Source organism: Hemiscyllium ocellatum, chromosome 11 (genome assembly GCF_020745735.1).
Source record: "Hemiscyllium ocellatum isolate sHemOce1 chromosome 11, sHemOce1.pat.X.cur, whole genome shotgun sequence".
Taxonomy (NCBI): Eukaryota; Metazoa; Chordata; class Chondrichthyes; order Orectolobiformes; family Hemiscylliidae; genus Hemiscyllium; species Hemiscyllium ocellatum.
In genome coordinates, this window is record NC_083411.1 from 92,181,531 (window position 1) to 92,253,619 (window position 72,089).

At 41.3% G+C, this 72,089-nt stretch overlaps 2 protein-coding genes across 2 annotated transcripts; both read left to right on the forward strand.

The window, feature by feature from the left end:
* Positions 1-11,989: 11,989 nt before the first annotated feature.
* glod5 (glyoxalase domain containing 5) lies at positions 11,990-24,005 on the forward strand. Its single transcript, XM_060832253.1, has 4 exons — positions 11,990-12,102; positions 12,974-13,117; positions 22,556-22,711; positions 23,454-24,005. The coding sequence occupies exons 1-4, from the start codon at positions 12,043-12,045 to the stop codon at positions 23,580-23,582; spliced, it is 489 nt and encodes a 162-aa protein (XP_060688236.1). The 5' UTR covers positions 11,990-12,042; the 3' UTR covers positions 23,583-24,005.
* A 10,180-nt stretch (positions 24,006-34,185) lies between these two features.
* zgc:174917 (uncharacterized protein LOC565650 homolog) lies at positions 34,186-37,527 on the forward strand. Its single transcript, XM_060832254.1, has 6 exons — positions 34,186-34,386; positions 34,600-34,816; positions 34,925-35,016; positions 35,998-36,137; positions 36,222-36,326; positions 36,710-37,527. The coding sequence occupies exons 1-6, from the start codon at positions 34,257-34,259 to the stop codon at positions 36,815-36,817; spliced, it is 792 nt and encodes a 263-aa protein (XP_060688237.1). The 5' UTR covers positions 34,186-34,256; the 3' UTR covers positions 36,818-37,527.
* The last annotated feature ends 34,562 nt before the right edge of the window (positions 37,528-72,089 follow it).

Below are 72,089 nucleotides of genomic sequence, written 5' to 3' on the forward strand. Positions count from 1 at the left end.
TAGAGTGGTGGACAGTGTGGAAGAATATTGAAGGTTGCAGGTAGACCTGGATAAACTGCAGAATTGGGCTGAAAGGTGGAAAATGGCATTCAATGCAGATAAATGTGAAGTGATTCACTTTGAGAAGAATAACAGGAAGGCAGAATACTGGATCAATGGAAAGATTCTTGGTGGTGTGGATGTGCACAGGGATTTTGGGGTCTATGTACATAGATCCCTGAAATTTGCCACCCAGGCTGATAGTGCTGATAAGGAGGCATGCGGTGTGTTAGATTTTATTCATAGAGGGATTGAGTTCCGGAGCCGTGATGTCATGCTGCAACTATACAAAATGCTAGTGCGTCCTCACTTGGAGTTTTGTGTGCAGTTCTGGTCGCCCCATTACAAGAAGGATGTGGAAGCATTAGAAAAGGTGCAGAGGAGATTTAACAATAATGGATGTGTCCACTAGATTTCCAGAGGCCATTCCATTACACAATATCACAGCTAAAAGGATTATAGGGGAGTAACTCAAATCTTTCACTGGATATGGACTACTCACAGATATACAATCAAATCAAGGATCAAACTTTATATCAAAATTAATCAAGTAAGTTATAGACAGTTTAGGAATAAAACAATTCAAATCTACTGCATACCATCCAGAATCGCAGGGAGTACCAGAAAGGCGGCATCAGACATTAAAGACCATGTTGGGGTCTTATAGTCAAGGCTATCCAGATGATTGGGATAAAGGAAGTCCACTTATACTTTTTGCGATCAGAGATGCACCAAATGAATCGACCAAATTCAGTCCATTTGAATTAGTTTTTGGACATGAAGTGAGAGGACCACTAAAATCGATGAAGTAGAAATTAATAAGTCACAATTCAGAGTCCACATATTTGGACTATGTGTCAAATTTTAGGGAATAATTAAGTGGAACAGGGAGGTTGGTTGGACAGCATTTAGAAGTATCACAGCATACAATGAAACAGGAAGCAGACCAGAAATCAAAGACTCGCAATTTTGCTATCAGGGATAAAATGTTAGTGTGACTGCCAGTGATAGGTGAACCTTTAAAAGCCAGGTTTAGTGGACTTTATCGAGTTGAAAGGAGGTTAAGTGAGGTGAAATCTTTGATAAAGACTCCATACAAAAAGAACTGTCACAGAGTGCGTCATGTGAATATGCTGAAGAAGTATTTTGACAGGGAAGGGAAGCAAAAGGAGACTATGTCATTGGTTACAACACAGAGTGAAGAACCAAGTTCAGAGGATTCTGAATTGGATATTCCTCAAATTAAATTGGACAATGAGGAAGTTGTCAAAAATTGGAATAAATTATTGAGTAAATTTCCAGAGAAATATCAAAATTACTTGAAAGAGTTATTGCTATCTCATGGGGAGATATATGGAAATATACTGTGACGTACTAAGCTAATTGTGTATGACATATATTTTAGGAGATGCTGTTCTGAGTAAACAACATCCTTATAGGCATAACCCTCTAAAGTTGGCACAGGTTCAAAAGGAGATTGAACACATGCTCCAAGATGACATAATCTAACTGAGTTGCAGTGACTGGAGCCAAAAAAGAGTAAATGCTGGAAAATCTCAGCAAGTCTGGCAGCATGTAAAGAGAGAAAAGAGCTGATGCTTCAAGTCTAATTGACCTTTTGTCAAAACTAAAAAGAAAAGGAGAAATAGGGAGGTTTACCAGCATTTTCTCTTTTTTGGTTTCAGATTCCAGCATCCGCAGTAATTTGCTTTTATGCAGTGACTGGAGCTCACCCATAGTAATGGTGCCAAAACCAGATGATACCCAATGGTTGTTGGTGGACTATCACAAAGTCATTGGAGTTACAAAGACTGATGCATATCTGATCCCACATTTGGAAGACTGTGTTGAAAAGGTGGGACAAGTAATTTAAATTTCCATGTGGGACTTGCTCAGAGGATACTGGCAGGAATCATTGTCCAAAGGAGTGAAGACAATTTCGACTCATAATTCCGAATGGACTGTATCAGTTTAAGATCATGCATTTAATTTGAAAAATGCGCCAGCCACATTTCAAATACTAAACAATAAGGTCATTTCTGGATTACCCAATTGTATCATATATATTGTTGACCAGGTGATTTTTAGTCACACATGGAAGGAACATTTGCACATTGTTCAATTGACTTCAGAAGGCAGGCTTGGTGATAAACCTGGCTAGGAGTGAATTTGCCAAAGCCTAAGTCACCTTCCTGGGTCATGTCATTGAACATGGACAAATGGCCCCATGGAATGCAAAAACAGTTAATTGGGGAGTTTCCCACATCATCAACAAAAAGAGCAGTACTATGATTCCTGGGATTAAGTGGATTTTAAAGGAACTTTATACCAAATTTTAGCAGTGTTGCTGCTCCACTCACTGAATTACTGAAGAAAGGCAAGAAATTTCAGTGGACAGTGGACTGTCAGAAGGCATTTGACAGCCTGAAAACTGTGTGAACCACTGCTGCAGTGTTAGCCACACCTAATTACGCAAAACCATTCAAAATGGCTATCAATGTGAGTAATCTGGGTGTTGGTGCTTTGCTCTTACAAGAAGATGATGAGAAGATAGAAAGACCTATCATATATGTCTCCAGGAAACTGAATACTTATCAGCAGAAATATTCAACAATTGAGAAGGCGACTTTGAGCTTGATGCTGGCGTTACAACATTTCAAACTTTATGTTACCAGTAATATATCTTAGACAATCATATACACTGATCATAATCTATTGAAGTTTGTGAAGAAATTTAAGCACAAAAATTCCACACTGTTTAGATGGAACTTGTTACAGCCATTCAATTTGAAAACTGTACATGTGGCAGGACGTAAAATGTGATTGCTGACAAGCTGTTGAGACTTGGACGAGAAACAGAGGCGTTCGGTGACAGGAGTAAACGACTGTAGCACAATGTAGTCATGCATATTTGCATATTTATAATCAAAATAACATAATATGTTGTAGGGTGCTAACTGTATAAGATTAAGGGGTTTTAAATTGAATCCATCTTTGGATATTAATGATGTTTTTTAAGGGGGGAACGTGGAAAGGCAAGGACTGATTAGGGATAGTCAACATGGCTTTGGGCCTGGGAAATCATGTTTCACAAACCTGATTGAGTTTTTAAAAGAAGTAACATAGAACATAGAACAATACAGCGCAGAACACGCCCTTTGGCCCTCCATGTTGCAAGCCCATCACCCTAAACTATCCCATCATCATCCACATGCTTATCCAAGGACTGTTTAAATGCCCCTAATGTGGCTGAGTTGGCAGGCAGGGCATTCCACGCCCTTACTACTCTCTGAGTAAAGAACCTGCCTCTGATATCTGTCTTAAATCTATCAACCCCCAATTTGCAGCAATGCCCTCTCATACAAGCAGATGTCATCATCTTAGGAAAAAGACTGTCATTGTTCACCTATCCAATCGTCTGATCATCTTGCATGTCTCTATTGAATCTCCTCTTAGCCTTCTTCTCTCCAACGAGAACAGACCCAAGTCCCACAGCCTTTCCTTATAAGACCTTCACTCCAAATCAGGCAACACCTGGTAAATCTCCTCTGCACCTTTTCTAATGCTTCCACATCCTTCTTGTAATGGGGCGGCCAGAACTGCACACAAAACTCCAAGTGAGGATGCACTAGCATTTTGTATAGTTGCAGCATGACATCACGGCTCCGGAACTCAATCCCTCTATGAATAAAATCTAACACACCGTATGCCTCCTTAACAGCACTATCAATCTGGGTGGCAAATTTAGGGGATCTATGTACATAGACCCCAAAATCCCTATGCACATCCACACTACCAAGAATCTTTCCGTTGATCCAGTATTCTGCCTTCCTGTTATTCTTCTCAAAGTGAATCACTTCACATTTATCTGCATTGAATGCCATTTTCCACCTTTCAGCCCAATTCTGCAGTTTATCCAGGTCTACCTGCAACCTTCAATATTCTTCCACCAACTTTAGTATCATCTGCAAACTTACTAACCCATCCACCCATGCCTGCATCCAAGTCATTTATAAAAATGATAAACAGCAATGGTCCCAAAACAGATCCTTGTGTCACACCACTGGTAACTGGACTCCAAGCTGAATATTTTCCATCAACCACAATTTGTTGCCTTCTAACAGAAAGCCAGTTTCTAATCCAAATTTCTAAATCACTTTCAATCCCATGCATCCATATTTTCTCCAATAGCCTACCATGTGGAAACTTAACATAGAGAATTGATGAGGGCAGAGCGGTAGACGTGATCCATATAGACTTCAGTAACCAGTAACCATGGGAGACAGGTTAGCAAGGTTAGATCTCATGGAATACAGGGAGAACTAGCCATTTGGATACAAAACTGGCTCAAAGGTAGAAGACAGAGAGTGGTGGAGGGTGTTTTTCAGATTGGAGGCTTGTGACCAGTGGAGTGCCACAAGGATCGGTTCTGAGCCCACTACTTTTCATCATTTATGTAAATGATTTGGATGTGTACATACAAAGTATTGTTAATAAGTTTGCAGATGACACCAAAATTAGAAGTGTAGTGGACAGCGAAGAAGGTTACCTCAGATTACAACAGGATCTTGATCCGATGGGCCAACGAGTTGAGGAGAGGCAGATGGAGTTTAGTTTAGATAAATGTGAGGTGCAGCATTCTGGGAAAGCAAATCTTAGAAGGACTTATACAGTTCATAGCTTTCTCTCGAGAGGGATCATAAAGACAGAAATTAAGATATATCTGGAAATATCTATTTGAAAAGGCTTTTAATGACCGCAGAAAACGTAACATTTGATATTGTTTTCAACTTCATTTTAGTGTCATATGACTTAATTCTTGACATGAATCAAATTTTATTATCTCCAACTAGATCTAATTGTATCTTGAACCTGTTTGTCAAATCTAATTCAACAGTCTTACATTCTAATTTATTTTGTTAGTTACATTTTGCAGGGTATCATCAGTGAAAACAATGTGGCATTGACTGGGTTAGAAGATCAGGCACTCAACCTTGTCCAAATTACTTTTGTGACCTTACTATTATTTTGATTTATTATTCTAAGTTGCTTTAACATGTAACATTACATCATACAAAGTAGAGAGAATGGGTGTCACTTTGTGTGCATCAATGGTGTATTCTTTTGAATTGTGATGAGCAAAAGGATGATAAAATGTCAATAAACGCAGGAGCCAGTGCCTTTGAAGTATTTGAGCATAATCATTAATTCAGAAACGACTTTATATTTCCCCAACCCCTCTGAGAAAATTGATCTTTAGTCGCACTATGAAAGAGATAACTCATTGTGCAGGATTTAATCAACATCTGGAACAGAAGTAACAAAATATTTCTTCTCAAATTAAATCTTCAAACAATGGAATCCTTCCACACCACACCAGGAACTATCAACTTACACAAGCAGGCAATAATGTTACTTCACTCTGTAAAGTACCTATTAGCTGAAAGCATATCATGTACTAAATTACAGGGTTTATTGGAAGTTGTTGTAAGTATCAATAATGAGGGCAGCAAAGTCAATTCTCTTGGCTTCATGAACAGGACAGTTTTCCAGTCAACAGGTAGCTGAGTGAAAATGCTTTCTTCTCATTCTGAGAAATATGCTTGTATGCCAATAATGTTCTGGTTCTGTAATTCTTGCACTACAAAGTTTTGCATTCACTTAAATATGGAATTGTATGGAATAGGATAATTTAAATATGTTTTGTACAACAATATAATGGGCGGCACGGTGGCACAGTGGTTAGCACTGCTGCCTCACAGCGCCAGGGACCTGGGTTCAATTCCTGCCTCAGGCGACTGACTGTGTGGAGTTTGCACGTTCTCCCTGTGTCTGCGTGGGTTTCCTCCCGGTGCTCCGGTTTCCTCCCACAGTCCAAAGACGTGCGGGTCAGGTGAATTGGCCATGCTAAATTGCCCATAGTGTTAGGTAAGGGGTATATGTAGGGGTATGGGTGGGTGCGCTTCGGCGGGTCGGTGTGGACTTGTTGGGCCGAAGGGCCTGTTTCCACACTGTAAGTAATCTAATCTAATCTAATCTAATAACTTGATAGGGGAAATTATAATATGCTGATATTACACCCATTGCTATTCCAACCCCTCACCCCAAAGAAAGCTCTGTGGAGTAATGGCATAACTACTTGAGAGCAATTTACAGATGCTCATCTATTGTAGGAAACAGTTGGAGTAAGTCAAGTGGAAGCACTTTTTTCTTAAAATATTAATGAAATATTGTCAGTACGTCTTAGAGATCACAGCAGTAATTGTGGAGATAGATTTTTCAACATTTAGTTGGTTACAGAACGGTCTCAGTCGGTTAGAAATGAATAAATTAATTTCAAGAAAGGGGTAAATAGAAATTAGGAAACTAGATAAATTAGAAAACCAAGGTCACTCCTGTGACCTCGAGATTTGTGCCCCTCAAACAGCATGAGGCTAAATAGAAGGGAGCTGAGCAGTTGTTGGTTTTAATCCTGTTGCTCTGATTAATGTTGGTGTTGCTGCTGCTTGTGTCCTCATCTGACGTCCAAGATGGACATGCAAAAGCTGCTCCCATGCTGCTGTGAAAACTGAGAACAGAGAAGGTTGGATTGTAGGTTGTAAAATATCAGGATAGCAATGACTTCCAATATTTTGGAATTTTTCTCAAAGCAATGAAGTTTTGCTCTGAACAATTGCTCTGAGGAGCTGCCTTTCACTGAGGCAAGGAAATAGTTGTGCAGTTTAATCTTTGAAAAGCTTTCCAGACTGTTAATTTTATTGATCGCTTGTTCCTCCTTGTGCTCTTGTTTGGTTCACTCTGGTAAGTTTCACATGTTGAGAAATCCACAAGCTGCAAAATTAATGTCAGGGTATTGAGTTAATGTCAGAAGTAATTATGTCTGAACATATTCACATTACAGAGACAGCATTACTTTGGGGATTTCCCACTCTCTCTCAACTCACCTTAGTAAATGATGTAAGTGAGAAATATCATGTTACATTTCTGACAAACTATGTTATTTTGGAATATTTAACCCTGCACCAGTAGCTGAAACAACATTGCCTTCCTATGGACCAATTCCATTTCTGCTAAGATTCCAGAAGTACTATGCTGTGATATGTAAGTATTATCTTGAGAGAGCTTTCTCAAGATAATACTTCCATATCACAGTGTAGAAAGTTTGCATACTTTCCTCTAAATTTTTCTCTTAAAACTGTAAAGTTTCCAATTTTCTTTTGATCTATGAATCTTGTGAACAAAGGGGACAATGAACACAGTGCTCACATTTAACATGACTTACATTCAGAATCTGGTACTGCTAAGAAAAGAGGAACCAGTGAAAGCTTTCTGGTGCTGCTAATGCACATATGTAAAAAAATTGATTCTGTTAAATACTCAAAACATTGATATATTGCATTGATTGGAAAATTCCACAATAATTCAGAACAATATCCCCAGAATGAGATTAATATTTAATATCTGTCACTGTTTTCAATACATGCAACAAAATTTAACCCATGGATATTTATTCCAACATTTATTATTTTTCTAAATAATGTCAACCATAATTAACTACAGTACAGCAAACCTTTCAATGAATTTATCACTTCTCCATCCTGAAAACAGTTGGTCATGTTTTACTTGTATTTAGTCACATTGCAAAAAGGATTTGTCACCTGCAGTAGACCCCACTTGATGCTACCTTTCGTGCAATGAAAGAAAATGCTAATTTAGAAAGTACTTCTGGTTAATGATTCTTGTCCCACATTTAAATAACAGATAACAGGTACACAAAAGGCATGGAAAATCAATCATGAGAAACCAAAGATTTCCCATTCCTTTTTATAGGTTTTGGGCAGGTTCCTTTCTGGCATGATAAAAGTTGTAGGCAATACAATAATTTTAGGAAACATGGGAATAATGCTGATCTTGGTAAAGAGGCCACATACCTCAAAAGTGGAACTACTTTCATTGTTAAGCAATTGGCGTTGAGCAGGTGGTTCACTTTAACTGCTGGCTGTGAGTGAGTGGAAACTTCCAGCCTAATTGAAGTGTACAATTGGATTTCAAACCAACTTAAACTGAGTGATGGATGTCCTGTCAGCCTGACACCTATTATTCATTCATGAGTGAGCTTTTGTCATGCTGTGTTAGTATCCCTATCTCTGAACCTAACTGTCTGGGTTCAAGTCTCATCTATTCCAGAGAGAGATTGGTGTTTCAAAGCAGATCCTCTCTTCTGGATGCCTTTCTTCTAGACCCAAACAAACTAATATCTTAAAAGGTGTCTATTTATCCAAGTTTTCTTCAGTTAACAGAGAGTAAGAATATTACTCACTAAATAGAAGCAGAATTAGGAACACCATACACATACATTTGTTGAAAACATAAGGTTGAGCCCCAAAAGTTAAAAGTTTTAAAGAAAAATAGATAAAAGGGTCAGCCTGTGAATTATCTGCAAAGTACAAATAGCTGAATGTTGCAGCATTAAACATTCATTCCAGCAATACATCAAGTGTCACGTGATTAAAACATAGTCACATTTTTATTCAGAGAAAACTACCAACTCAGATGATTGAACGTTCACCAATTGTTTAATATGCTGCCAACGTCTCTGATCCTGAAGAAATGAAATAGCGCCTTTCTCTCTCAAACCAATCCATTATGTTTGGTTGATGCATTATGATCACCTACTATGTACACACAAAAGCACAGTGTGAAGAAAAGCATAACAAAGATCATATTGGATTTCTCAGTCTATCCTAGCATGTTAGTGAGATATGTGGAATTAACCCCAAACCTGCACACAAACCTAGTTTGCCAGTGAAAATTTGCCCTAAATTTCTGGAATGGGACTCAAAACCATTAAATTAGGCCACTGTACAACCACAAGTCACAGTTAGGAGATCATATAGTTTTCAAAACTTAACAAAATATTTTTTATAAAACTAATTCCACAGCGAGGAACAAATATATAGGAAGAGATGTAAGAATAATCGGGTTGTAACAGTAGAGGATTTTAACTTTCCAAACATAGACTAGGGCTGCCATAATGCTAAGGCATTGGATGGGGAGGAATGACACGGTGGCACAGAGGTTAGCACTGCTGCCTCACAGTACCAGAGACCCGGGTTCAATTCCCGACTCAGGTGACTGACTGTGTGGAGTTTGCACATTCTCCCTGTGTCTGCATGGGTTTCCTCCCACAGTCACAAGGATGTGCAGGTTAGGTGAATTGGCCATGCTAAATTGCCTGTAAGGGGGTAAATGTAGGGGAATGGGTGGGTGGTGGGTAGGTGTGGACTTGTTGGGCCAAAGGGCCTGTTTCCACACTGTAAGTAATCTAATCTAAAATGGCCCTAAGACAGAAGAGGCAAAACTAGACAATCTCTTAAGAAATAAGGCAGGACAAGTGAGTAAGGTGTTAATGGGTGAGCACTTTGAGATCAGTAGCCATAATTCTATTAGTTTTAAATTAGTTATGGAAAAGAATAGGCCTGGTCCACAAGTTAAAGTTCTAAACTGGAGCAAAACCAATTTTTTTGTATTAGACAGGAACTTTCAAAAGTTGATTGGATGAGGCTGTTCTCAGGTGAAGGGATGTCTGGCAAGTGGGAGGTTTTCAGCAGTGAGACAACAAGAGTTCAGGGCCAGCATGTTCCTGTTAATGTAAAGGATAAGGCTGGCAGGAGTAGGGAACACTGGGTGACTAGAGATACTGAGGCTCTGGTCAAGAAAAAGAAAGAAGTATTCGGCATGGATAGGCAGCTGGGTTCAAGTAAATCCCTTGAGTGTAGAGGGGACACCATTGTATATATAAGAGGGAAATCTAGAAGGCAAAAAGGGAACTTGAGATAGCTTTGGCAGACAATGTCAAGGAGAATCCAGAGATTCCACAAGTATATTAAGGCTAAAACAGTAACCACAGAGACGAATGGGTCCCTTAAAGATCAATGAGATCATCCATGTGTGGAACCACAGCAGATGGGTGAGATCCGAAACAAATATTTCTTGTCAGTATTTACCATGGAGAAATACATGGAAGCTAGGGAACTCAGGGAAATAAATAGTGATATCTTGAAAAGAGTCTACATTACAGAATAAGAAGTTTGTGGTCTTAAAATGCATATAGGTAGAAAAATACAAAGACGTGGTCAAGTTTAGGTCTTGTGGAAAGACAGAGAAGAAATTGCTGGGCTCCCAGCAGAGACTGTATCATTGACAGCTGCAGGTAAGGTGCCGGAAAACTGGAGAGTGGCTAATGTTGTGCCTTTATTCAGGAAAGGCTGCAAGGAAAAGTCAAGGAACTACAGACAGACAACCTGACGTCAGTAGCAGGTAATTTGATGGAGGAGATTCTGAGACAAGAATCTACATGCGTTTGGAAAGGCAATGACTGATTTGGGATGACCAGCATGGTTTTGTGTGTGTGTATCACAAATGTGATTGAATATTTTGAAGAGGTGATCAGGAAGACAGATGCAGGCTGAGTGATAAAATTGTCTACATGGATTGTAGCAAAGTCTTCGACAAAGTACCAAACGGTAGCCTAGCTGGTAAGGTTAAATCACATGGAATCCAGGAAGAGCAAGCCAATTGGATACAAAATGGCTTGCCTGTAAGAGACAGAGGGTAGTGGTATAGGATAGTTGTTCTGACTGGAAGGCTGTGACCAGCTGTCTCCTGCAAGGATTGGTGCTGGGTTCACTGTTGTTTTTCAGTTGTATAAACACATTGAATGAAAATGTAGGAGGCATGGTTTGTAAGTTTGCTGATGACACCAACAATTGGTGGTACAGTGGACAGTGAAGAAGGTTATCTTCTAGTACAATAGGATTTTGATCAACTAGGTCAGTGGGCCGAGGAAGGCAAATGGAATTTAATTCAGACAAATGTGAGGTGTTGCATTTTGGTAAGACAAGCCAGGACAGGATTTACACAGTTAATGTTAGGTCCTGGAGAGTGTTGTCAAACAGAGAGAGTTGGGATGCAGGCACATTGTTCTTTGAAAGTGGCATCACCAAGCGTTCAGGATAAGGCATATGGCATGCTGCCATCACTAGCCAGTGCATTCAGTACAGGAGTTGGGACATCATGTTAACAACTGTGCAGGATATTGCTAAGGCCACATTTAGAGTAGTACATGCAAATTCTAGTCACCCTGCTATAGGAAGGATGTTATTAACCTGGGAAAGGTGCAAAGAAATGGCTTATAAGCATGTTATCCAGATTTGAGTTATAAGGGGGGACAGCCTGGGACTTCCGCCCACCCATCCCCCCACCTCGGTGAGTAGAGGATGAGGGGTGACCTTATAAAGATTTATATGAAGGCTGTGGGCGGCACGGTGGCACAGTGGTTAGCACTGCTGTCTCACAGCGCCTGAGACCCGGGTTCAATTCCCAACTCAGGCGACTGACTGTGTGGAGTTTGCACATTCTCCCCGTGTCTGTGTGGGTTTCCTCCAGGTGCTCCGGTTTCCTCCCACAGTCACAAAGATGTGCGGGTCAGGTGAATTGGCCATGCTAAATTGCCTGTAGTGTTAGGTAAGGGGTAAATGTAGGGGTATGGGTGGGTTGCGATTCGGCGGGTTGGTGTGGACTTGTTGGGCCGAAGGGCCTGTTTCCACACTGTAAGTAACCTAATATGATCCAAAGTCATTTACGTCAGGCTATCAAAGACCAAAAATAGAATTTGCTTTGTTTAGGTTAATTCTGAGCTTCCCTTAATTTCGTTTATTTAAAGTGCTCTAATTGTGTGGGTCCGGTACAGCTGATGGAACAAAGGGGTTTGTGAACGAGTAAGGCTTACTGTTATAACTGACGAAACAAAGAGATTTGTGAAAGTCTCATTCTCATTAGTAACTGAAATGTTTTCCCTGACTGCTCTGCTCAGCAACGATGGTGGCGAAATGAAAGGTGCGCCTGTGTACTTCGCACTGCCCAAGACAGACGACACTTGAGAGGAAGTGTAGTCAGTCCCACTTCAGGAAGTAGCTGCAAATTCCAGTACTTTAAAGAAACATGGCGCTTTTAAAGAGTTTGCTTTTTACAGGCTACCGTTGTCGTGGTGTTTACCGGCAGGTAAATGTATTTCACCTTTTATACTAAACAAAACATGGGGCAGAAAGGAATTATAATCTTGTCCATGTGCTTTTCCCGAGCTCTTCACAACTGATGTTCGTCTCCGGAGCAAGGCAGTGTGGCAGCAGAATAATCTGACTCTGGATTGAGTGTCCGTCAGTGGCTATCCAAGTCTAATGCCAAGTTTGGAAGTGGGTTGGGAGGGAGTCTGGGCAGCACACATCCTAGTTATAGAAACAGAGAATTCTTTATAACTCACTAGCTAGAGGATTGGGCAATCATAGGTGTCATATTACAGTAATAGGAATGCTGTCAAGGGCTTAAAGAAGGTGCAAAGGTGACTTGCCAGATAGCAGAGATTTGAAAGGGAGATGAATAGAAGAGTTTGAAGAATACACGTCTGAATCACATGAAGAGTTTTGATGGCGTAAATAAAGAGAAACGTTTTCCAATGACAAGAAAGTTGTCTCATCTTTAAAAATTCCTTTGACATAAATTGTACAATATACAATAGTTTTTTCTTCACTAGGAGCAGAAATCCATCTGCAGTTGTTAGTGCACGTTTTCGGGAAAGTCTTTAATTAGATGATGTTTCATTGTTTTAGCTTTGTTTCATTGTTAGATAGTGAGGTCTATAATGAACTTGCAAAATCCACACAGGGATTCATAAATACTGTTTCCCTTAACAAGCTTGGGCACAGGAATTCTGAAAGTAGAATAATTCTTCAGAGTACATTGTTGCAAAAGTATTTAGAGTAATTGATTGTCGCAACTGTACATATTCTCTCTACTTTGTATGGGAAATGGCATACTGAAGTGAAGCTTTACTATAATTTTCTACATTTATTTTCAATGTTCGTGTCCTGTGTAGAGTTTGATTCAGTTCAGATTGAAGAATACTTCCTCGCCAATCCAGATCGCAGGATTGGATCACCTTGTTCTGACTGTGAAGAGCATTGAAGATACTGTGGCATTCTACTCCCAAACATTAGGCATGGAAGTTACCACTTTCAAGGTAAAGCTATATTTAAATGATTATTGAAGGTTTAAGGCCTAGAAAAAGGCCATTTGACTGAATTTGGCTGCACTGGCTGAAAAATAAGACACTCAGTGTAGTCAAACTTTTCAGCATTTGATGCATAGCCCTACATACTACAGCATTTGAGGCATGTTTTGAGACATCTCTTAAATGAGCCAAGGGTTTCCACCCCATTACCCTCTTAGGGACTGAATTCCAAACCTCTATCACTGTCTATGTGACACATTAGAGCAGGGAGGAGCAAAAAATAATGTTTTGATTAATTAGTTTAAATGTAGACCTCTAGTTACTGATCGATTTACTCAAGTAACTAAGGCCTCCCCTCCATTGTGTCCAGGTCAATTTTATACATTGAAATCAAATCTGTCCTCAGCCTCCTCTGTTCCAAGGCGAAGAAATGCAGTCTATATAATCTTTCTGTGTAGCTACAGTGTTTCAGTCCTGGCAAAAACCTTCTAAATGTCCTCTGTTCCTTCTCAAGTGCAAAGACATCCTTCCTATAATGAGGTGACCTGCACACAGTTCAAGCTCTGGCCTAACTAATAATCATTCAGAGTTGAAAGTGTTGTGCTGGAAAAGCACAGCAGGTCAAGCAACATCCAAGGAGTCGGACAATTCACATGTCGGGCATAAGCCCTTCAACAGGAATGGGCCTCATTGCTGCTTCTTGGATGCTGCCTCCCCTGCTGTGCTTTTCCAGCACCACACTCTTGCACCTGATCTCCAGCATCTGCAGTCCTCATATTCTCCTAATGATTCATTCAGTTCTAGCATATCCTCTCTGATCTTATATTCTATATCTTGGTCACAAAAGGAAATAATTGCATATGTCTGCTTTATATTGAGGTGGTTTACTTCCTTTCACAAATGCTAAACTCACATTTAACTCAGTTCAAAAATTCAAATACATCCAGAATTGAAAACCTTTTCCATATTTAAGGGAGATTTTTCCAACAATGTTCATTCAGTCCTTTGAAATGTATTGTATTTGCTAGTACAAGATGGAATAACTACATTAGCAAGAAATCATGGATCTATGAATGTAGAATTCATTTGGATAGAGTTTAAAAAAATAAAGAAGACACCAGTGGAAGTAGTCTGTTGGTCTCCACCTCCCCAACAGTAGCTGTGCAGCAGGACAGAGAATACTTCATGAGATAATGAGAGCATATAAAAAAGGCGTGATTTTAATCTTCATGTAGATTGAGATAATCATGCAGAAAAATTAATGTATTTGAGACAGTTTCCTAGAATTGGGTTGTAGATTCAACCAGGGATCAGGCTATTTTTGATCTCTTAATGTATAATGAGGCAAGTTTAATAAATTATCTCAGATTAAAATACCCGAAGAAACAATGGCTGCAAAATGGCAGTATTTGGCATTCAATTTGAGCGTGACAACCTAGTGTCAGAAATGACTGTACTAAACTGAAATAATGATGTATAGAGGAATAAGGGTAGGTTTGGCTGGAATAGACTGCCAAAGGTTTGAGCACAAAGGACAGTTCAGGAAAAATGGCAGACAATGAAGAAAATAGTTCAAAGTCCTACTCCTCGTGTTTGCCACATACAATTGTGAATGATGGTGGACAGTTAAACAATTTAGTGGAAGAGGTTCCTCACCCTCAATGATAGGGGAGTCTATCACATTGGTGTAAAATATAAGGATAAAGCAATAACAATAATCTGCAGCTAGAAATGCTGAGTGGTTGATCCATCTCAGCCTCCTCCAGTGGTCCCCAACATCACAGGTGCTAGCCTTCTGCCAATCTCATTCACTCTGCTCAAAATAAAGAAACAATTGGAGATATTGGGTACTGAAAAAGCTATGGCCTCTGACAATATTCCAGTAGTAATACTGAAGATTTGTGCTCAGGAACCTGCTACACTCCGAGCTAATCTGTTTCAGTACATCAACAGCAGTGACATCTATCCAGCAATGTGGAAAATTGCCCAGCTAGTCCTGTAGGCAGGACAAATCCAATTCAACCAATTACTGACCCATCACTCCACCTTCAGTCATCAGTAAAGTGATGGAAAGTGTCATTAACTGTGCTATCAAGCAGCTTTTGCTCAGCAATAACCTGTTCATGATGCCCAGTTTGGGTTCCGCCAGGACCACTCAGCTCCTGATCTCATTACAGCATTTGTTCAAACATGGACAAAGAAACGAAATTCCAGAGGTGAGATGAGAGTGGCAGTCCCTGACATCAAGGCTGCATTTGACCAAGTGTGGCATTTAAGATCCCAGGCAAAACTGGAGTCAGTGGGAATTAGGGGAGCACTTACTTCTGGTTACAGTCATACCTGTAAATAGGAAGATAGCTGTTGTTTTTGCAGGTCAGTCATTTCAGTTCTGGGACATCTCTGCAGGAGTTCCTCAGAATAGTGTCCTCAGCCCAACCATCTTCAGCTGTCTCATCAATAACCTTCCCTCCATCATAAGGTCAGAGGTGGGGATGTTCACTGATGACTTCACAGTATCTATCACCATTCACAAAACCTTCAAATACTGAAGCAGTCCATGCCCAAATGAAGCAAGACCTGGACAATATCCAGGCTTGAAATGATACGTGTTGAGTAATATTCATGTCACAGAAATGTTGGGCAATGACCATCTTCAATAAGAGACATTTTACCACCACCCCTTGACATTCAATGGCATTGCAATCACCGAATCCATCACTGTCAACATCCTCAGGATTACCATTGACCAAACTGAACTGGACTACCTATATAAATACAGTGGCTCCAAGAGCAGGTAGGAATGTGCAGAAAGTAACTCGCCGCCTGACTCCCCAAGTCTGTCTACCATCTACAAGCATAATTCAGGAGCATGGAATACCCCCAACTTGTCCAGATGAGTGTAACTCCAACAACTCCAATGACATGGAGTATGGCGTTAAATGGAAAGATAAGCAGCAGGATAGCATGTGTCCAGGCGGATTTAAAATTGAGGCAGACTGAGAATGCAGAAAAAAGCAAGGATAATTTAGGATATCATATGACTTCCAATATCTCTAATGATAAGAAAGTTAGCATTCAGGTAAAGTGCCTTAATGCTCGTAGCATTCATAACAAAGCAGATGATCTAAAGGCACAGATCATAGTGAATGATTATGATGTGGTAGGCATCACAGAGACTTGGTTACAGGGGGGGTCAGGACTGGCAGTTAAACCTCCAAGGATTTTCAACTTATCGAAAAGACAGGGAGGTTGGCAGAGGGGGTGGGGTTGCCTTGTTAGTTAAGAACAAAATTAAATCTATGACACTGAATGACGTAGTGTCAGATGATGTGGAGTCTGTGTGGGTGGAATTGAGGAACCACAAAGGCAAAAAACCATAATTGGAGTTATGTATAGACCTCCTAACAGTGGTCAGGACCAGGGACGCAACATGTACCAGGAAATAGAGAAGGCATGTCACAAAGGCAAGGTCACAGTGATCATGGGAGACTTCAATATGCAGGTGGTATGGGTAAATAATGTTGCCAGTGGATCCAAAGAAAGGGAATTCATGGAATGCTTACAGGATGGCTTTTTGGAACAGCTTGTCATGGAGCCCACAAGGGAGCAGGCTATTCTGGACCTCGTGGTTTGCAATGAACCAGATTTTATAAAAGATCTTAAAGTAAGGGAACCCTTAGGAAGCAGCGATCATAATATGGTAGAGTTCAGTCTGGAGTTTGAAAGAGAGAAGGCAAAATCGGATGGAATGGTGTTACAGTTAAATAAAGGTAATTATGAGGGCATGAGAGAGGAACTGACAAAAATTGACTGGAAGCAGAGGCAACGGGGAAGACAGTAGAGCAAAAATGGCAGGAGTTTGTGGGTATAATTGAGGACATTGTACAGAGGTTCATCCCCAAGAAAAGAAAGATTATCCAGGGAGGGATTAGACAACCATGGCTGACAAAGGAAGTCAGGAAATGTATTAAAGAAAAAGGGAGATCCTATAAAGTGGCCAAGAGCAGTGGGAAATCAGAAGGTTGGGAAGGCTACAAAAACAGAGGATAACAAAGAGAGTAATAAGAAAGGAGAGAATCAAATATGAAGGTAGGCTAGCCAGTAATATTAGAAATGATAGTAAAAGTTTCTTTCAATACATAAGAAACAAATGACAGGCAAAAGTAGACATTGGACCACTTCAAACTGATGCAGGAAGCCTAGTGATGGGAGATAAGGAAATAGGAGAACTTAACAAGTACTTTGCATCAGTTTTCACAGTGGAAGACATGAGTAATATCCCAACAATTAAAGGGAGTCATGGGGCTGAGTTGAATATGGTTGCCATTACAAAAGAGATAGTGCTAGAAAAGTTAAAAAGTCTTAAAATTGATAAATCTCCTGACCCCGATGGGATACATCCTAGAGTTCTGAGAGAGGTGGCTGAGGAAATAGCGGAGGCATTGGTTGAGATCTTTCAAGAGTCACTGGAGTCAGGGAAAGTCCCAGATGATTGGAAGATGGCTGTTGTAACCCCCTTGTTCAAGAAAGGATCAAGACAAAAGATGGAAAATTATAGGCCAATTAGCCTAACCTCGGTTGTTGGTAAAATTCTAGAATCCATCATTAAGGATGAGGTTTCTAAATTCTTAGAAGAGCAGAATCTGATTAGAACAAGTCAACATGGATTTAGTAAGGGGAGGTCATGCCTGACAAACCTGTTGGAATTCTTTGAAGAGGTGACAAGTAGGTTAGACCAGGGAAACCCAGTGGATGTGGTCTATCTAGACTTCCAAAAGGCCTTTGATAAGGTGCCACACGGGAGGCTGCTGAGCAAGGTGAGGGCCCATAGTGTTCGAGGTGAGCTACTGGTATGAATTGAGGATTGGCTGTCTGACAGAAGGCAAAGAGTTGGGATAAAAGGTTCTTTTTCGGAATGGCAGCCGGTGACGAGCGGTGTCCCGCAGGGTTCACTGTTGGGGCCACAGCTGTTCGCATTATATATTAATGATCTGAATGAAGGGACTGGGGGCATTCTAGCGAAGTTTGCAGATGATACGAAGTTAGGTGGACAGGCAGGTAGTACTGAGGAAGTGGGGAGGCTACAGAAGGATCTAGACAATTTGGGAGAGTGGTCCAGGAAATAGCCGATGGAATTCAACATGAGCAAATGCGAGGTCTTGCACTTTGGAAAAAAGAATAAAAGCATAGACTACTTTCTAAACGGTGAGAAAATTCGTAAAGCCAAGGTACAAAGGGATCTGGGAGTGCTAGTCGAGGATTCTCTAAGGGTAAACATGCAGGTTGAGTCCGTGATTAAGAAAGCGAATGCAATGTTGTCACTTATCTCAAGAGGGTTGGAATATAAAAGCACTGTTGTGCTACGGAGACTTTATGAAGCTCTGGTTAGGCCCCATTTGGAGTACTGTGTCCAGTTTTGGTCCCCACACCTCAGGAAGGACATACTGGCACTGGAGCGTGTCCAGCGGACATTCACACGGATGATCCCTGGAATGGCAGGTCTAACATATGAGGAATGGCTGAGGATCCTGGCATTGTATTCATTGGAGTTTAGAAGATTAAGGGGAGACTTAATAGAGACGTACAAGATAATACATGGCTTGGAAAGGGTGGACGCTAGGAAATTGTTTCTGTTCGGCAAGGAAACTAGGACCCGTGGACACAGCCTTAAAATTAGAGGGGGTCAATTCAGAACAGAAATGCAGAGACATTTCTTCAGCCAGAGAGTGGTGGGCCTGTGGAATTCCTTGCCACGGAGTGCATTGGAGGCCGGGACGCTAAATGTCTTCAAGGCAGAGATTGATAGATTCTTGTTGTCTCGAGGAATTAAGGGCTACGGGGAGAATGCGGATAAGTGGAGTTGAAATGCCCATCAGCCATGATTGAATGGCGGAGTGGACTCGATGGGCCGAATGGCCTTACTTCCATTCCTATGTCTTATGGTCTTAACTCCAAGAATCTTAATACCTTCCAAGATAAAGCAGCATGTTTGATTGCCACTGTATCCACAAATATTCCATCAACCTATCACCAATGCTAAATAGCAAAAATCCCCTTCAAGCCACTCACCATCCTGACTTGGAAACATATCACCATTCCTTCACTGTCACTGGGTCAAAATCCTTGAATTCCTTCCCTAATGGCATTATGGGTCAACCTACACCACCTGGACAGCAGTGGTTCCCACAAGTGATTAAAACTAAAATCATGCTCTGTAATTTGTAATTAAAACGGAACAATCAAAAGTTCACCTGCCTTTGAAAACACTGGCAAAGTAACTTTCCTCACCCAGCATTATGGGATGATTGCCATATCTTTGCACTGTTCCATCATACTAAAACTCATGTTTCTTATTGTCATCTTCCTCCTCATAATTGTGCTACCATTCTCCCACTTCTTTAGTATCCATTGCGACCGTCTTTGCTAGCTCCAATTGTGCAGAAAACCAACATCCCAGGATCATGTGATTCATTCTGTGTGGAGAGTACTGCAAAGCCTTCCTCTTCCAGACCAATCCAAATGTGGGAGACCTCATCTTCCGAAGCTTATTGTCTGCGTAATAATGATTCCAGTGGAAGAGTAAACTGCATTGCATCTTGAGTTTGCTGCAGTAAGAAAGTTGTGTACAGGTCGTTCTGGTGTAATGCGTGTTTTGTCAACACAATCAATGAATTGTGAATGCTGTTTGGATAACACAAACTTTCTAATGAATTAATGTAGCGATTTTCTATACTGATCTTCTGCAGCGCAATTTTCTATAGCGTTTTTCCATAGCGCGTTTTTCCACACTGCGTGGTTGCAGAGGAATGCAACTGCCATGTTATAGCAGAACCACCTATAATTAATGACTTCCTGAATTGGAAGTGTCCCAGTAATTATCCTTGTAAGGCAGGCCAGAAATAATATCTCTGTCTTAAGGATATAAGCATTTTTGCACCTTCCATCGTACCTTATGTAAACTTCTAAGATGTGGTACCAATGATGACAGATGGCTTTCACGTTGATGAACTAGAATCCTTTTCTGTTCATGAATTCCGCTCAGTAATGAACTGAGACACTCAACACAAAATATATTCTATAGTGCTCTTCACCTGAGGGAATCAAACTATGTTAGCAAAACCTACTGTTTTGTGTCACACTGACCCTGGCCTCACATACACACCTCTCAGTCAGTATAACTGGAGCTGAAAATGTGTTGCTGGTTAAAGCACAGCAGATCAGGCAGCATCCAAGGAACAGGAAATTCGACGTTTCGGGCCACAGCCCTTCATCAGGAATGAGGAGAGGGTGCCAGGCAGGCTAAGATAAAAGGTAGGGGGGAAGGGCGATGGAGATGTGATAGGTGGAAGGAGGTCAAGGTGAGGGTGATAGGCCGGAGTGGGGTGGGAGTGGAGAGGTCAAGAAGAGGATTGCAGGTTAAGAGGGTGGTGCTGAGTTCAAGGGAATCAACTGAGACAAGGTGGGGGGAGGGGAAATGAGGAAACTGGGGAAATCTGAGTTCATCCCTTGTGGTTGGAGGGTTCCCAGGCGGAAGATGAGGCGTTGTTCCTCCAACCGTTGTGTTGTTATGTTCTGGCGATGGAGGAGTCCAAGGACCTGCATGTCTTCGGTGGAGTGGGAGGGAGAGTTAAAGTGTTGAGCCACGGGGTGGTTGGGTTGGTTGGTCTGGGCGTCCCAGAGGTGTTCCCTGAAGCGTTCTGCAAGTAGGCAGCCCGTCTCCCCAATATAGAGGAGGCCACATCGGGTGCAGCGGATGCAATAGATGATGTGTGTGGAGGTGCAGATGAATTTGTGGCGGATATGGCGGATTCCTTCCATATCCGCCACAAATTCACCTGCACCTCCACACACATCATCTATTGCATCCGCTGCACCCGATATGGCCTCCTCTGTATTGGGGAGACGGGCCGCCTACTTGCGGAATGCTTCAGGGAACACCTCTGGGACGCCCGGACCAACCAACCCAACCACGCTGTGGCTCAACACTTTAACTCTCCCTCCCACTCCACCGAAGACATGCAGGTCCTTGGACTCCTCCATCGCCAGAACATAACAACACGACGGTTGGAGGAAGAGTGCCTCATCTTCCGCCTGGGAACCCTCCAACCACAAGGGATGAACTCAGATTTCTCCAGTTTCCTTATTTCCCCTCCCCCCACCTTGTCTCAGTCGATTCCCTTGAACTCAGCTAACCTGAAATCCTCTTCCTGACCTCTCCGCCCCACCCCACTCCGGCCTATCACCCTCACCTTGACCTCCTTCCACCTATCACATCTCCATCGCCCCTCCCCCAAGTCCCTCCTCCCTACCTTTTACCTTAGCCTGCCTGGCACCCTCTCCTCATTCCTGATGAAGGGCTCTGGCCCGAAACCTCGAATTTCCTGTTCCTTGGATGCTGCCTGACCTGCTGCACTTTAACCAGCAACACATTTTCAGCTCTGATCTCCAGCATCTGCAGACCTCACTTTTTACTCGAAGATAATATAACTGGAAACAGTTTCACACTGAATATGACACGAAGTGGTGTGATATTGCAAAAATGGCATCAGGTACAGCCTTCTTATACTTGTGGGTAAAGAATTGAGAGATCCCACATCTTGTTGGCCACCTACGGATTCAGGTCACCAGTCTCACTTCACTAGTTAGCATGGTATTGTGACTGCGTCCTTAGATTTCCTCAAGTTGTAGCAGCAATGCACCTAGCTCCTCTACAGGAAATGGTATTGAGGCTGATAGCGATTTTGCATCTTGTCCCTTCTTTGCACCCTGAAGGGACCTTCAGCTGTAAGGTCAAGTGGAGGCTTTTGGCAGCTGTTGCAGGTTGCTACTGGGTTTGTTTGTGAAATTGCTCATCCTTCATTTTGCTGCATCTTTGTAGTACCACAGTCACAACAACAATAACCCCTGCTGTGGATCCATTGGCCATAGTGTCATTAACCTTGTGTGCGGAATAACAGAAATTGAAGGGAATTTTAATAATGTGAGCAATCAGCCAGGAAAGGCAGTGTTGCATATAAGACCATGCTGTTGAATATTTACATGTCCAGGTGAGAGGAAATCAGTTGTGTCCTGGGGCAGCCGACAAGAATATATTTGTGAATTATAGTCAATAGGTCATGGCTTTAAGATCACCTAAGATTACTTCTGCTTCACAGAGATGACTATGCTCAATCTGTAATGACTAATGATATGTCAAACGTGCATATGACTAGGATTTGTATCCCACAAATTAGCAAAATACTGTAGATGCTGGAAATCTGTACTAAAAAACAATGCTGGAGAAGCTCAACTGTTCTGGAAACATCTGTGGGGAGAAAAACAGAATTACTGTTTCCAGTCTAAAGACTTCTTCTGAACGAGTTCACTGAACCATTGACACCTTTGCTGAAAAAAATGTTTTTGATATTGCGAATAAATGTTTTTATGATGATGGATCTCTTAAAACAGGGCAACCGCAAAGCACTTTCCTTTGGGAATCAGAAATTCAATCTGCACGAAGTTGGGAAAGAATTTGAGCCAAAGGCACACAAGCCGACAGCAGGATCCATAGATGTCTGTTTGATCACAAAAACACCAGTCAATAAAGTAATTGAACATCTTAAGGTTAGTCAAACAATATTCAATGTGAATAAAGCAAACTGTTTTTACATAGGAGTACTTGATCATTGAGAATGTCTAGGAGATGCTTTAAAATTTTGAATGACTGTGTTATATATTTCCCTTTACCAAGAGCTACAGTTCATATATTTAATGTTTTTATAGTGGATTGTCTGGGGATTCTAAAATTGTAAAGCAAACCACAAATCTCTGTTTTGAATTAGAACTTTTTTTTTGTTTGTTAACACCTGTCTGTATGCTTGTTAACAAAGTTCTTAATGAAGGGTTGGCAGTAGGAAAAGAAGCATCAGAAATGAAATTGCACCCAGAATTTATTTGAAACATTGTTCTGCTTTCTCCATAATAACATTATGAATAACCCAGTGTAAAATTCATCATTTTACTGGCCTGCCACTGTGGAAACATCTCATTATGAAAATCATGTGATAATGAAATATTTCAGAGACCCAAGCAGGGATTCTGGGTAATTTTAATCCAGCATCGTTAAGTTTTGTTTTGGAAACTTTTTTAATATACTTCCCTAGTTGTAATTTTACAAGATTAAGCCTGTTTCCACTATGCTCACTTCTGCTCGTCATTTATCAAATTGAATTCAAGTTTAAGGGAAGTGAGATGTAAATTTATTTAATGAGCAAATCAGATAATGATTTTCCAAGCTTGGCATTGTTTAAATATGCTTTATGTAGATAATTATGACTCCCAGTGATTCTTGATATTTTGTTAACAGACATGTGGTGTTCACATTGAAGAAGGTCCTATTGAACGAACTGGTGCTGTGGGTCCTATCACTTCAGTTTACTTCAGAGATCCAGACAATAATTTGATTGAAGTTTCCAATTACCTTTCTGACCAATAGTGAACACAGCAGCAAGTAGAATCCAAATCTATATGAAAATGGAAAGTGCAAAGTTACAAGATTGATCTGTTATTGTGCATTTAATATAATTGGTACTATTCTGTTAAAACTACTACTGTAAGCATCCAGTGAGATAACACAGGCATCAAAGCTCAGTGCATCAACATAATGTACAGTTTGTACTTTTAGTTGGATGAAAGTAGATAACTTTGGAAGTCGGGTAATCAGTATTCGAGCATTGTTATATTTTTCAGTACAAAGCAAAAAATATTATCACAACTACTGAACAGAAAACTTAGCATTGTTAAATATATGCACAATAACTAAAAAGTATGATACATTGAAAATTTACATAGTAATTAAGAAGTTTTTGCAAACTATTTAAAAAGAATGTGTGATCTTACAATAAAATCACTAAATGTACTGCCTGGCTCAAGAGGTTGATGTGCCAGTTCCTTGCTTCTGAAATTTAAATATAATCAATTTATGTGATATGAATTTTCCCGAAGAATGATTGGTTTGGGAAATTGGAATGTTCACACACTGTTGGAATAGTATAGTCTATCTCCGTATGAGAAGGTGTTCAGTTCACTAGATTATTTGCCAAAGAGCAGCAATGACTCACCACTTGGCCTGAAGATTTGTTGGATGAGGAGAAGAAAACCAAACATATGTGGAATTGATATTCAATGTGGAGGAATGTTTAATCATCAGCTGAAAGAGGGTGATAGCTGAGGATCTGTCGGAGGTTTCATTGCTCACGTTTGGGTTGATGCATGAATCCGAACAAATGTGATTTGAACTCACGAGCTTTTAATTCAGAGATGAGCACACTACAAAATGAGCCGCAGCAAGCACCCATGACTTTGAATCTGTCGGGCTTCAATAATGCCTGGGCAGATTAATGTTAATCAGCATTATTTGTCGCAAAGAAAGGAATATGGCAAAAAGATAATTTATGGTCATAAAAATATTAACTTCCTATTAAAGGAGAAGAAAATGAGCATAAGGAAATAGTTGTGATTATTAGAAATCAGAATTTTTTAAAACATGCTGAAAATATTCAGCAGAGAGAGCAGGTAATGGAACAGACACCTCCAAAGACCCAGTCAACTATTTGAGGAAATGGGAAGACATTTTGGAAGGTCTGGGGGCATTATTAGATAAATGTGACAGACAAAGGTTCTAGGAGGATGGAATAGATTTCTTCTTGACATTAGATGGAAGGAAGTATAATTAAGATTAATATGAGTTGTAACTGTTAGTATACAATTAAGTTCTAGAAATGGGGAGGGAGGAAAAGAATTGAAAACTTTTAAAATATTCATCAATCTTGTACCAAGTAATAGCTCGAGCAAATAGTGTGATAAGATATATTTAAAAGGTAGAAAGTGCTGGAGATAACTCAGCAAGTCTGAGAATCAAAGAAGAATCATTGGACTCAAAATATTAACTCTTTCTTTCTCCAGCAATGCTGACAGACCGACTGAGTTTTTCCAGCACTTTGTTTTTCTTTCAGATCTCCAGCATCCACAGTATTTTCCCTTAATATGTTTGTAATTATAGATAATTCAGTTTCAATTACATATACATATGCTATTGTTGTTGCAAGGTCTTGGACACTTGAGAATAGACAGTCTCTTTAGGCTACAAGAGCAGACAAGAGGCTACAAATTCTGTGGTGTAAAAAGAGATCACTTCCTGTATTCCCAAAGCCTGTCCACCATCTGCAAGGCACAAGTCAAGAGTGTGACAGAATACCGTTCATTTAGCTGTGTAGTTTCAACAGTCCTCAAGAAGCTTGACAACATCCAAGACAAAGCATCTTGCTTGACTGACATCCATTCACCACCTTCAACTTTCACTCCCTTCACCACAAACACACCACAGCAGCAATCTGTAACATCTACAAGATGCATTGCAGCCTCCTTTGACAGATCCTTTTAAGTAAGCAAACTTTGCCACCTGAAGGACAAAGACAGAGATTCATGGGAATGCACTTCCAAGTCACACACCATCCTGATTTGCAAACGAATTACAATTCTTTCACTGCGGCTGGTTCAAACTTGGAAACTCCCTGTCTCTACATCACAAGAACTGCCATGGCTCAACAATTCAGCTCATAACCACCTTCCCCAGGGCTATTAGGAATGGGAAATAAACGCTGGCTTAGTCACTAATGTCCACATCCCAGAAATTAGTGTAGGTGTTGTTTGGAAATTGTGTTCCCAAAGGGATGAACTGGATCCTGCTGTCTCAAGGATAGATTGCGATTGTCAAAGATTTGCAGCGAAGAAACTGACTCACCAACAATTAACAAACTCTTCACCCTGTAAGAACTGGTCAATGGGCTTCTAATCAAGAAAACCATATTTCAAATGTCCAGAGTATACATGTAGTTCTTCTATACCATGATGGTTGTGTTCTTGTGCAACCGTACATTATTGAAAAGTCACGCTTTAGTAATAACACTTAAAGTGTTGGCAAATGATCGCATTACAGCCAACACACATTTTAAAAGTTCACACTTCAGAAACAGTGTCCCCAATTTGTCAATTACATTACAGCAAATTCACGTTAATGAAACACGCTTTATGGTAGAAAGACCTGTAATTAGATTTTCAGTCTTATTCCTGGACAAAACTCAAGTCCAGTGCATGTTAAAGCAGAGCTGGGACAGAACACACAGCAAAAGGAAGTTTATTTTTCTGTGTTTTGTGTAGTTTAGAAAAGTCAATTAATGTTAGTGAGAGCATGTACCTTGATTTATACTTCACACTGTCTTTAGCAGCCTTTTGTGATTTTTCTGCTTTTCTCAGCATGGCATCAGTATCCCTCAACATTGTTAGTTTCTCCCTTTGCCATAGCGCCTTGCTGGCACCCTCCACTTCCTGGAAGCATTCAGTTGTTTTAATTGAGTTCTGAGATCACTCCTTGCTCAATTAACTTACTTACATTTAAAAATAGAGTAAAACATTTTCAGATGAATGTTTGGGACCTGAAATCTATTTGACTTGTTGGAAGTTAGTCATATACTTTGGTTTGAAATAAATAAAGGAACAGATTACTGCTGTAAGTTTATTTTGCTATAAATTGCTTAAGGTTAATTTTCCATTGACAGAAGGCTTGTGGAATAATTATTTGAAGTAATGAAAAATGACCTATAGACATATAAGGCCTCTTATAAAAGTGAGTTTAACAGCTGAAAACAGACATCCCACAGCATGCTGAGGAAGCCAACTCACATCTAACTCCAAGTAATATACCGTAAACAGAATAGTCAATCAGGCAGATGAGAGATCTCATCTCCCTAAACATGGACATGATAAATATTTGACAATAGTGAAATTAAATTAAACTCTGAGCACAAAATGTAAAATCTATGGAGAGAATTTTTCTTGAAATTTTTCTGCAGTATTTTACATTTATCCCCAACTAACAAATCAGGTGCACAGACCAAAACCAGACTGAAGGAATGATGAGATTTAAGCCTATATGTTTGAAATATGATTTTCTTGAATAGAATTGAAGTTCATTGGGCTTAATGTTTCAAATAATTTGCATAACACCAAGTTGGCAGGGTCTAATTGTGAAGGTCATTTGGTAAAGTACCTTAGTTGAGAAACAGCAGGCAGACTATGCAGTTTCCAGCTCACTATCAAATTAATTCTGTCCTGTCAGTTTCTTTGAAGAGATAGCCACTTATGCTTAATTTATGTAGCTGCTCTTACTTCGAACTCTTTCATAAGAGTGGAGATCAGTATCACAAATCTCTTGCGTTAGCCTGGAATTGAAAATTCCATTGGTAGACGTCACAAGAAAATTGTTACTGGTTTCATCATATGTTATGTCATCAGAAATTTCTTATTTTCAAAAACTGACTCACTCAACTTGTCAAAATCACAATGGTGCATCTCTACATCCTTCCCACAGTTTGACTTTCCACCCAACTTTGTGTCATTTGCAAACTTGGAGAGATCACATTTAGTACCCTCATCTAAATCATTAATTTGTGTTGTGAATAGCTATGGTCCAAGCACAGACCCTTGCTAGTCACTGCCTGCAACTTGAAAAAGACCCATTTTTTCAGCTCTTTATTTCCTCTATGCCGACCAGTTCTTTACATATTCAGTACATTATTCCCAATCCCATGTGCTTTAGTTTTACATGCTAGTTTCCTATGTGGTATCTTATCAAACCCCTGAATGTCCAGGTAAATTACATCCACTTGCTCCCCTTATCAACTCTGTGAGTGACATCCTCAAAATATTCCTGTAAATTTGCAAATATGACTTTCCTTCATAAATCCAAGCTGGCGCTGTCTGTTCCGATCACAGGTTTCCAAGTGCTTTGCATAAAACTCTTTTATAGTGAACATTAGAATTTCTCTCATTACCAATGCCAAGCTAACCAATCTATATTCCCTTTCTTCTTTTTATAATGGTGAGTTTACATTGTCTACCCTCCTATCCAGGGTCTACAGAATCTTAAAAGATGACCACCAGTGTATCCATATAGTGAATCTACTGAGGCAACACATAGTAACCTATGTGGAATCAACCAACCTGCAACCCATTATTGCAATAACATGTCTATGATACAATGTTCAAATGAGCTGAGCAATTCATTCAATTTACAGTGGAGTGTAGCATTCAATTCAAAAAGCCTGGCGCTTCACCGCACTGGCAGGATTCCCAAGGATTCAAGCTGTCAGTGCCTGCCTGTTCCCATTAATGCACTACCAAGCTAAACCTGCATATTTATCAACAGGAAGCATTTTCAGGTGCCAGATTTGTGTACTGGGCCTGATGTATTGAAAGGATGATTGTCGGAGGGACAAGAGCTTCAGCACAAAGCAACCATTTCCCAAATCTTGATTATTTCAGATTAAAGACAGGTAATTCCTGGAAGAAAGTCTAAGGTTTTCTCCACTCCTTGAACAGATGCTGCATGTCATAATTGAGAGAAGAAATATATCATCAGGCTATGCCACCTTGGATGAGACTCAATGTAAAGGTATCATTATAGAGCCTGGAGATTGAAAATCTCTTTCTGGGTGTGGGGCACACCGTTGCCTGATGCCCCTCCACAAGTGGAAGAGTCAGTACCAACAATTGTGTCTACAATTGGCTGAGTCTGGCACTTGAAGATGATCATCAAACTGCTCTGGATGTACCAAAGATCAGATCACTCTGATGGTCTATTCCTAATAAAATATATTTTTATCTGATCATGTGTTCCACACACTCATTCTAGTGAAGGAAGAAACTGATAACCATACAACATGGCGGGTTGTAATCAGACAGCGGTCCATTCGGTTTTACAATCCTCCTCTGCTACCAGTTGTACACTTGCATCTGCCTCTGGTCCCTGTCCATTGCTATGAGTGCATTCTCTCCTCTTGCAATTCTGTGAACCAATAAGTGTACTGTCCTCATAAACCTTGCTACTACATTCCATCAATGGCCATCTCCGTCATGAAGCCTCACTCATTTATACTGAACTCGGGAAATCATATAATTATTTACAACATTGGATCCACATTCATGAGATTGCCCCAGTTATGGAAGAAGTCTTGATTGTGTTCAAACGAAGTGTTTGCAGTTGAATAAATATTGTGCGAGTTACTTGAGTGGAAAATAATGAGTAAAAACTGTATGGCTGCAACAAGCACAGACCGAATGTCCAAGCAAAAAGCAGGCTGACCACTAAAATGGCAAGCACCCTGTTGCTTGAGATACATGATTGAAGGAAGGTGAGATAGTTGGAGTGGGTATGATAGTATGAGAATGTGAGTCCCATGTGGGCAGTTGGAATCAGAAGGTGGGAGAGTTCAACCTCTAATGCAATTTTTGAAGTTCAACCAATGAATAATTTTAATAAATTAACCATACCTAGTGGTCTGATGTGTGCTTTGTTAAATTCAATTCAATTTAAGTTTTACAACATCCTTCCGAATAGGAAAGAGACCAGAATTGCACACAATATTCCAAAAGTGGCCTAACCAATGTCCTGTACAGCCGCAACATGTCCTCCCACCTTCTATATTCAGAATTCTGACCAATAAATGAAAATATACCAAAAGACTTTTTCATTACCTTTGGGGTGGCATGGTGGCTCAGTGGTTAGCACTACAGCCTCACAGTGCTAGGGACTTGGGTTTGATTCCAGACTTGGGCCACTGTCTGTGTGGAGTTTGCACATTGTCCCTTTGTATGGGTTTCCTTCCACAATCCAAAGATGTGCAGATGAATTGGTCATGCTAAATGGCCCCATGGTGTTAGGAGGAGATTCCAATGATCCAAAAATGTTAATCCTTCTCTCATATACCAGCTCCTCAGCCACGCATTCATTTGCTGTATCCTCCTATTCCTATCCTCACTAGCTCATTGCACCGGGAGTAATTCAGATATTACTAATCCCAAGCTTCTCCTTTTTGAATTCCTGCCTAACTTTCTATATTCTCCCTTCAGAACCACATCCTTGTCTCTTCCTATGTGGGTGGTAGCAATGTGTACAATGACCTCCTCCTGGTCCCTCTCCCCTTTGAGAACATTCTGCACCCTCTCTGAGACATCCTTAATCCTGGCACCAGGGAGGCAACACACCATTCTGATTTTTCACTGCTGGCCACAGAAATGTCTATCTCTGCCTCAATCCAAATTGATCTTTTAGAACCCAATATACCTTTCATTGTATTAGAGCCAGTCTCGATACCAGAAACGTAGTTGTTGATGCTAATGTTCCCCTGACATTTTCCAAATCTGCGTACTTGTTTGAAATGGAGATAGCCACAAAAAGACTCCAGAACTACATGCCTACCTCTCTTACCTTTCCTAAAGTTAACTCATTTATGTGACTGTGTCGCTTTTCTGCCTTCCTATAACTGCCATCCATCACACCCCCTTGCGCTTATAAGTTCTTCTTTGCCTCTCACTGTCACTCCAACCAATCCAGTTGATCTGATAAGATTCACAACCAATATCATTTGTTGCAGAATTAAGCTCAGTAACACGTAAACTCTCCCTAAACTCGCGCATCCAACAAGAATAGCATATCAGTCTACTGAGGGCCATTTTTGATTCTTCCAATCTAGAGACCCATAAAATAGTACCATCTTATTGTTCTACAAAACACTGCTCCAGGCTAACTTAATACTTATGACTTCAGAGACATAACTCAATAAAACATATAATCAAGAAGAATCCACTCTACTCACTACTGCAGATTTACAGCAAGGCTATACTTAAAACCATTCACTTGTCTGTTTCTTTGCTCTGACCTCTCCCAAACAGTTCCTCCAAGATCAGTTGTGAATTTCGCTGTTTAAGTCTTCCTAGATGCACTTCGACGTCCAATGATGCATGGATTCAAACAACAAAGGCAGTAACAGTGCAAGTTCACTGCTGTGTCAGTTAGCAGTGTGTGTTTCTTTCTCTCTCTCTCCTGCACTGACCATGTGCTGCTTTTGTCTGTCCTTCTCTCTTTTAAAAGTGCCATTGTTTTGACGTTTTTTTTCCTCCAAAGTTCCAAAGCAATGTAACAGCATACAAAATAGTAACTGCTGTTCCTGGAATTCAAGGAAATCACCTCATACACCTAAAAATACCTCAAAAAAGAAGCAGCCTGTTACAGCCAGAAATGTTCCTGTCCTCCATCTTGGATTACATAGCCATTATTTCCAGTCCAACAAGACAACGTACTAACATCACCGAATGGAAAAAAATGCAAGCCTTACCATCAAGAGACACATCCCATGAACGAATAAAGAAAAGCATTCATCATTTTATTGAAATTGAATGGAGAACTGCATATACTGGAGATGTGAAACAAAAACAGAATGTGCTAGAGAAACTCAGCAGGTCTGACATCTTCTGTAGAGAGAGAAAAACAGAGTTAACATTTCAAGTCCAGGGACCATTCATTAGACATTTGCCAGTTCCATTGTGCTATCCCAGTGAGTTGTAACACACTGAAGTGAAGACCTAAATCCTAAGTGGGTCAGAGATGTGCCATGATGATGTAGTGAGGCTAGTGAGTGTCCCATACCAACCAACATGGACAAGGAGGTGCAGGGAATTATTAGCTGTGGAGTATAACCCAAGCTGCTGGGGGCTGCTGACCAAGATGATGGCCCTGAGTTGAATATTGGAATCACTTAAAGACCAAATTTTACTATCACTAAACAGTGTAGTATGAGAATTAATTTAACAGCCATCACAGTCATAATTATGGGCGGCACGGTGGCGCACTGGTTAGCACTGCTGTCTCACAGCGCCTGAGACCCAGGTTCAATTCCCGACTCAGGCGACTGACTGTGTGGAGTTTGCACGTTCTCCCCGTGTCTGCGTGGGTTTCCTCCGGGTGCTCCGGTTTCCTCCCACAGTCCAAAGATGTGCGGGTCAGGTGAATTGGCCATGCTAAATTGCCCGTAGTGTTAGGTAAGGGGTAAATGTAGGGGTATGGGTGGGTTGCGCTTCGGTGGGTCAGTGTGGACTTGTTGGGCCGAAGGGCCTGTTTCCACACTGTAAGTAATCTAATCTAATCTAACTTTCCAACATTTTCTTACAAGTGGAAGAATAACTAGGAGCAAAGAGGTCAGGATGCCCATTGAGCTGATGTCAACAATTTATCTGGTGCCAAGCACACTCTACTATTAGTGGATTATTTTTGAGTGGGTTTTGTTTTACGAAGAATGGTAGAACAATCCTCAGATTAAGGTTGGGGGTGGTAGGGGGGAGGTGTGCAAGGGGGCAACAATCATCCAACTTCATATTTGGCTGTCCCATGGCCATTGGTCAAAAGAGTTCAGATCATTGATTGACACAGTACAACCTACCTGCCCCAAGAAGTATAACAATAAGTGCTTGGTATTGAGGGGTTCTCAGAGAGCAATTTGCATCAAACACACCTTACAGGCAGCAGCATTCATCAGGTGATCCCGGAGAGCAGTCTTCATTGACCAGTCCTCATAAAGCAGATTGAAGATGGACCAGAGGAGAGGAGGAAGACTCAGGAAAGAGGCCCTTAACAGCAACCCGCCCCGCCACCCCTCCCCAAGAGGTATCAGGATGCTAACCCCCATCGATTTAATGAGACCAAAACATTCCACACTGACAGCCTTTATCTAGTTATCTAATGTATCATATCTAAACTGCTGCTATTTTAGAAATTCAAAAAACTATCAGAAAATTACAATAGATTGTCAGATAAATATATTAGGCAACAGGGATTGTGATCCCCTGAAATCAACACGAGCTGGAGCTGCCAAGCACCTAGTCAGATTTCATGTCAGGAATCGATACTGTCAAGTTTCTGTCCACCCAATGGGAGAATAGGAAAGTGCATAGAAAGAAGACAAGATTCTGTACAAATGAGATATGAATACATGGAAATTGGCCTCTCATTCATCATTAGCAAGATTCTCACCTGCTCATTCAAACCATGGTGGAAAATCAGACTTTATTTTTCTCCTCACCACATTATTGTCATATTTTCTCAACCAGTTCACCAATGCTCACATTATCATGGCTTGGAAAACTCAGCCCAAGGAACCTGATAGAGAGGAATATTGTTACAGGGCGACCCCCATATCATTTTCCACGGTTTACCGCAGCCCAAACATATCATGGGGAACGTTCTGGGACCAGCGACCAGTGGGCTGCCAGGAAGGTGAGTTTCCCATTTAGATTAGATTAGTTTAGATTCCCTACAAAATGGAAACAGGCCCTTTGGCCCAACAAGTCCACACCAACCTTCCAAAGAGTGACCCATCCTGACCAATTCCCTACCCTATATTTACCCAACTAACGCAACTAGCACTATAGGCAATTTAGTATGGCCAATTCACCTGACCTGCACATCTTTGGACTGTGGATCCTTGGTGCGTGAGGCAGCAGTGCTAACTATTGAGCTACCATAAACAAACAAGTTTGCTGCTATCTATAGTTTTGGGTTTCCACAGTAGGTTTAGGAACATAACCCCGTGGGTACGAGGGGATTAATGTAAATCAGGAAGTTGTATGAGAGCAGCAATTTTGATATCAGAGCCATTGGGTTTGTGATTGATGTTAATGGAGATGGAAGAAGTAACTGTGAGTAAGGGGAACAGGTAAGATTCATATGAAAGTGGGGGAGATGTGGAAATGTCAATGGAGAGGAAGAAATAAAACAAGCAATCATCACTATCAGGAAAAATAATAAGAAAGCAAAACTGGAAAGGACTAGAACAAAAACATTTAACTTATTTTTTTAAAAAGTAGGTTTGATTGTGAAACACACAGTTCTGGACTTTTTTATGTACAATTTCATCTTCTCTCACAGGTGGAAAGACATTTGACAAAGACAATTATTGATGTTGAAATCTGAGTGGATGCCTTGCAGCTCCAGCTATCTGTCGTCTGGATCATTAGAGATGAGTAAGAAATTCCAGCCAAGCAAGAATCACTCAATTGAACGAATTCTAAAAATAATAAAAGGAATTGCTCAATATAACAATGAATCATTTGGAAATTTCTTTAACACACACATAAACTTCATTCAAGGAAACAGTTGAACAATAATATGCAAATTAAGATAGTTGGGCTAGATATTTAAGTCAGCATCAACAGGGAACCAGTATCAATATCAGAACGATTTTGCAGAGCTGTTGTCACACAAAGCAACTTACTAATCATGCAGAACGAGACAAGCGAAATGAAAACTCTCTATGAAAAGAATGGCTACCTTACTGGAATCAACATTCTGGACAAAAATGAGCTTGTGCTGGCCATTCAGAACTTCTCAACCTTAGAAGATAAATTTGGTAAGTAAATATTTGTGTCCCAGCTATCATAAGGTTCTTTTTTGTAGGTTAAAGAATACATTAACACAACTACAGGGTACTGGAAATGTGGCTTAGCATTCATGTCAGTGCCTTCGAAGATATCTTGTATCATAATTTAATTGTAATAATAAAATGCTTACTTAAAACTTAGTTAACCATTTTCTTTTGTAATTTCTTTGTTGTGTATTTCAGGTAAGGTATACACCCAGTACAGCTTACATAATGTACATTTAGAGTACAAGTGGGTGATGGACTTTGCTACACATCCTCAAGTCCTCAAAGCCATCACTGCAGTTTTGGGACCTGATGTCATTCTGCTTGATTCTCGGTTTATCTGCAAGTATCCAGCCTCTGATGTTCCTCATGAAAGCAATGTGGCTCCTTATGTTGCATGGCACCAGGACATCAGGTGAGTCAAGGGTTAACAGTACAAAAAAACCCAACTGAGACATGTTTCTGAATATGACAGTTCTTTAACTCCAGGCAATTCTAACGTTACATTATTCTTTGTTATTAGATACTGGGGCTTTGAAGGTGGATCTGTAACCTCTGTGTGGTTGGCTTTGGATGATGTTGACAAAGAAAATGGTGTCCTGCAGGTTATTCCAGGTTAGATTATATAAGCAGTGATGACTTCAATAATGTGATTATCTCTACATATCTTTTTTTGGCATTATGTGTAGCGTCATATAGCATGGTAATAGACACTTCTGTCCAACTACTCCATATTGACCACGTTCCGTACCATTAATTGTGTCGGTCTTGCTCTCGTTTTTCCAAACCAAAATGCAACACCTTGCATTTATCCAAATTACTCTCCATCTGTCACTCCGCAGCCCACTGACCCAATTGACCAACATCAAGATCGGTACATAGGAACAGAGGAAGTCCACTTAGCCTCCGAAACCTATTCCACCAATCAATTTGATTATGTCAGATCTATAACTCAACTCCATCTAGCTGCAATTTGTTCCATTTATCACTATGTCTTTAAACACAATCACAGATTGAAAAAAATCAACTAAGACAGCATCTGCAGATTTTTGGGTAGACATTTCAAGGCTTTGTCTATGTATTTTACAAAATTTTCTTCTGGGATGGATGCTATCTGTCCGATGACTATTTGTTGACTCTTTCAAATTACCTTCGATCAGTTGATATACTGAATAATCTAAAACAGAAAGCATGCTAGCCTATTTCAGAGGGCACTTCAGAGTCAACCACATTGAAGTGGTCTGAAGTCACAGGTAGGGCAGGCTAGCAAAATGCTTCCTGATTTTATTCCTAAATAGTATCATTCAAGCTTTAAGATGATTTCCATTGCTCTGGATTCCAACATCAAAGGACATCCTTTCTGTAGCTACTGCATTGACTTCCTCATCCTTCTACAGACCTCAACTAGATCATTCCTTAAAGTTGTAATGTCAGGGGAAAACAAGTTACTGTTACCCTCTTGTCTCTTGATGACATTTAATTGATTCAATGCCATTTGCGATTTTCTAATCCAACGGCCCAGTTTACTATTTTACAACAAAATAACAACCGGTGTAAGTATTTCTTAGATAATGTTGTGCCCAATGATATCCATAGGAAGCCACAAGCTCGGGCTACTGGAACATGGAACAAGTATTGTTCCTGGGAATATGTTGACATCAAATCAGGAGATTCCCATCCACCTGGTTGAAACCGAGAAGGCTGTTCAATGTCCTCTTAAAGCAGGACAAATGTCTGTGAGTAGAAATCCAAATTAAAAGCAAATGAGATGGATAAGTATCAAATTTCTGTTATGTGATTAATTTGATGGCCTGTTTCAGGTCCATGATGGTCTGACAGTCCATTTCAGTGAACCAAACCTTTCAAATCGGCGAAGATGCGGTTTTGTGATCCGTTATGTCCCCACTACTGCCTATCCTGTTGATGTGAGTATTTAATTTCATTCCACATATAAATACAAATAAAATGCAAATAACAATATTTTGAGTCCTTTATAACAATCAATCTGAATTTGTTATCAGAAATAGTCCTTGCATAATAACTGAGAGTCTCCCACAATCAACAGTTGATTTTCAGCTGTGAGTGTGGCAAGACTGAAGACAATAGACTTAGAATACACAATTGGTACCTGTATGACTTTCTCATCCATTGCTGCAATTCCTGACTAGTCCTATCTTAGCATTTCCGGTTCATGAGTGTGAGCCAGAGCTGCAAGAGCCTTATCTGGGTGAAGATAGCTTTGAACATGCTACAGGGAGGATTAAAATCCATATGATTATTAATACCAGTTATTTCTATTTTTTTTCAGGATCCAGACAGACCCCGCTCTTTCCCTGCAACAGTACTGGTAGCGGGAGAAGACAAGTTCCACCACTTTCAAAACAAAGCACCAGATACCTTTACTAAAACATTCTGAAAGAGTTGTAGCTATTTGAAGTCGTTGATATAGAAATCTATTACTTGAACGCACAAACAATTCATATATACACACTATACTACTGTTATGTTTTACTGTATTGTAAGAATTGTAAATATTCTTATTTTGTGATACAAACTGACTGATTCATATATACTTCAATATAATGTATTTTAGGCTTGGGTTTTGGATTTTCGATCAGCAGCATATGGGGTTTCTGTGTGTCTGAATTTAATACTTAAACTGTGAGCATTTCTCAAACCATGTTGATTCATTTTAAAGCCACTTGTGAGAGCTACTTTGGCTTTGGCTTACATATGCATGTTTTGCACCTGAACTAATTGTACTTAAAGTTCTGTCAGAGGTTTGCAGATTAAGAGGATTTAAATTTATAGAAAGAAACTTTTCTTTCAGTTTTATGTTGCTTAGTGCATTTTCGCGAAGTCCTTTGAATTTGATTGAGAATGGGAGAATATAATGAAACTAGATAAGGAGCTAGTCAATGAGGAGTGCAAATGTTTTGCATAAAACGCAGTTACCTAAAACCTGTCAAAGTATCAGGAAAACATTTTCTCTGACGTGAGTATTGGAGATCGGTGCTTGTAATATTGTACAACATTCTTGTTTAGATCTTGTAATGGAGTGTTTTTGATTAATGTATTTATATTTTTCTGTCTGATTAAACTCTTTGAATTTGAATTCAAACTGAACATTTTTGTTTATCCTATTTTGTCATATTTTCTCTGAATTAATAAACATATGTTTTATACAACAAAATTTGTAACATCGCATGTTCATGAAACCAAAAGAGAAAATGCTGAAAAATCTCAGCAGGTCTGGCAGCATCTGTACGGAGAGGAAAGAGCTGACGTTTCGAGTCTAACTGACCATTTGTCAAAGCTATTTTCTCTCCTTACAGATACTGCCAGACCTGCTGAGATTTTCTAGCATTTTCTCTTTTGGTTTCAGATTCCAGCATCCGCAGTAATTTGCGTTTATCGCGTGCTTATGTTTCAGTGACAGAACACCTCATAAAACCAAAGAGAAACAAAATACGATCTGTCAAGCGGGGATTCAGTCTGTAATCTGACTTGACCAGTAATAACATCAGCTGGACCATAACAACATTATAGTCAAATAATAAAATCTTGTTACTTATCTGGGGTCTGCAAATTATACTTTTAGACACAACCACTACAATGTGCTGTGTCAGCAAAATTTTAAATAAACACCTTTCTAGAAATGTAAATATGCTTGTCACTAAACTACTGATGTTAGGCTCACTGCTCTGTAGTTCCTTGGCATTTCCTTGCAACCGTTCTGAGATAATTGCACAACATTAGCCACCCTCCAGACTTCCAGCACACCACCATTGACTGTACGTGATACAAATGTCTCTGCAAAGCGCCCACAATTTCTACCCTAGCTCAGGTGCAACACATTTGTCTTTTCCTCTTATTTTAACTGGGTGATATAATTTGCAGGTAGGACTTTGCAACAACAACATCAATACTGTGGTAAAGTTATAACAAAAGCTGAGTTTATTTCACATGCTCCCTTTTGAGAGATTTCAAGAAAATTAAGCAAGTGCATCATTAGGTTGAATAATACAGTGAGGTTATGGTGTTCTCAGTGAAGTCCATCCTGCTGAAAGTAGGTTGCAATCAGCTTAAAGTAAATATTCTTCATAAATAAACTTAAACCAAGATACTCAGGAAGATCCGGAATAAAAATCATTGGAACTCAAATTTCAGAGCCCCAATAGTGAATTTTTTAAAATCTTTATTATTTTTGCAGTATGAGTGAGAAATGTAAGTTTTACTCAATAAGAAGTCTCATCAATTTTGATTCCCAAAAGAACAAAATAATCAGAGATAAAGAAGTGTAAATCTGAATAGACTGTGTCAAAGATTGATTGAAATGACCTCAGTTATCAAGAAAGAAAACATTTAAAATCTCATTTTTGGAAAGACAAAAGAAGTTATTACATTTTATTGATTGACACTTATTGAGAAAGATCCTCCCACTGATTCATTTCGAAATCCTGACCCATCTCAGAAAAGGAATGTCTTGACACAGCTCTGAGAAGACCACACATTGGGTATTAATAAATAATTAATGGTACCTTATAAACACCATTTAGAACTGCAGAAACTTTAACAACTTTCAATTTTGTTGGTATAACAGCAACCTTTATGACAATAAAGACTCAACAAAAACTTTCATCAATTAAGAATACAGCAAGGCAAAGCTAATCTTTAAAATAGCCATCCAAATTTAGAAAACACTCAGCAACATTGATCAGCAAATACAAAAGAAGATAACTTTACTGATCTTCTCCACCCTGCTAAAAACGATTCAGCCATAAAATTCATGTGACAATTTAACAAGTATGCAAATCTGGAAAGCACAACTCTGATAATATTAAGCAATTTCAGAACATCCCCCCAATCAAATGCTGATATGTCAGCATTAGCTCCCTATGAGGACAGCAGTAGGTAACATGTTACATTGACAACAATGAAAACAAAATTACATTTGACATTTACCTAACAGTTTTTGATTAATATTTCATACCAAAAATAAACAGAACACATGCATCAATGGCAGGTTTTAACTCCAAAGAGATGATGTAGATAGTTTTATTAACAGCTTGTGTACCTGGTGAAATATGCAACCATGAAAACTTACAGCAAGAGCTTATTTGTAATAAAATTGTTGTTAGTCTCTGAGACAAAACAATTACTGAACTTCTTAAATAAAAAAAAGTATATCCTTCAGAGAATGTTGATGACTTGAAGTACAATAGACTGTTTGACCAGAGGGGACAGACTTCCCACCTGAAAGATATACTGTATGTGACAACATCAGCATGAAATCCAAAGAAATCTAATACTACAGTATCATGTCAGGTGTGGTTTTAAAACTCCATGTCATGAAAAACAAAACCGCACCAACAATGTATTAATTGTAGGAAAAGGGAACTCTTCTCAAAAAAGACTACAGCCTAAAGAACTACATCAAGCATCAAACAAAATCATTTCCCTACCAACACACATATTTATGGCTTGGAACAGAATCTTAAAGAAGGGGTCAATACTGCAGGGGAACAAGTTTCTCTATAAATGTAACAGCTAACTTGGCTGAATAACAGCTCTTTTTTTGCAGCATCACTTGAGCCTGATGCTAATGGTGGAGCAGGAAGAAAGATCATAACTTTCCAATATATTCCTGCAGTGACATCAGTGCAAGACCACTAAGCACTGCTGATAGATCAGAAGATAGCAGACATAAAAAGAAAACTCACCACCTGTTCCACCTGTTGACATGGATGAACAAATCAAAGACTTGGGCAGGGAGAGGAGCCAAATAAGAAAAGTAAAGAATACATTATAAAAGGAAGAAATCTAACAATACTTTTGAGAATCATGAGAGACCTTCATATATCTCTGAATACCTAACATTTAGCCTAAATGTTCTAGTATTTAGCAGAAATATAGAAACCCAAGCCTGAACATGGTTCTTTGTCTTGCTTTCCACTTGATGAATCTGCTTTCAAACCATGTGCCATTTTGATCTTCTTATTTAAGGAATGATGGAAATGCATTGGAGTTTTTTCAAAGAAAATGTACTAGATTGATGGATTGAGTAAGCTGTCTTGTGAGAATGGGTTGGGCAGCCTAGGTTTATTTCCATTTGAGTTTGGAAGTGTGAGGAGCAATTTGTTTGAACTGTATAAGATTCAAGGTAGCCGTGATGAAGTGGATGTGGAAACAATTCTTCCTTTTGTGGGTCAATCCAGAAGTAGGGGATACTATTTGAAAATTAGCAGTCATCCTTTTAGGAAAGCACTGAGGAGAAATGTTTGCCCTCAAAGTCCTGTATAACTTTGGAACTTCTGCCTCAAAAGGTAGTGAAAATGGTGTCATTGAATACTCTAACACAGAATTGAATATATTCGCATTAGGCAATGGAATCTCATTACAGGCAGGCAAGTATTTGGAGTTTGAACCAACTACAAATCAACTATCACCTTCATAAATGACAGGGCAGTCTGATGGAGCCAGGTGGTCCACTTCTCCTCCATTTTCACATTTTAATATGCACATCAATATCAAACAATATTTATGATGGAGACAGAAAGCTTTGACAGGGATGTTGTGGCTTTAAGGCTCTTGAGCAAACTTCTGATAACATCAAGGCGCTATTCCTCACTAGGCGTAAATGACATACTATTGACGGAATAGTATTGTGTTGTAGCATTTATGTTTCCTGATGAAGGGCTTATGCCCGAAACGTCGAATTTCCTGTTCCTTGGATGCTGCCTGACCTGCTGTGCTTTAACCAGCAACACATTTTCAACTGTTGTAGCATTTAGTCTAGATGTGTGATAAACAGTCATGATTGCAATTGTGTCAACCAAGTAGATCCCATAGAATATGAGTTCCTGATTGGAGTTGTTAACCTGGTCCAGTCAGGGAGTCCAAGCTGACAGATATAAACAGGAGAAACAGAGGTTATGCTCAGTTTTAGATCTGGATCTGTGCTGGCTTGGTCTGCATCTCATACAATGCACATGTAAATAAAGGGTGACTTGGTGACAGGATACCAGCCTCTGTTATTTTAAACAATGTTGTAAAGAGGTCCAATCCTGAAGGCTGTTCTTCACTTTGTCTTTTCCTCAAGCAGTCTGTCTTGAACCTAAACTCATGATGTTGACATAAAACCCCACAACAGTAGATATCCCTTTAAATATTTTGTAGGTTTCAATTATATCACTGTTCATTCTTTGAAATTCTTCGAGAATATAGGCTCAGTTTTCCCAATTGCTCTTTATAGGACAGTACTGCCATCCCAGGAACAAGTCTGATGACCCTTTGTTGAACCTTTCTTGAACTCCTTTTACTATACTAACCTTCCTGAAGTAGGAAGACCAAAACTGCACATAGCATTTGAGGTGTAGTCTAACCAAGATTCAATATAATTCCCTACTGCCAGAGTGATGCATTGTGACTCATTTACTGTTTATGTGATAAGATAAACTGGTTTCGGAAGTAATTGATGTTACATCTTTATTTTATAATGAACTCATATCATTGTGCTTACATTTACAAGGGCCTTCATAGCAATCAATATTTTATTTCAGAGATAATACCTCATCAGCAGAACAATAATCAACTGTACTTCCTGCACTGTTTTGCATACTAAAGTGTTAATCATTTATTGTATAACAATTCCAGAAGCCTTTTGAGAATTTGATGGTGAGCGTACACTATAGATTTATAACAGACGGATTTGTTCTGATGCACAAGCAAGTTAGTTGAGGCAAATAGAACAATTGCACTTTAAGTTAAGTCTGAAAACACATGAAGAAGAAACATAACACATGGAAATGTTAATTATGTTAAATTAATTACCATGGACTGGGCTATGTGGAGCTTAAAAATCAGCATAATCCAGGTGGATATGTTGTCTGCTGTATATTCTAGGTAATTTTATGAATAAGCTTTTGTAATTTTTTATTACATTAAACCAGCTACCTTTCTTACCTAAACCAGAAACTTTCAAAATTTTTAAATAATTTGTATTATACGATAAAATTAATCTACTTAATGTTCCTCATGCATTTAAGACTAAGAAACCACAAGCAATCTCTATCTCAAAGAAGCGACTGTCCCATCTCCCTTTATTGGAAGAAATAAAATTAATGCACTGAATGGTCAAGTTTCAGTGGTATTCTCTTATATTTCATGGGTGGAATCTTTTAAGGACCTCAGCAATGTGGCTTATGGCAACATTTGTGGCAGAATCAGACAAAAGTGGAATCTCCTCAGATTAACCTTGCAAGAGTTGGAGGGGATGGGGGTTGGGTGGGGAGGTGTGTGTGTGCTCCCTTGTGAATGCCAAGAGAGGAGACTTCTGAGGGGCTCCTTTAGTTGGGTCTCTCCTGACACTAACCTGTCTCCTTGTAAGGGAGGGATACCTGAAGTGCATTTCAGTTTTCCTTTTCCTCAGTTGCCATGACATTTGTACTGTGCACCACTTGCTGTGGTGACCGAGTGCAATGCTGTGCACATATTCAGCAGTCCCTCAGTGTGCTAAACCTGGATCTCCATGGCAGCCACCAACCTGTCCAAGGAAGCAGCCAAACAATCACATGCTTGGTGGTGTGCAATGACTAACACGGACAGTTGGGTTAATGTTGCAACGGTGTGAAGACTTGTCCTTCCTTAGTTGGTGGGAGATGAATGGCTTGGCATTTCCTCAGGAGCTGTCCTAGTCTTCTATTGTTAAAGTCAAGAATTTCTCTTCACAACAGCTGAGGAGCCTGATGTCAGACGCTCCTTGAAGTGTCCAGGCCCTTTCTGCCCAATTGTGAATGGTCTTCTCCTGGAATGAGAGCAAGAGAGTGATTGAGAAAGATGAAAGTAGAAGGCACAGCTTTTAGTACTGGTGCAGGTGAAGAAAAGGTATGAGGCGTCCTGAGTGATTGAAAAGGCAGTTATTATAGATGCCGGAGGATAGGGGAAACAAGAGTGAGTGAGGTAGATGTTACATGCAGTAGTGAGAGTGATAGACTTTGAACCTTGATGGGAGGTTGGTGCATTAGCAGAGAGAGATTGAGTGTATCATTGACCTTCTTGCAGCATCGCTGGCCATTCCTCTAACTCATGGAGGCTGCACTGACCCATGTAATAACCTCAGACCAGGCAGTCATGATCTACTGTGGTGGCCAGCTCTGGCAGACCTTTGCATCACCTCTCTACCAGGGAACTCAAGGTCCTTGTTGCCATCTCCTCATTCTCCAACATCTTCATAATGACTGCTGGCAAAAGACAGGATAGCTTTGGAATGTCAGTGCACATCCTGGTGCAAAATGCCATTTTGGCTATGGCATGGATGACAGGGATTCTATATCCAATAACTGGCAAATTGTTCTGGAATGGTACACGGTAATGTGGAGCTAGAACCAGATAGAGGGATATCATGGGATAGGTAGTTAGTGAGTGAGTTTAGTAAGATAGAGTGAGAACTCTCTCAGACTCACAACTAAAACCTCTCGACACAACTGACATTTAGGCAAAGAACATAAGATTCAAACCATATGTTTGATAATGAAACACAACATCATTATGAGCAGGTCTCTGAAACAAAATTAGAAATTGTAGATATATCTTAAAATTGTGAAATGCAATTGAGAATTGCCTACCAAAAGATGAGGTGCTATTCCTTAAGCTACTGTTCAGCTTTCTTAAAGGTACAAAATTGAGGACAAAACAGTAAAAGTGGGAATGATGCAAAAAAGCTCAGAGTCATTGTTGAAAATTGAAATGAGGTGGTCAGTAAAGTTATCACTTTATCTGCCTCTGGCCTTCAAAATGCAGAGCAGAGAATATCATGGGTAGACAATATCAAACTGAAAATAAGGATTGCAAGTACTGTGTCCATTGGCCTGATTGGAATATTATTTGAGCCATTGTTATTTTGATGGCATCACTGGCAATACCACCACTTAGTATATAACCCTGATGAGGGTGTCAATGAGCTGCCATCTTAACCTGTATTCATGCCAGGTGGAGTGGTTTGCTGGACTATTCCAAGGATAGTTAAAGGTCAGCCATATGGCAGCGGAGCTGGAGTCTTATTGGTCAGTGCAAAGAAGGACAGCAAATTCTCTTTGAAATGGGGACTTTAGTCAACTAAATAGGCCTGTAACAATTTTATGGTCAGCATAATAGTTCCATCCATCCATAATTATTTATTGCGCATAAGAGGTCTTATGCATCTCTTCGTTTCCTGCAATTCTGCATGTCAAAGACTTTCCTCCCTTTGACCAACTTCTGATGCTATCTACACATCCAGTTCTTCTCTCTCTTCACTGTTCTTTCCTAATGTTCACCTACTATAATCATAACTCTCACCTTCTCAATCTCTGCTTCTTCACTTCAGCTTCAACCCCATGGTCGAGAACATTGATTTACCTTCCAAAAGACAGCACCTTGAACAATACAGTCTCCACTGAATGTCTAGTCCTCATTAGATGTATGCAATCAACACCTAGGTGGGAGATGAACCAACAATGTCATGATTCAGAGGCGTACATGCTAGCTAACTGAGTCATGGGTGATCTTTAGAAGTATATACAATTCTAACAGGATTGGACAGGGTTAAAGTATGAAGGATATTCCTGAAGACTGGGGAGTCCAGACCAGGGGTCACAGTTAAGGATATGGGGTAGATCATTTAGAACTGAGATGAGGGGAAATTTCTTTATGTAGAGAACACTGAGCCTGTGGAATTCTCTGCCACAGAAAGCCATTGAGGTCAAAACATTGAATGTTTTCAAGAATGAGTTAGATATCATTCTTAAAGATAAAAAGATCAATGGGTTCTGGAGAAAGCAAGACCAGGATCAGATGATCAGCTATGATCCTATCGAATGCACAGGAGCCCGGGTGGTAATCCCGTACCAGCCTACACCTACTCCTATTTTCTGTTTCTATGTTTCTCAATCCATGCCAATATATTACTCACTATCCCAGATACTTTGATTTTGTCAGCAAACTCTTATTAAGGAACTTAGAAAAAGCCTTCTGAAATTCCAAAGACACCATCTTCACTGGTACTTCCCTGTCTATTCCAGCAGTTGCATCTATTGAATTCTCAGTAGATTTGCTAAACATGATTTCCCTTTTATAGACTTAGCTGTCCAATGCCAGCAATGCTTTCTGAATGTTCCATTATCACGTCTTTTATAGTAAACTCTAAAATTTTCCTCACGAATGATGTGAAGCTCAGTAGTCTGTAATTCTCTTTCTTTATCTCCCTCCTGCTCCTTTTCAAATAGTGAAATTACATTGGTCGCACTTCCATCTGTAGGAGCTCTCCAGTGTCTGTAAAGTTTGGAGATGGCTACCAATGCATCCATTATTTTCAGGCTTGGGTTGACATCCAGCTGGTACCTGCAAAGTACTAACTAAGGGTTCTAAGTTGTGGCAGGTGAGAATTACATTGACAATGAGGTCAATGTGAGAGTTGCACTACTATGAATACCTGTACTTGATTGTCAGGACATGGATATTTCAGCATCATCACAGGACCTGTCCTACTTCTCACCAGTCAATGTCAAGATTTTCTCTTTATGTGCTTGAAGAGCCAAATGTCAGGCATCTCACCACATCTCCTGGCTCTTTTAACCCTATTGTGACTTGTTTTCTTCTGTAGTGAGAGAAAGGGAGAGGTTGAGTGAGAAGTAAGCAGGTGGGAAGAGGTGGTGCAGTGATCCAAGTGAGTAGGCAATGCAGAGGTCATGCAGGGTTAGCAGTACAGGGACTTAGGGGAGGCGAGAGCAAGTAAAGGAAGAAGTTGAGTGCAATATTGAAATGGTAGAGCATGAGAAAAGAAAGCAAGTTAGGTGGATTGGCCATGCTGAATTCCCATAGTGTCATAAGATGTACAAGTTAGGTGGGTTAACCATGGTAAATGCAGGGTTATGGGGATAGGGCAGGATGCCTTTTGGAGGTTTGGTTCATACTTGATGGGCCCAATGGCTCCTTTCTGCAATGCAGGGATTCTATGATTCCATGGGCCTTAATGAGAGGTTTGTGCATTAGCAGACATAGAGTGAGTGTGAGCTAGCAGTGTGAAGATAGTAACATGTATTCTGGCAGTAGACAATTGGTCACTGAATGTCTTGTAGCATTACCCTGCATTCCTCCAAATTGTGGAGAGCACACTAGCCCGGGTGGTAATTCCGTACCAGCCTACTGTCATTAACTTCTCTCATGGTCCTCAGGGAAAAGGACAGCCCTCCTCTGCTCCACCATGCCCCTCCAGAGCTTTGCGGTCCCTGTTCAGAAAGTTGTTAAGCTCCTTCTGCTTGTCTGCCATATAAGAAAGACATCATGTGCCTTTGTGCAAGGCTGTTCTGGAATATCAGTGCTTGTTCAGGTGTGCAATAACATTTCAGATATGGTACTGTTGCCATGGGATACAAATTAATTTCAGAACATCTGGCCAGTAGTGAGAACTTACAGCCATGCAAAAGTGAACAAAAGGTAGAATTAGATGAGAAGGAGACCATAGTGGTAGCATAGGTACATAATGAGGTGAGTTTGGGATATAATGTGAGAAAACTCACTTTTGTCTCATGGAAGGAAACACTCCATGAAAGTCAATGAAAATGACATCATGAAAATATCATACGATTTGGCCCAGGGGATGAATTTTGTTGGAGTATCAGTTGCCCTGACAGTGAGCTAGGAGCTGAGGAATTCCCACTTCAAATGCTTTCATGAACCATAATCCAGTTTCTGTGTCTATCAGGCAAGTCACTGTATTATCTCAGGATTCCCATCTTTTTAAGAACAAGAATCCATCTGGAAGTACAAGGGCTGGTAGCTCAGTTCCACCAGTACAACTATGAACAGTGGTAACTGTTGGATCTGTACCTGGATTGGAGCATCCACACTGGAATCAAGGATCATACAGTCAGGGTCACAGGTACACTCAGACATTTCCCAGTGGAGCAAGTTGATGATCACAGGAGAATTTTTTCATTGAGCATAACCCTTCAGGGGCCACAGGATGCCTTCTTACGAGCAAACCCACTCCCATGTCCAATGAGCTCACTGGAAGGTTGGCAGCATTTGATGGGTGGCTACCTCACTCTTCCCCCACTCCTCCCCCCCCACCCCCCACCATAGCAGATGGCTAATCCCACACTTTGTAAAATATCAGCAATGTTTGAACAAGACACATTCATGGCCTTTAGTTCACCTCATGAGGACTTCAATTTACTTCTAATAGGAAAACTATGGGGCTGAGTGAATTGCATGGAATCAGGGAAGCGACTGGCACTGCAGTTCCCTCCACCCCTTAACATTGTCTTTGCTCCCAATTCTTTAGTCCACCTGCTTTCTAACATGGTCCCAAAGGGCATGTTAAATTTTCTTCAGAATAATATGAATTTGTTAAGATCAAAAGCTATGGTCATGGAATGTGGCAGGAATGCACAGGAATGCTGCAAGAAGTTCAGTGATTATTATGGAAAATGAAAAGAACATGAAAGCATAGGATGGGTTAAAGCATGAAGACCACTGCAATCTGTGGTCTATGAAAGGCAAGATGGGATAAGCATGGTGAAATTTTCTTACACCAATTAGCAGAGTGAGGTTAAGGCTGAAAGGTCACAATGGCAAGATGAGATAACACAGGGAATAAAGCAAGTTTCTCTGTTAAGTGTTATTATGACAGGATTGGGACCATAAATATTTGGGACATGACAATAAAGTATCTAATTGGTAGTAAGTAGAGTCAGCTTGAGACAGGAGACTATTATAATAGATGGAATAGCTAAATATCTATCAAGACAGGTTAGTCTGGAATGGACGATCACTGTAGCAGAGCTGATAATAAATATCTAATCATGGCATTAGGAAAATATCAAGTAGGGTCTGGAATGAAGGACCAACATTGCAAGAATTAGCACTAAATATCTAACCATGACATTAGAATAACATTAAGTAGAATGTACAACTAAAAAGATAATGAAAACTAACATCACTGGTTTATTGTGTAGCTAGAGTGAGGTACTTTGATTAATATAGTTGGACATGCTAATAAGCTAACAGAAACATGATAAAAAAAATATAAAAATCCACGGACCCTGAGGTTCTTGGGCATTTAAGAATCTGCTTTCTCAGTGTCACGGTTTTTTGTTTGCAAATGAAAGACCTACTTCTTGAAGAACTCTCTGCGTCTCCTGGTGATTCTCTATATTTTCTCCAAAGCAAACTTGACGCTGCGAGCAGGATCGTGCAGAGACCCACCTGGACAGAGGGCAGCAGTAATGGGGCGTTTCTTGGTCCACCAGGGTCATTCCCGAGACTGACAGAATAAGGGTACCCATCAAAAAAAAGTTAGCATTTTTGCTGTGAATTCGGACTATATTCTGTTGGCCTGGAGTGGTCCTTGGGGACTTGGAGGTGTGGGAACCTGCTGAAGGGTCTCTCCAATCCAAGATCCAAAGGCAAGGGGTAAATTGCTGCTGAAAGAGACTTGGAGAATTGGTCAAGAAAACTGCGCAGTGGGGTAAGGGGTGAGTAAGAATAGAAAGTAACAATTGTTGAGTAAAAATTCCACATGGTATATATAAGACCCTATAAATAGATAGGGCAGAAATATAAGATCCTATAGATAAGGGAAATTATTTTATAAGACTCTGTAGATAGATAGGGCAGAATAACACATGGGAAATTGTTCCATAAGACCCCATAAATAGGTAGGGCAGAATAAATAAGGAGAAATTGTTTTACTGGAAGCACTGATAGACCTGTTTAGAATGCTGGCAGATAGGTAGTGGATGATTAAAAGTAAAATTGCAGAGAATAGTCACAGTGTTACTACACTGGTAAATGTTTTAGATAAGGCCTGTAGGATAATAGGATATTTGGAAATGAACAAAGGGTCTGTTTAAGTAGGCTCTGGCTGACAGCAATTGATTTACAGCAGAGTTCTTGACTGTTAGCAGCAAGTGTGTGTGTGTGTGTGTGTGTGTGTGTGTGTGTGTGTGTGTGTGTGTGTGTGTGTGTGTGTGTGTGTGTGTGTGTTATAGAGAGTTTGTAGTTTAATCATTGTGATTTGATTTGTATGCATAATTGTTTTTGGTGGTCAAATGTTTTGTGTCCTTGGAGCTCAAGATCCAGGGGTATTTTGATTTTATTATGCAGCTAATTTTTTTTGAGAGAGAAATTTCTCAAGAAACCATTAGTGATTGATGCATTTTGAAGGTGCAGTGTTAGATTGGATTAGGTTGAATGAATGAGAATAGGTTGTTTGTACTAACTAGCTGCAATTGAGGATGTTTAGAAATTGATAAATTGGTAAGGGACAATTGCAAGTTATAAAGTTAGGAATTGCTTATACTATTGAACAAAGCACTACCGGACTTGAATGGTATGAGGAAGTGATTTATGAGAGAAAAGATAATACATTAGTTGGACTGAAATATATCATGGGGGAATAAAGGGACTGCAGTTGAAATACTGAGTAAGAAATTTCCAGTGGCAAGAAATTATATTGTAAACATTTCTGAGAAAAGGGGAAAAAGAGCTAAGGATTTATTGACTAAATGGCCAAAAGTAGGTACCTTTGATGTACATATGTGCAATGAGATGGAAGGATTAAATAAGAACTATAAGCCGAAAGATAAATCTAAAAATAGAAACCCAAAAAGGGATCAGGAGATGGAAATACTGAAACTTTTCAGGAAAGAGGGTGAGGAACTGAAGGAAGCTTGTCAGGCACCTGTGGTGACTAGGAAAGCTGCAAAAGTACAAGCTGAGCAGTTTCAGGAAAGAGAAAAGCAGGAACCAGCACCCCCTCTCTGTACCCAGAGGTGGAGGATTGAATAGACCTCCTCCCTACTTGAATGAAGAGGCATTGAAGCAGTGTCCAGTAATAAAGGGAACAGTAGAAATAGAGGGACAGTTAGAATGGGATGGAAGTGCAGAAGACAAAAATGAACTGAGGGAAAGAAGAAAAAGAGAGAAAAGGGACAGGCAGGGGCAAAAAGAAGCTATACAATGAGAGCAAAGAGAGCTGAAACATGAGATTACTGTGTTGCGTGGGCTAAGGGAACAAAAAACAATTGAGGAACGCTCATCGTGATACGAAAGGAGGTCTGAAGAGAAAAGCTGTGAAGGTGATGCAGAGCAAGCAGAAAGGGATGATGAGAGACAAGGAAAAAAAAGGCCCCGGTACCTAAAGAATGGGAGGAATTAGAAATAGCATCAGACTCAGAGCCCGAGGGGAATTCATTGAGAAGTAGTGTCAATAAAGGGAAAAAGGACCAACAGGGAAGGATGCTCCCACTCTGTATAAAAGAGGGGAGAAATCCACAATACATTCCTTGGGGAATTCAGGATCTGGAAGGGCTAAAGAATGCACTGCCCAGTTTACATGAGGGAGCAAGAAAGTGGATCAGGGCTTTTGAAGATGAAACCACAGGGTGATTGCTGGCTATAGGGGACTTGAAGGCACGGCTGGGGAGGCTGGTAGGACTCCCGAAGTTAAAGGAAATAATGGTCCGAGCCCATTTGAAAAATGCGGCAGACAATTCAATGATTGATGGTGTCGGGTTTGACCGAGTGAGACAGAATGTACGGCAGGCCTTAAGAGACTGTTATCCACCCAAAATGGACCCCCAGGCTCTGAGAGGGGATCCACTGGGAGAAAGTGAAAACCCAGCTGCCTACTTGGAGAAACAGTTAAAGAAATGGAGGCTGGAAACAGAGCAAGACATAGAGACTAATCAGTTGCTGACCACAATGTTCCGAAATTTCATCATTGTGGCAATGCCCTTCCAAGTCAGGTCAAGACTGGAGGAGGTGGTGGGTCTGAAATCATCGCTGAGCCACCAGGAATTTAGAGATTGTGTAGCTCATGCAATTGAAAGGTTTTGAAAAGACAAAGAGAAACTGTCTGAACAGCAGGAGGAGGTGCAAAGGAAGCAGTCACAAATGCAGCTCGAAGAGCTTAAAAAGAAGGAAAAAGAGAAGGCTAAAAAGGTGTTGCTAGCAAGAACCGACACAGTAATCAACACTGGCGTGAACCAACAGCCGGAGCAAGGGGGGTCCTATCAGGTAGCCAGACAGGGGCCAGAAAGTCCCATGCCAGCAATGGAGGTTTTTAGAGAAGTTTTCCCACAGATGACATATCCGGGGCAGGGCAGATTTAAACAACAGCCTAAACAGAACTGGGGTCCCCAAGGACAGGGACGTAGGAATGGGGGACCCAGGTACATGATTAATAATCAGGCTCAATGCGGGCCAGAAATGATGCATTAGGGATGCCATCAACCAGGCCACTTTAGGAGGAATTGCCCTTATTGGACGGGGCCCTCTCTGCCCTACAGCAGGCCTGGACGGTGGGAATCCCCAGTGGCCACTTCGCAGACACCTACAGGCCCAGCAGGACCTGTAAACTCATATGGGATGTGTTAGGGATGCCGTGAGATCATGGGTGGGAAGGGGCACTACCCTGTTGTAGCATGGGAGACTGATCTAGAACCTGTAATACAAGGTAATATAGAAGAGCAGCAGACACCGGTGATGATAGATACTGGAGCTATATACACTTGTGTACAGCCGTGGTATGTCTCTCACCTTCCCATGTCAAGTAAATTTGTTAAAACTGTAGGATTCTTAGGGAAATCACAGTTAACCTGATTTACAGCACCGGTAAGATTAGAAATGGAAAGTAGGGAGATAGTTCTGCCAATATTAGTGTCTAGAGACGCCAATTAACTTGTTAGGTAGGGATGCTTTACTATAGCTAGAGGTAGGATTGGAGTGCATACAGCAGGGCTTGGTCTTAGAAAAAGGCCAATACACAATTAGTGATGCAAGAAGTTAAAGATGTTAATGTTTATTGGATAGGGGATATAGCAAGTGATATTCAAGACATTTGGGGGATGTGGGAAACAGAAGTGTTGACGATGTTGTCCACCTAAGTCTGAGCTGCACTGTACAGTGATACTTGATGAGTCTCAGGATGAGGTGTTAGAGAGGCAGTGGCAGCAGGAAGTCACTGCTCCACAACATTTGAGAAGTGGTGCCATTTCTGCTGATCCACACCAACGACGCAGCTTGTTAAAATGCTGCTTCAATCCCTATTGTATTGATGTTCAAAACCAAAAAAAAGGAAGCAATAGTATTAGGGGAGCAGGGAATGATCCAGCAAATAGAAAGAAATGTGTTCCTGGAAAAGTGGTAGAGTATAGATTGCTGCACCACATGTAAGCTTAGTGGTAAATAAGGGATATCAATCTAAAGTTGAAAATGTGTTGCTGGTTAAAGCACAGCAGGTCAGGCAGCATCCAAGGAATAGGAAATTCGACGTTTCGGGCATAAGCCCTTCATCAGGAATGAGGAGAGGGTGCCAGGCAGGCTAAGATAAAAGGTAGGGAGGAGGGACTTGGGGGAGGGGCGATGGAGATGTGATAGGTGGAAGGAGGTCAAGGTGAGGGTGATAGGCCGGAGTGGGGTGGGGGCGGGGAGGTCAGGAAGAAGATTGCAGGTTTGGAGGGCGGTGCTGAGTTGAGGGAACCGACTGAGACAAGGTGGTGGGAGGGGAAATGAGGAAACTGGAGAAATCTGAGTTCATTCCTTGTGGTTGGAGGGTTCCCAGGTGGAAGATGAGGCGCTCCTCCTCCAGCCGTCGTGTTGTTATGTTCTGCCGGTGGAGGAGTCCAAGGACCTGCATGTCCTCGGTGGAGTGGGAGGGAGAGTTAAAGTGTTGAGCCAACGCATGATCAATCTAACACCGCATGAGATGCTCACAGGTAGACCTATGCCAGTACACAGGTGGAGAGGCCCATACAAAGGTGCAGTTAACATTAGAACTTAAGCAATATATGCAGCAGCTAACAATGATACATGAGACTATCCACCTGCAGGAAACACAAAGGGAACCGCCACCTGTTAACAAGGAAGGACCTATTAAACCTGGGGATTGGGTATATGTGCGGGTTTTTCGAGGATGCTGAGATGAGCCGAGGAGAGAGGGACCTTTCATAGTGACTACGGCATCACCTACCACCATCCAAGTGGAAGGACAACACATATGGTACCACCTTAATCATTGTACTAAAGCTCTCCCACCAGCACAAACTAACTCTAACACTGAGGTAAGTGGAGCTGAGGCTGTGGAACTTGGACACGGTCAGGGCACACAGGAGGCTAGTACCCCTCAGTAGGGTTCCGAACAAGTGAAGTTCTTGGGGACACTGATCATTCTAGATATGATTGTGATGGAGATGTGGAGCATAGTTCTCCTGGCAGCGGGATTGGGGAAGACATAGGGGATGCCCATGATACACCCCCTCTCTGATGCCAGGCCTGCATACTCAGACTTGGAGACCATTAATTTGGCAGACCTGAACTGGTAATGCTGGGGTCATTCAAGCTGGGAGGTAAAGACATATTAGAAGTGCAGACCATGCTGTCCTAACATGGGCACATGCCCATGACAATCACTGGTATCAATGGGAAACTATACGGCTGTAATGATGGCTAGACAGGACTGTTTCTTGTGTACTAAGACAACCCCCTCATACTATGTTCTCCCTCTCCCTTATAACTTGACCACCTGTACTATAGCCGACCTCTTAAACCCGGATGATTCATCAACTTACAGGCAATTCCATTGCCCGTTTTGGTGCCTCCTACTTCAGGGCTCTATGTTCTATGAGCAGGATGATGTGGGCTTGCAGCAACTCCAACAGTGGTGTGGCTATAGTACCCAGTAAGACTAATTACATATTCCCCATGACTGCTTTCAGGATACAGGAAGGGTTGAGTTTTGAATGCTTTAAGCAAAATGGCTCCACACCAGTCGGCTATTTTAAGGGTCTTTGCGGGAATCTGATTGAACTCGAGGTGGACAGCACACTTGAGGCTGTTTTAAATTCTCAACACGTCCCACTGGCAGATACTTGGTGGCTGTGTGGTAAGAAAGGAGGGTACTGCCCGACTCTGCCCGCTGACTAGAGCGGCAGCTGTGCCCACATAATGCTCTTACACGAAGGAGTAATATCGCCACACACACAACTTGACGCTACGTCACAGTCAACTTTGCGCCGAACTAAGCGACGGTATGTCCCTGGTCCGACAATTCGGATTGATAGCATAGGACAGCCAAAAGATATTACTAATGAGTTCAATGGCCACAATGAGATTGCCGCAGGCTGGGAAGCTCTCATCCCTGTTATAGGGGTTAGCAAGAATGCTGAATGGATTAATTACATTTATTGCAACCAGCAGAGATTTGTCAATTATACTAACGATGCACTTGTGGCCTTGGGAGAACAATTGGATGCTACTACCAAAATGACATGGCAAAACAGACAGACCTTAGATTGGATACTGGCAGAAAAAGGTGGGGTTTGTATGATGTTTGGGGAACATTGCTGTACCTTTATACCTAACAACACTAGCCCTGGGGGATCTTTTACTGAAGCAATGGATAAACTAAAGAATCTAAGATGGGAGTTAAAAGACAATGCAGGGTTTGGTCATCAGGCTTTTGATTGGCTGAAAAATATATTAGGGTCTTGGGGAGCATGGTTTGTCAAGATTGGTCTTATTGTAGGTGCAGTTTTGCTTGTTGTTGCCTTCATCTTTTGTTGTGCTTTACCATTTATTAAGTCCTTTTTAGTTTGCGTCACTACACAGCAACTTGTGGTAATTTCAGCTTACCCCAGGAAGTGCTTACTCCTCTGATAGAACTCTACCGCTCTATTATTGTGATTCTAACAACTGCCACAATGCAAAGAATATGTCCATGTGGGGACGTTGATGATACTTCTGAAGAACGCGTGGGTCCTAGATTGTGAGGGATCTTGGGTCTTTTTTCCTGTTCTGGTTATTGGAGGACAGGTTTTTGGCCCAAGGGACCCCGGGAATGGAGGAAGAACCCTTTAAGTCTCAGACTCAAGAAAATTATTTATTCCGTGTTGGGATCGATATTGATTGTATTGGGTGCAAGAGAGGCTGAGCTTATTATCTTCTTTCTCTGGGTGAGACCAGTAGGTCTCAAAGGGGGGGAATATGGAAAATAAAGAACATGAAAGCATAGGAAAGGTTAAAGCATGAAGACCACTGGCAATCTGTGGTCTGTGAAAGGCAAGATGGGATAAGTAAAGTGGAATTTTCTTACACCAATTAGCAGAGTGAGGTTAAGGCTGAAAGGTCACTATGGCAAGATGAGATAACACAGGGAATAAAGCAAGTTTCTCTGTTAAGTGTTATTATGACAGGATTGGGGCCATAAATATATGGGACATGACATTAAAGTATCTAATTATTTATTAGTAGAGTCAGCTTGAGACAGGAGACTATTGTAATAGATGGAATAGCTAAATATCTATCATGACAGGTTAGTCTGGAATGGACGATCACTGTAGCAGAGCTGATAATAAATATCTAATCATGACATTAGCAAAATATTAAGTAGGGTCTGGAATGAAAGACCATCGTTGCAAGAGTTAGCACTAAATATCTAACCATGACATTAGAATAATATTAAGTAGAATGTACAACTAAAGAGATAATGAAAACTAACATCACTGGTTTATTGTGTAGCTAGCGTGAGGTACTTTGAATAATATAGTTGGACATGCTGATAAGCTAACAGAAACATAATTTTAAAAAATATAAAAATCCATGGACCCTGAGGTTCTTGGGCATTCGAGAATCTGCTTCCTCAGCGTCATGGTTTTTTGTTTGCAAATGAAAGACCTACTTCTTGAAGAACTCTCTGCATCTCCTGGTGATTCTCTATATTTTCTCCACAACATCATCCAGTAAAAAATGAGGTCTGCAGATGCTGGAGATCACAGCTGAAAATGTGTTGCTGGTTAAAGCACAGCAGGTTAGGCAGCATCTCAGGAATAGGGAATTCGACGTTTCGAGCATAAGCCCTTCATCAGGAATGAGAGAGAGTAGCCAAGCAGGCTAAGATAAAAGGTAGGGAGGAGGGACTTGGGGGAGGGGCGATGGAGGTGGGATAGGTGGAAGGAGGTCAAGGTGAGGGTGATAGGCCGGAGTGGGGTGGGGGCGGAGAGGTCAGTAAGGAGATTGCAGGTTAGGAGGGCGGTGCTGAGTTGAGGGAACCGACTGAGACAAGGTGGGGGGAGGGGAAATGAGGAAACTGGAGAAATCTGAATTCATACCTTGTGGTTGGAGGGTTCCCAGGCGGAAGATGAGGCGTTCCTCCTCCAGCCGTCGTGTTGTTATGTTCTGCCGGTGGAGGAGTCCAAGGACCTGCATGTCCTCGGTGGAGTGGGAGGGAAAGTTAAAGTGTTGAGCCACGGGGTGGTTGGGTTGGTTGGTCCGGGCGGCCCAGAGGTGTTCTCTGAAGCGTTCCGCAAGTAAGCGGCCTGTCTCCCCAATATAGAGGAGGCCACATCGGGTGCAGCGGATGCAATAGATGATGTGTGTGGAGGTGCAGGTGAACTTGTGGCGGATGTGGAAGGATCCCTTGGGGCCTTGGAGGGAAGTGAGTGTGGAGGTGTGGGCGCAAGTTTTACATTTCCTGCGGTTGCTGGGGAAGGTGCCGGGGGTGGAGGTTGGGTTGGTGGGGGGTGTGGATCTGACGAGGGAGTCACGAAGGGAGTGGTCCTTGCGGAACGCTGATAGGGGAGAGGAGGGAAATATATCCTTGGTGGTGGGGTCCGTTTGGAGGTGGCGGAAATGACGGCGGATGATACGTTGTATGCGGAGGTTGGTGGGGTTGTAGGTGAGAACCAGTGGGGTTCTGTCTTGGTGGCGGTTGGAGGAGCGGGGCTCAAGGGTGGAGGAGCGGGAAGTGGAGGAGATGCGGTGGAGGGCATCGTTGATCACGTCTGGGGGGAATCTGCGGTCCTTGAAGAAGGAGGCCATCTGGGCTGTGCGGTGTTGGAACTGGTCCTCCTGGGAGCAGATGCGGCGGAGACGAAGGAATTGGGAATATGGGATGGAGTTTTTGCAGGGGGCAGGGTGGGAGGAGGTGTAGTCCAGGTAGCTGTGGGAGTCAGTCGGTTTATAGTAGATGTCTGTGTTGAGTCAGTCGCCCGAGATAGAGATGGAAAGGTCTAGGAAGGGGAGGGAGGAGTCTGAGACAGTCCAGGTGAATTTCAGGTCGGGATGGAAGGTGTTAGTAAAGTTGATGAACTGTTCAACCTCCTCATGGGAGCACGAGGCAGCGCCGATACAGTCATCGATGTAGCGGAGGAAAAGGTGGGGGGTGGTGCCAGTGTAGTTGCGGAAGATGGACTGTTCCACATATCCTACGAAGAGGCAGGCATAGCTGGGGCCCATGCGGGTGCCCATGGCAACTCCTTTAGTTTGGAGGAAGTGGGAGGATTGAAAAGAGAAGTTATTCAGGGTGAGGACCAGTTCAGTCAGTCGAAGGAGGGTGTCAGTGGAAGGGTACTGGTTGGTGCGGTGGGAAAGGAAGAAGCGGAGGGCTTTGAGTCCTTCGTGATGGGGGATGGAGGTGTACAGGGACTGGATGTCCACAGTGAAAATAAGGCGTTGGGGACCGGGGAGCGAAAATCCTGGAGGAGGTGGAGGGCGTGGGTGGTGTCCCGAACGTAGGTGGGGAGTTCTTGGACTAAAGGGGACAGGACCGTGTCGAGGTATTGGGAGATGAGTTTGGTGGGGCAGGAGCAGGCTGAGACAATGGGTCGGCCGGGGCAGGCAGGTTTGTGGATTTTGGGCAGGAGGTAGAAACGGGCGGTGCAGGGTTGTGGGTCTATGAGGTTGGAGGCGGTGGATGGGAGATCCCCTGAGGTGATGAGGTCATGGATGGTCTGGGAGATGATGGTTTGGTGGTGGGAGGTGGAGTCGTGGTCAAGGGGGCGATAAGAGGAGGTGTCCGCGAGCTGGCGTTTGGCCTCAGCGGTATAAAGGTCAGTGCGCCAAACTACCACCGCGCCTCCCTTGTCTGCGGGTTTGATGGTGAGGTTGGGATTGGAGCGGAGGGAGTGGAGGGCTGCACGTTCTGAGGGTGAGAGGTTGGAGTGGGTGAGAGGGGTGGACAGGTTGAGTCTGTTAATGTCACGGCGGCAGTTGGCTATAAAGAGGTCGAGGGCGGGTAGGAGGCCAGCACGGGGTGTCCAGGTGGATGGGGTGTGTTGGAGGCGGGAGAAGGGGTCATCAGAGGGTGGGCTGGAGTCTTGGTTGTGAAAGTAGGCACGGAGGCGAAGGCGGCGGAAGAATTGTTCAATATCTCGGTGCATGTTGAACTCATTAATCCGAGGGCGTAGGGGAATGAAGGTGAGGCCCCTGCTGAGGACTGATCTTTCATCCTCAGAGAGGGGGAGATCTGGAGGGATGGTGAAAATCCGGCATGGTTGGAAGCTAGGACCTGGTGTGGGACTGGAGCTGGGGCTGGGGGCGGGGTTAGGGGCGGGGACAGAGATCGAAGTAGGGGCGGAGTTAGACGTGGTGACGTTGCTCGATGTGGGGGCATCCACAACATCATCTGCCCACTGCCAGGATAAGTGCCACCATCCTCACTCTACTTTCTCCAGATGTTTACTACATAGACCTCTGGGTGACGTTTGATAACCACAGGGAGCGGGAGGCTACAAATTGACATTGTGTAAAGAAATAGGTGTTAGGAGGAATAGGAGTGGTGATAGTAGGTAGATACTCAATTTAACAGGTATGGCTATTTTCCTTTCCTAAAAGATATTAGTGAACCAGATGCACTATTATAACAATCCAGTTGCTGCTTAGTTGTTCTTAGCTTTTAATTCAAGATTTATTTGATAATGGAATGTTAATTTATCAGCTAATAGAGTGATTTTCTTGCTCAAGAAAGCAGTATTACAGGACTTAGTTTACTGATCCAAAAACATAATGATACCATCACATGCTCGTATTACTTTGATTATAGAAAATTTAAAGGTGACGTGTTTAACATGATAAGATAAATAGAGAGAAATTATTTCCACATGTGAAGTGACTCAGAAAGCATGAACATAACCTTATCATGAGTGCTAGGCCAGTTTGGTTGATGTCAGCTCCGAGATTCAGAAACTCTGTATGCTATAGTTCTGCATGCGGAGAATCTCATAGAGTCATAGAGATGTACAGCATGGAAACAGACCCTTCGGTCCTACCTGTCCATGCCGACCAGATAACTCAACCCACTCTAGTCCCACCTGCCAGCACCCGGCCCATATCCCTCCAAACCCTTCCTATTCATATACCTGTCCAAATGCCTCTTAAATGTTGCAATTGTACTAGCCACCACCACATCCTCTGGCAACTCATTCCATACACCCACTGTCCTTTGTGTGAAAATGTTGCCCTTTACGTCCCTTTAATATCTTTCCACTCTCACCTTAAACCTATGCCCTCTAGTTCTGGACTCCCCCACCCCAGGGAAAAGACTTTGTCTATTTATCCTATCTATGCCCCTCATAATTTTGTAAACCTCTATAAGGTTACCCCTCAGCCTCCGATACTCCAGGTAAAACAGCCCCAGCCCGTTCAGCCTCTCCCTATAGCTCAAATCCTCCAACCCTGGTAACATCCTTGTAAATCTTTTCTGAACCCTTTCAAGTTTCACAACATCTTTCCAATAGGAAGGAGACCAGAGTTGCACGCAATATTCCAACAGTGGCCTGATCAATGTCCCATACAGCTGCAACGTGACCTCCCAATTCCTGTATTCAATACTCTGACGAATAAGAAAAAGCATACCAAACACCTTCTTCACTATCCTATCTACCTGTGACTCCACTTTCAAGGAGCTATGAACCTGCACTCCAAGGTTTCTTTGTTCAGCAACACTCCCTAAGACCTTATCATCAAGTCCTGCGAAGATTTGCTTTCCAAAATGCAGCGCCTCACATTTATCTGAATTAAACTCTATCTGTCACTTCTCAGCCCATTGGCCCATCTGGTCCAGATCCTGTTGTAATCTGAGGCAACCTTCTTCACGTCCACTACACCTCCAATTTTGGTGTCATTTGCAAACTTACTAACTATACCTCTTATGCTCACATTCAAATCATTTCTGTAAATGACAAAAAGCAGTGGACCCAGCATCAATTTTTGTGGCACTCCACTGGTCACAGGCCTCCAGTCTGAAAAACACGCCACCACCTTCACCCTCTGTCTTCTACCTTTGAGCCAGTTCTGTATCCAAAAGGCTAGTTCTCCCTTTATTCCATGAGGTCTAACTTTGCTAATCAGTCTCCCATGGGGAACCTTGTCAAACGCCTTACTGAAGTCCATATAGATCACATCTACTGCTCTGCCCTCATCAAGCTTGTATGTTACTTCTTCAAAAAACTCAATCGAGTTTGTGAGACATGATTTCCCATGCACAAAACCATGTTGACTATCCCTAATCAGTCTTTGCCTTTCCAAATACATGTACGTCCTATCCCTCAGGATTCCCTCCAACAACTTGCCCACCACCGACATCAGGCTCACTGGTCTTTAGATCCCTGGCTGGTCCTTAATACCCTTCTTAAAGAGTGGCACCAGGTTAGTCAACCTCCTGTCTTCTGACATCATCCCCTGTGACTACTGATGATACAAATATCTCAGCAAGAGGCCCAGCAATCACTTCTCTAGCTTCCAAAGGAGTTCTAGGGTACACCTGATCAGGTCCTGGGGATTTATCCACCTTTATGCATTTCAAGGCAACCAGCACTTCCTCCTCTGTAATCTGGACATTTTGCAAGATGTCACCATCTATTTCCCTCCAGTCTATATCTTCCATATCCTTTCCACAATAAATACTGATACAAAATACTCATTTAGTATCTCCCTCATTTTCTGCGGCTCCACACAAACACTGCCTTGCTGATCTTTGAGGGGCCTTATTCTCTTCCTAGTTATCCTTTTGTCCTTAATGTATTTGTAAAAAACACGTTGGATTCTCCTTAATTCTATTTGCCAAAGTTATTTCATGCCCCCTTTTTGCCCCCCTGATTTCCTTCTTAAGTATCCTCCTGCTGCCTTTATACTCTTCTAAGGAATCCCTTGATCTATCCTGTCTGTACCTGACATATGCTTCTTTTTCTTAACCAAACCTTCAATTTTTTTTAAAGGCCCAACTTTCCATATAACTACCAGCCTTTCCTTTCACCCTAACAGGAATATACTTTCTCTGGATTCTTGTTATTTCATTTCTGAAGGCTTCCCTTTTTCCTGCCGTTCCTTTACCTGTGAACATCTGCCCCCAGTCAGCTTTTGAAAGTTTAGATTAGATTCCCTACAATGTGGAAACAGGCCCTTCGGCCCAACCAGTCCACACCATCCCTCTGAAGAATAACTTATCCAGACCCATTTCCCTCTAATTCATGCACGTAACCCTCCAGACAATTTAGCATGGCCAATTCACCTGACCTGCACATCTTGGACTGTGGGAGGAAACCGGAGCACCCGGACGAAACCCAAGCAGACACGGGGAGAATGTGCAAACTCCACACAGACAGTCGCTTAATACCATCTAAATTGGCCTTTCTCCAATTTAGAACTTCAACTTTTAGATTTAGTCTATTCTTTTCCATCACTATTTTAAATCTAATAGAATTATGATCACTGGCCCCACTAACCAACTTCCTTGACATACAATAGCACCACCATTGCCAAATCCTTTGTATGAACGTCCTGACTGATCATTGACCAGACACTTAACTGAACCAGACATATAAATACTGTAGTTAAAAGACCAGGTCAGAGGTTGAATTCTCTGCACTATTTGATTCATAACATCTTCCTAACGTCTTTCCACCATCTGGAAGGTGCATTTAAGGAACAGGATACAATATTCTCCACTGCCTAGATTAGGATACCTCTTAAGAATACTCAAAAAGTTCAAAAACTATTCAAGAGGAATTCAATGATTCTAGGATCCAATGATTCAATGATTCTGGGCAGCATGGTGGCTCAGTGGTTAGTACTGTTGCCTCACAGCGCCAGGGACCTGGGTTCGATTCCGGCCTTGGGCGACTGTCTGTGTGGAGTTTGCATGTTTTCCCAGTTTCTGCATGGGTTTCCTCCGGGTGCTTCAGTTTCCTTCCATAGTCCAAAGATATGCAGGTCAGGTAAACTGGCCATGCTGAATTGCCCATAATGTTCAGGGATGTGTAGGTTGGGTGCATTGGTCAGGGGTAGATTAGATAGATTTTTTTTTTAGATTACTTACAGTGTGGAAACAGGCCCTTCGGCCCAACAAGTCCACACCGACCCGCCGAAGCGCAACCCACCCATACCCCTACATATACCCCTTACCTAACACTACGGGCAATTTAGCATGGCCAATTCATCTGACCCGCACATCTTTGGACTGTGGGAGGAAACCGGAGCACCCGGAGGAAACCCACGCAGACACGGGGAGAACGTGCAAACTCCACACAGTCAGTCGCCTGAGTCGGGAATTGAACCCAGGTCCCTGGCTCTGTGAGGCAGCAGTGCTAACCACTGTGCCACCGTGCCGCCCAGATGTGAAGAAATATGGCGGGGGAATGGGTCTGGATGGGTTGCTCTTTGGAGGGCCTATTTCCACACTGTAGGGCTTTTATGATATTGAGAAAGCACCATGTTTTAGGAACACCTCATTCAACACCTTAACATTTATTCACTCCACTACTGACACACCACATGGCAGTGTGCATCCTCTACAAGATACAATGCAGCAACTCACCAAGGTTACTTCAGCAGTACCTCCCATTCTGCTGCCTTTACTCCCAAGAACAACAAGGCAGGAAAACATGTAGGAGGACCACTATCGAAAGATTATCTTCCAACTGCCACACCATCTTGACCCATAATTATATTATGATTTCTTCACTGTCCCTCAGGTAAATTCTTTGAACTCCCTACTGCAGAAGAAACATCCTGTTAAAAAGATTCAAAAATATAGTTTATCACTAGCTTCTCAAGGGCAATTAGAGTTGGCCAATAAATGCTGGTACTGCCAGTGATGTGCAATCCCATAGAGATTTTAAAAATTGAAAGTGTCTTTTGCCAGAATTGAGTAAGCCAGATGTCTTTCATTAGCACCAACATCTGATTAGTAGAGTTTACATGTCAACAATACATTTCTCAGTTTTTGACATTTCTATTTATTTCAATTCTGGCATTTAATCTCAGCTGGAAACAACAAAAACACAATGATATACTTTAATAAATATTTTGCCGGAGGAACTTTATTCCTGTTTATATATCTATTTTTGAAATGAAAACCAACAATTTTAGCATTAAATTGATTCAAATATCCATATTTTACTGAAAATACTGTACTGTGCTAATTCAAGCTGTGAAAATAGAATAGACAGCTGTCTCATTCTTTGATCATACTGGCAGAGCATATTGTTGGCATGGCACGCAAAGTGGTATTTCTGGGCGTTGCCTAGCTAGATGTTTTTCAAGGCTGTGTAAATACTCTGGGACTGGTGAATCAAGTTCTACCATCCAGAAAGCAGTACAGAGATGCCATCTGTCTCAATATTTGCAGAAATAAAACTGCACACTGCGACATAGGATTTCACTTAAAAATACTTAATTGATTCACTTCACAGAAAGCTTTTCAAAACATTCTCACCTCACCTCATGTCACCGATCAGGTGTTTGGATAAAAGTATATTGTGGAAATTAACATGAAATACAATGCTTTTTAAAATTGATTCACTCATGCGACATGTTTGTCACTGGCTGGCCAGCATTTATTGCCTGTCCTGAGTTGCCCTTACGAAGGTGGTGGTGAGCTGCCTTCTTGAACCACTGTAATCCTGTGCTCGGTATAAACAACATGAACAGACTAGACAGAGATTGCAAGGTAATTCCATTGATCTTGCCAGTTTACAAATGACGTTAAGCATTCCAGTGCTCCTCATGGTTAACTTTGTGGAAAAACATGTTCAGTCTCTTAATCATCTTTGATCTTCAAGTAGATCTTAAAATTATGAAGAAGTTTAATACAGCAGTTAAAGGGGTGTTGTTTTCACTTGTAGAGAGTTGCAAAATAGGAGCCCTGGCTATGCATGCAATAAAATAGTCAATGATAAGTCCAATAAGGGATTCAGGAGCATCTTTATTTAGAATGGTATAAGTGTGAAAGGTGAGGCAAATAGCATAAATGTTTCAAAGAGGAAGCCACAGAAATCCACATGGGAGAAAGAAATGAAAGATAATATTAATAAGTGAAATGAAATAAATAGAGCAAGAATAGACTTGTGTGGTGAATAAGCCCCAGCAGAATCTTGGTCCAAATGATAGATTTGTACTGTAAATTCTGACAAGTAACTTTGAATTCCTGGTTAAAGTTTTCATTGGGTAGATTTGCAGCTCTGCAGTTGAAGCCCTGTTTCCATTAGAATAGAATTTCAAGACTTATTACTTCATATTCTTAAAATGTATTCCATGATGGATCACTTCAATCATTATGTTCTCTGTGAGTTTAGGTGTATCATACTCTAATTGTAGAAGCAGTGAAAATGAAGTAACCTGAGAATTGGTTAAATTGTTAACATAATTCAAACTTAGCAACATTAAAATTACTGTTCTTTATTGTGAAGCATGCAAACTGGTATTATATGGTCTTCTGACTATTAATGAGACCTATGAAAATGAGCTATCCCACAACTAATAATTTAACCACTGGCTATCATTTTTATTGCGCAAGGCAGAATATGAACAGCATAAATGGTAAGAAATGCAATGTTTTCATGGTACATTTGGCCTTTCACAGAGAAGGCAGTGGTCATACTTCTAAAATGTCAATCCTTTGAATTCCTTGTTAAATAAGTCAGTTAAATATGGTCTGCACAATCTTTCTTTTAAATCTATCCATTCACTGATTAACCACAAGATCCAGCATACTCACTCTATATTATATATTCCCAAGGGGAAATCTACCCTGAAACTTCCAAAAAGTTGGTGATATAGTGAATATAGTGAACCAGAGTGCTGTGACCTAAAATTACCTCACAGGCCAAGATGGATTTCTCACCCTTCTCCCAGGAGGACAGATGTTCCCCACCCACAACGTGTGAGGAGTGATAATGGGCTGTAGGCTTGGATATTTTATGGGCTTTAGGATCCTGAAGCAACTCTGTGATGATATCACAGAGCTGCTTCTTCCTGAGCATTGTTGGGAACATATTTAGGGACCATGATGAACTGCCATGTGGAATATTCATACATTCTAGATTTAAAAGTGGTTACCAAGACTTTGAAGGGAATTATTCTTGGAATTGTTCAGCAAAAATCTGGTCTGTGACTTACCTAATTATTGTCAAGTGAATTTGAAAAGAAGGAAAGCAAAGCTTTTAAGAGAGATAAGAGATGAAATTTATTCTTTTAAATGCTGAATAAAACTTATCAGAAGAAATGGTGTTTGTATGAAGAAGGCTACTTAACAACACCCTAGCCAACTTGCTTCTGTTTTTTTCAAGACTCTTGGTTGTGTCAGTAGAAGTAAAAGATCTCCAAAGTGTGCAGTAAGCAAAAATCTATCTCTCCAAAAAGTAAGAAAATTATTACAACAAAACAAACTGTTCAAATCTCTTTCAGTAAAGTATTTTTGGGGACTTGAGAAAGATCTCAGATATTAATACCTCTGACTGCCTCAAAACCCTTCAAGCTGAATTGTTACTTTAATTCTGAGACCTAAGTTAACTGACTTTTCATTTGACTGACGTCTGATCTGAAGATATTCTTTCATCCTACAACAGTCGATATTTCAATCTCATTGAAAGAAAACGTAAGGAACCATGGAAGGTTGTACCAGCTTACCTTTGTGCTTGGACCTTTGATACATAGGGGAGTTCCTTCTCCTTCAGTTATCTTTCTGGAGAAACCATATCATTTCTGCAGAGCTGCATTGTCTTGTTTACTATGTCAATGTGTTCTTTAGAGGATACAGTTGAATATCGGAATATAGCTTAGTTTTAAACCAAGTTTACGACACATTAACAGATTTTTTAAATAATAAATGTGATATTTTTGAGTTTACTTAGTAAACTTGGGAAAACATTTCTTTTATTCTGGACTGTAAGATAAGTTTCCATAGTTCTCCTCTCTCATTAGAGAGAGATGACTGAAGGTAGTTAGCCCTCAAGCAAGAGGAGAGATTTGGAGATAGACCTCCATCAGTCAAGTACAGGCATCATATATGCAGGTGTGTATGTTCATGTATGGTGACCATTAAATCATTATTGATCATCAGAAAAAAAGACATCTAATTCACTGATGTCCTTTCAGGAAGGGAATCTGCCATCCATACCTGGTCTGGTCTACATACGACTCCATACCTGCAACAATGTGGTTGTCCTTAAAAATTAAAGACACTGATCATAGTCAGCAACACCCACATCCCATGAATGCATTAAGAAAAAGTGTTTGTGCTCATTTTTGTTCATGTAAAGGGGAAAATATTTATATTTTCATTTTACAAATGTGTGCTTTTGCCAGTTTTACATTTTCATTGAATAAGATTTAATTCATAATAAATCAATAATGTTGGAGATATTAAAAAAATGTGGTTGATGGATGAAATATCTGCACAGAGGTCAGTATCCCATCACCAAGTCACCCTTTATTTACTTGTGCAGAGTACATGAGCTCTGACTAGTCAGCTTGGAGCTAGTCCCTAGACTGAGGAGATCTTCTAAATCTCCTGTTTATTTTTTTTTATTTTGTTAAGCAATACAGTTTACAAAATAATTAACATTAACAGCTGTATACAGAGAAACAGCAATTTAGAAGGGAGAGGAGCAGCAAAGCCAAGCCCAAACCCTACCATTCAACCAGTTTCTAGGGAAATGAGGGCAAATCTCAAATCCCACTTTCAGTCATCAAAAAACAGTAACAGATAGTCCTACTATCAAGAGTCCTTTCTGGTACACAGAGTCCATTACCATAGCCAGTTCTCTTCAAAATGCAGAATGGTACTCCCCAACCACCTGATGAAGGAGCAGCATTCCGAAAGCTAGTGTTTCCAAATAAACCTGTTGGACTGTAACCTGGTGTGTGATTTGTAACTTTGTGCAGATGCAGTAAGACTAAGTTGCAGTATACTCCAACCCACTAGAAGTATCAAGGTGATGAAAGATTATCATGGATATGCAGCAATATAGAGTTGAGGTTAAAATCAAATCAGCCATGGTGTTTTGAAATGGCAGTGTATGCTTGAAGGACCAAGTGGTCTAGTCTTGTTCCTTATTCATGTGTTGTATTGACTAGGAATAAAACAGATTGAGTTGTAACTCTGACTGCAGCTGCGAGACCAAGTACAAACAGTGCTTTGAATGTGGGGAATGTAAACAAGATCCCGAGAGTTACAGGAAATTTTTGTCAAGAGGAAAAGAACTCCTTGTTTCACAAATGAGGCAAAGCAAACCACAGTCATACAGGGATACAGAATCTACACAAACTTTTTTTGTTGGAGGAAAGGCATGACTTTTCCCACCAGAGTTACATGAATGTCAAGGTTTCTATGAATCATATTGATGAGGACTTTCTGCCCATACCTTTGACTCAAGTGTCCTGAGAATGGAACTCAGGTCTGGAACAGCAACTATAGTTGCTGTCCACACTTTGCCTGTAGCCATGTTGACCTATTCCAACCAGATCAACCTCAAAAATGTGTTACCAAAATACCGTCAACATGTCCTCTGTCCTACCGGAGGTCCAAACATTCTAGACCATTGCTATACAACCATCAAAGATTCCTACCACTCCTTCCCCATCCATATTTTGGAAAATCAGATCCCAATGTTTTGATCCTCCTCCCAGTTTACAAGCAGAAATTGAAGCATGAATACCCAGTACAGAGAGTAATGCAGTGTTGGCTGAAGTCAAAAGAAGAGCATCTACGGGATTGCTTCGAGCAGTGGACTGGGTCATATTTAAGAACTCAGTGGCCAACCTAAACGAGTATGGCACTACCATCATAGACTTCATACGTGAGTGTGTAGATAACTGCATGCCAAAGAAGTTAATCCAAGCACTCTCCAACTGGAAACCATGGATGGACCGGGAGGTCCGCTCTCTACTAAATTCCAGACCTAAGGTGTAGAAGCCGGGCAACCTTGATCTATACAGGAAATCCAGATACTAATTTCAATGGCTCATCAGAGACACCAGGATGCAACATCAAACTAAGCTGGAAACATAGACCAACCTCACAAACACCCATCATGGTGGCAACACTTACATGACATAACAGGGTTTTGAGAAGATTTGTAGCTCAGGTTGTCACAGAGTGAAGTCAAACAGAATCGTGGACAACAGTGCATTCCTACTCAACAAGCTCAATGCATGCTATGCGTACTTTGAACAGAAGCAATGAGACAATTTCAGCTGTCCCATCAGCCTCAGATGCACATGTATCCACAATCACCACTGCAGATGTTAGATTGGCCTTCTTGAGAATGAATCCACAGAAAGCAACTGGTCCAAATGGAGTCATTGGCCATGCACTCATATCCAATGCAAACCAGCTAGCAGGAGCATTGCCAGATATCTCTCTACTATGATCTGAAGTCCCTACCTGCTTCAAGACCATCATCACCCAAAAACGTCATGCAGTGTGTTTCAATGACTAGTATACTGTGGCTCTGACCTTCATAATTAAGAAGTGAATCAGCACCCTAAAAATGAATCACATCAACACCAGCCTGCCAAATTGCCTTAATCCTTTGCAATTCATCTACTAGTACAACAGATCCATAATAGACACTATCTCTCTGGCCCAACACTCATTCCTGGAATATCCAGATACAAAGGACATTTATGTCAGGATCCTATTTATTGACTACAGTTCCGCCTTCAACACCATAACTCCAAAAAAACCCATTCTCTACACTCCGAGACCTAGGGTCCCTGCTCCATAACTGGATCCATGACTTCCTGACGCTTAGACCAAAATCAGTAAGACTAGGCAACAACACCTCCTCCAAAATTATCCTCAACAACAGTGCCTCAAGGTTGCATACTCAATCCCTTTCTATATTCCTTATACACTCATGACTATGTGGTTGTTTTTCAGATTGGACCTCTGTGACCAGTGGTGTGCCACAAAGATTATTGCTGGGTCCACTGCTTTTCACCATTTATGTATATTTTTTGGATGTGAATATAGGAAGTATGGCTAATAAGTTTGTAGAAGACACCAAAATAGGTAATATAGCGGACAGTGAAGAAGATCACCTCAGAGAACAGGACCTTGATCAATTGGGCCATTAGGCTAAGGAGTAGCAGATGGAGTTTAATTTAGGTAAATGTGAGGTATTGCATTTTTGCAATGCAAACTAGGGCAGGATTTATACTGTTAAAGATAGGGCTCTGGGAGTATCGCCAGACAAAGAGATATAGGGGTACAGGTTCACAGTTCCTTGCAAGTGTAGTCACAGATTTACAGAGTGGTGAAGATATCATTTGGCATGGTTGTCTTCAATGGTCATCACGCTGAGTGAAGGGGTTGGGATGTCATGTTGCAGCAGTATAGATCATTGATGAGGCCATTTTTGGAATACCATGTGCAATTCTGGTCACCCTTCTAAACGAAGGTTTTTCTCTGGAGCCTCAAGACTGAGGGGCAACTTAGAAATTTGTTAGGGGCATGCATAAGGTGAAAAGTCTAAGTATGTAAGTTAGCTCGCTGAGTTTGAAGGTTTGTTTTCAGACATTTCGTCACCATGACTAGGTAACATCATTATTGACAGTCTCCAGTGAAGCACTGGTAGTATGTCCTCCCTCTCTATTTATAAGTCTTGGTTTCTTAAGATGGATGATGTAATTTCTGGGGTTTACAAAGGGAAGTTAGATTGGATCTAATCGATGTGTTTATTGATGGAGTTCCAGTTAGGATGCCATGCTTCTAAGAATTCTTGCGCATGTCTTTGTTTCACCTGTCCTAGGATGAGAAGTCTTTTATCTAGAGAGAGGAAGTCTAAAAATAGAGAGCATAGGTTTAAAGTGAGAGCAGAGACATATAAAAACGGACCTGTGGGGCAGATTTTTTCACTCAGATGGTGGTGCATATACGGAATAAGCTGCCAGAGGAAGTGAGGTGGAGGCTGGTGCAAATACAACATTTAAAAGACACCTGGATGGGTATATGAATAGGGAGGGTTCAGAGGGATATGGGCCAAAAGCTGGCAAATGGGGTTTGGTCAGATTAGGATGCCTGATTGGTGTGAATGAGTTGGACTGATGGGTCTGTTTCCATGCACTGTGTCTCGATGGCTCTATGCCATTAATGAATCAAATGCCCTGTTTTTACCTATCTTCTTAAACTGCTGCAGTGCTTCAAGTGCAGGGAGACATATGGTACTGTTAGGAAGGGAGTTTTAAGATTTTGGAACCAATGACAAAGTGCTGATGTAGTTCAACGTAAGGGTGATATGTGGCTTGGAAGGAAAATTCAAGTGGTGGTGTTCTCATGCATCTGCTGCTCTTTGTCCTTCTGCATTGTAGAAGTCACAGATTTAGAAGGTGTAGGAGTCTTAGTGAATTACTGCAGTGCAACTTATGGGTAGTATATATTGCTGCCACTATACATTGGTTGGGAAGGGAATGCATGTAGAAGGTAGAAAGTGTGATGCTAATCAAAGCTAGCTGCTTTGTCTGGAAATTTGAAAATCTTGAGGGATGCTGTCAGGCCTGCGTTTGGAGGGCAACCATTCAATCACAGTCCGTGGCCTAAAGTATGGCTTCTGTTGTGAGTTTGTACCAAACTTCAGAATTACAGCTGTAGTATAGCGGACAGTTTAGATTAGATTACTTACAGTGTGGAAACAGGCCCTCTGGCCCAATAAGTCCACACCCACCCGCCGAAGCGCAACCCACCCATACCCCTATATTTACCCCTTTACCTAACACGGGCAATTTAGCACGGCCAATTCACCTGACCCGCACATCTTTGTGACTGTGGGAGGAAACCGGAGCACCCGGAGGAAACCCACGCAGACATGGGGAGAATGTGCAAACTCCACACAGTCAGTCACCTGAGTCAGGAATTGAACCCGGGTCTCTGGCGCTGTGAGGCAGCAGTGCTAACCACTGTGCCACCGTGCCGCCCAGTGAAGAAGATCACCACAGAGAACAGGACCTTGATCAGTTGGGCCATTAGGCTAAGGAGTAGCAGATGGAGTTTAATTTAGGTAAATGTGAGGTATTGCATTTTGGCAAGGCAAACTAGGGCAAGATTTATACTGTTAAAGATAGGGCTCTGGGAGTGTTGCCAGACAAAGAGATGTAGGGGTGCAGGTTCACAGTTCCTTGCAAGTATAGTCACAGATTTACAGGATGGTGAAGATATCATTTGGCATGGTTGTCTTCAATGGTCATCACGCTGAGTGTAGGGGTTGGGATATCATGTTGCAGCAGTATAGGACATTGATGAGGCCTTTTTTGGAATACCGTGTACAATTCTGGTCACCCTTCTTAACAAAGGTTTTTCTCTGGAGCCTCAAGACTGAGGGGCAACTTAGAAATTTGTGAGGGGCATGCATAAGGTGAAAAGTCTAAGTATGTAAGTTAGCTCGCTGAGCTGGAAGGTTTGTTTTCAGACATTTCGTCACCATGACTAGGTAACATCATTATTGACAGTCTCCAGTGAAGCACTGGTAGTATGTCCTCCCTCTCTATTTATAAGTCTTGGTTTCTTAAGATGGATGATGTAATTTCTGGGGTTTATAAAGGGAAGTTAGATTGGATCTAAATCAATGTGTTTATTGATGGAGTTCCAGTTC

Bases quoted from the DNA above. Each gene is read 5' to 3' on its own strand.
- glod5 (XM_060832253.1), top strand. From the start codon at position 12,043: ATGGCGCTTTTAAAGAGTTTGCTTTTTACAGGCTACCGTTGTCGTGGT. The intron at 12,103-12,973 runs GTAAATGTATTT...TGTCCTGTGTAG, and splicing joins GTCGTGGTGTTTACCGGCAG to AGTTTGATTCAGTTCAGATT. The intron at 13,118-22,555 runs GTAAAGCTATAT...CTCTTAAAACAG, and splicing joins TGGAAGTTACCACTTTCAAG to GGCAACCGCAAAGCACTTTC.
- zgc:174917 (XM_060832254.1), top strand. From the start codon at position 34,257: ATGCAGAACGAGACAAGCGAAATGAAAACTCTCTATGAAAAGAATGGC. The intron at 34,817-34,924 runs GTGAGTCAAGGG...CTTTGTTATTAG, and splicing joins GCATGGCACCAGGACATCAG to ATACTGGGGCTTTGAAGGTG. The intron at 36,138-36,221 runs GTGAGTAGAAAT...GGCCTGTTTCAG, and splicing joins TTAAAGCAGGACAAATGTCT to GTCCATGATGGTCTGACAGT.